Raw genomic sequence first — 55789 nt, 5'->3', positions numbered from 1 at the left:
TCTGACGGCTGGGAATCTTCACTGCCAGGGCAACAAAGGACAAGGTCAAGGTTATTAGGTCAAGCCCGCGAAAGCCCTGTTGCCAAGGAAACGGCTCAGCCAGGCCAGCGTCGGCGGACGAGCGCGCGCAAAGCCTGCGGAGAAGAGGAATGGCCCGAGGCCCTGTCACTCAGCCCCGCCCACACGCCAGGCGCGCCCGGAAGGCCCGCCTCCTCTCTGAGGTTAAGCGAGGAAGGCAGCGATTGGAGGCGCAGGGGGTGACGTAAGCTTCCGCTGTGGGTGGGTTTCCGCTCGGGCGGCCGTCGGGAGGGGCTCGGGGAACACTTAGCGGTGCTCCCCGGTGCCTGAGCCCTGGGAACTGCGATGAGATCGGTTAGCTACGTACAGCGCGTGGCCCTGGAGTTCAGCGGGAGCCTCTTCCCGCACGCCATCTGCCTCGGAGACGTCGATAACGACACGGTAAGTGCATGCGCACTGGAGAGACGCAGCCCATCTGCGACCGAGGGGTGGGGCGGGGCGGAGGAGGCCGCCCGCGGCGGCGTGTGCGTGCTGCGAGTGCGTACGGTGGGGGTGTGGACGGCGTGCGTTGCACGGCGGGCGGTGCGGGCTGCGCGCGTACGCACGGCGCTGAGAGCTGGATCGGGAAGGGATGTGTGGGCGGCTCGGGTACCCGGCATCCTGGCTGGATTGGTCCGGAGCCCTGCTCCAGTGTCCTTCTAGGGACTCGCGTACCGGGTCCACTGCCTGGTCAGTCACTTGTTCCCAAGAGGAGCCAGTGAACTGTGATGGCCGAATTCCCAGCTCCTCCGGGGCCGCCTTCCCTTTCAGAGCGTCGGAAGTAGGCTAAGAGCGCGCGTGCGGCTCCTGCGGGAGCACCTTCCGCACCGCCCGGCTCGGCCCGGCCCACCGGAATGCTTTCGGCGTTTGGCCAGGGCGTCTCCGCCTGGCGGGCCCACCTCGGTTGAGTTACTGGCTCAGTGTCCATGTCCCTTTCCTCTCCCAGCGGTCCTTCCTTTTCCCGTCGGTTAAGTGACTTAATACAGGTAGAGCAGGTAGAACCATGTCTGGCACTCGGTTAACGCTCAGGACACGTTAGCGTCGTCGGTAACGTTTGATTATGGGCCGAGGGCTCTGCTGCGTTCTGGGAATTCAAAAGCCCCAGCCCGCAGGTAGCTCATCGTGGGGCGGGGGAAGGGTGATAGAAGAATAGGGAAATGTAGTGAGGCCCATTGATTACAAGATGTAAAGGGTTCTGGGGTGAAGCATCCAAGGGGACGGTGGCCGTTGATGGTGTGGGACACTTTTTTCCGTAATCTCAGTTTCACATGAAAAGCTGACAGAGAAAAGAAGTGCGCACTTTCTGTGACCTGCGTCCGCCTTCCGTGGGGTCCTTGAGGGTGTGTATGCAAAGCACATGGTTGCTCTCCTCTGCCCCCGTCGCTTCTCTGCCTCCCTCACATCTCATCCTCACCTCCCTAACTTGTCTGTGCTCTCTTTTCCCAGGGAAAAAAAATTCGGGCTAAAACGTCCCCACCACTCACCCCCAACCCCGCCCCCAGCCTCCTTTGCTCTGTGATGGAAAAAGTATTTTATGAGGCCTCTTGGCTCTATCCTGTCTAGGGGGGAAGAAGTTATTCCCATAAATTTGTGTTATGTTGTCTGGGCTCTCTCGTTTCTTCATATGCTCAGCAGTATAATTTTATGAGACAGTCAAGGGAGGCATTTTAAAATAGTACATTAACAAAGTGATGTTAGATGTGCATTATTTTCTATTTTACCTGATTGTTTAAAAGGGCACACGTGCCTTTTTTTCCTAGCTTCACAGTGTCAGCTTTTTTTGGCAATTGTACTTTTCTAAATGAATTGCACACTCAGTTGTGCAATATTAGGTATATCACACTACTTTTTTGGGGGGGGCGTGGGTGTGCCGTGCAGCTTGTAGGATCTTAGCTCCCCGACCAGGGATTGAACCTGGGCCCTCGGCAGTGAGAGTGTGGAGTCCTAACCACTGGACCGCCAGGGAATTCCCTACCTCTTTTTTTTTAAACCTTAGTTGTAAGCATTGTAAGCTCTGTAAGGATAGGAATTTTTAAAACTTTTTTTCACTGCTGTATTCCCAATACTTAGAATAGTGCCTGGGGCATAGTAGGCACTCAGTAAATGTTTGTTGAATAAATGAGGGTTGTTATGAAAGGCAAATGTCATTATGTATCTCAAAGCAATTTGAAGAGTTTTGCCTGTTATTAATAAATATAATTGAAATAAAGGCAAGTAGGTGAGGTAGTTGGCTACTAGTCAGGTGTGGTACACTCAGCCTGCATGAGTATGGATAGAAATTTTGTTACTGATTCTCCAGGCCAGCCTTTGGAGATTCGGGGCAGGAAAAATACTTATTTCATCCTATTAAACCAGTAACCTAAAGTTATTTGTGAGTAATTTATTTCCTGCTAAGTCAGAGGAAGAAGCCAGGGATAGAATACACACCCTCGAGAACCCCACAGAACCAGTGGGGAGACGGTGTCTAGAAGGGGCACGCAGGTCACAGAAAGAACACACTTCCTTTCTCTGGTAGCATTTCTGACTGAAGGTGTACTCTGCAGCTGGGGTTCTTTAGTGTCACTGAGTAACCTACAGAGGCCAGAGCCAGGATGGACCACAGAGCAGCAGAAGTGCTGGGGAGCAGTTGGGCGACCCCGGAAGTGTGCTCATCCAGGTCGCCTACTGAGTTGTGTCTACTCACTCACCGCACTATTTTACAATTTTATTCCTTCCTCTGTGCCCTTGTTAAACTGAGGTCCTTCTCAGCATTTGTACAACTGTGGATCTATGGCATTTGTCTTTGGGCCCCTAATGGGTTGTTCAGCTTTCCCTGAAAACTCAAGGGTTGACTGGGCATTCTCTTTCTTCTGATTTTTCTTTGTTAAAAAAAAAAAAATTTAATTTGTCATTAAGTAAACATTTATCAAGGACCTACTATGGACTGTGGCATTTGTTGAATGAATGTATAGAAAAAGAGTGGATTGTGTGAAAGATGCTAAGATCCCCAAGCCTTGGAGGCATTTAACTGGAAGCTGAAAACCCCCTGTTATTCGTGCTATTTGTCAGTCACCTTTCTAGATGCTTCCCTCTGTTAGCTCGGTTCTCACGGCAACCTTATGAGGTGGATAGTCTTATGATCCTCGTTTTATAGATGAAAAGATTCAGGCATAGAGGGCTGGATTCAAATTCAGGCAGCTGCACTCGGAGGCTCTGTGCTATTCAGCCTTTCTCCTGTGTGTCTGCAGAAGTCCTCCAGGGTGCAGAGGGTTTGATGTAAATAGATAAACTTGTTTTATGCTTCTATTATCTAATGTCCCCACCAGAAACTGCCGTAACTATTAAAATATAATAAATCTAAGCTTCAAATCATTATTAATAAACCCCAATTTGTTTCTCATTTTTTCTTACTGTTGATCTGTTATGTGTTTTTTGCCTTTAAAATTAAATCTCTTGGGCTTCCCTGGTGGCGCAGTGGTTGAGAGTCCGCCTGCCGATGCAGGGGACACGGGTTCGTGCCCCGGTCCGGGAAGATCCCACATGCCGCGGAGTGGCTGGGCCCGTGAGCCATGGCCGCTGAGCCTGCGCATCCGGAGCCTGTGCTCCGCAACGGTAGAGGTCACAACAGTGAGAGGCCCGAGTACCGCAAAAAAAAAAAAAAAAAAAAAAAAAAAAAAAATTAAATCTCTTGAGAATCTAATATTCACTCTGAGGACAGGAAAGGGTGTTAGATGTCCCCCCAAGAAGGAATCATGAAAGTATTTCTGGAAATGGCATTTGGAGCCAGCTGGCTATCATCGTTATCCTCTTGAAAGGGCGGCCAGTCTTTGGGGAACCACTGAGAAATGGGGAGCCCACATGTAAACGGCGAAGAGGCTCCAGACCCTCCTGGGAGCTTAGCTACCACTAGGGGGCACCAGAGGCCCAAAGCTGGGATGCTGCCCCTCTGGCACCTCCACCAACTGTGTTCACTCACACGCACCAACGTCGAAAGGTTTTGCCAGGGGAGGGAGGACCCCAGAACTGACGCTGTCTTTATTTGGCCCCTGATTAAATATGAGTTCTGAAGTTAAATTCTCCAAAGGTTACAATTTGGGGTGGTTTTCCTAACGTGTCGCATGCGTAAAGACAAATTAGAAGCGCCAAAAGCAGGCGTGTGGGGCATTGAGCTGTTCAGATGTCAGACTTTTCTGAGACGGAGCACAGATTCTGTATTGGCCCTTCTCTAACCTGCCCTGCCCTCAACACACACATACCCCTAACTGGAGATAAAGAACCTGGGAGACCGTGACTGTGTTGGTGTTGAAATCTTGTTAATGAAGTTGATGGAGATGCAGGTTGAGGTCTTGTGACTTAGTCGAGAAGGGCTTGAGTGGCTCCGCAGGACCCCAGCCTAACCCTCTCTTCTCTCTCCATTTGAAGTTGAATGAACTGGTGGTGGGAGACACCAGTGGAAAGCTGTCTGTGTATAAGAACGATGACAGCCGGCCGTGGCTTACCTGCTCCTGCCAGGGAATGGTCAGTATCCAGCTGCCTGGGTCTCCAGGGGGAAGGGACCCCTCCTGCCCGGGGACTGTCGAGGCTGGGCCCCACGCACGAGCTCCCCAGCGTGTCCGAGGTCTCCAGCTGCTGGTTAAGGGTTCATTTGAATCGGAGGGAAGCCCCCAGGCTTCCCAGATGTCACGCGCGCACACAGCCGGGCTGGTTTTCATTTTATGTGATGGAATGACTCCCTTAGTTCTTCGTGGATCTGCTGAGGTTGTCTGATCGTACGAAGTGTAGTAGAAAATGGGGGCAGTCATTTGAATGCGTCTAGAAGTATGATAGTCCGGCTCTATTGATGTAGTTTTTGTTTTGTTTAAGCCCAAGTGGTCTTCACTACCTCAGGTCCTTATACTGCTGTCTGGTAAACTGGACCCAGAGCACAGTAACGGGATTAGCCCAGCCTCTCGATGTGGGGCATGCGCAGGAGTTTTCAGTGAAGGACGGTGCTGAGAAGCCCGCTCCGTGCTTCACAGAGGTTAGGGAGCGCTGGGGACCCTTAGCGTGGCCCCCTGAGCCCCTCTTTCTTCTTTTGCAGCTCACGTGCGTCGGGGTTGGAGATGTGTGTAATAAAGGAAAGGTAGGAAGCCCAGGGGACTGCGGGTTTCCCTCGGCCCGTCCCCGACTCCTGTGCTCTGATGACCAGCCCTCTCCTCTGCCTCTGTCTCTCCCAGAACCTGGTGGTGGCCGTGAGTGCCGAGGGCTGGTTTCACTTGTGTGACCTTACGCCCACTAAGGCCCTGGATGCTTCTGGGCACCACGAGACCCTCGGGGGGGAGGAGCAGCGCCCAGTCTTCAAGCAGCACATCCCTGCCAACACCAAGGTCATGCTGATCAGCGACATCGGTGGGCATGGCTGTCTTTGCAGGCAGCCAGAGAATAGGAGTCAAGGGGCAACAGGGCAGATCTCGAGGGAGCCAGGGGTCTCGTCAGTGTTTGTTTGGGCAGTTGTCATGCATTTAACGCCAGGCTGCTGAGCTCCCGTGATAAACCAGGCATCGTTCCAGGCACTGGGATTGCAATAATGAATAAAACAGACAAAAATCACTGCCCTCTTGGACCTTTACTAGGAAGGGACAGAAACTAAACACTAGCAATGTGGTGAGAAAATTAAACAGTATATTCGAAAGCAGTAAGTGCCGTGGAGGAGACCACCCACGGAAGCGGGCTGGAGGGTGTCGAGGTAGAGTTGGCTATTCTAAGTGGAGTTGTCAGGGGAGTCCCTGCCGAGAAGGGGACAGCTGATCAATTGCAAGAGAGTGAGCCGCTTGGCTGTGGGGCTGGTACTTGGGCCAGAGGCTGTCTCAAAGGTGCTGGTAGGGATATGGGTGCATCAGGGCACTCGAGTCGTGTACCCGAGGGAAGACGTGACAGGCCCTGCGAGGCAGCTGTGTGGTTTTGGGTGCAAGAGCAGGCAGGGGAGCGGGTACCTGGCTCAAGGGGTGACGTGGCAGCTTGGCAGGTGGGCCTGAGGTCGAACCTGATAAAAAGTGCCAGTGGCGGTGGTGCTAGAGGGGTGGGGAGGAGGGCGTGCTTGTAGGACTCCAGCTGGCGAAGACAGGTTTGGCTCCAAACTCGTCTCATTTTCGGGATCCACAGATGGCGATGGCTGTTGTGAGCTGGTGGTGGGTTACACGGACCGCGTGGTCCGGGCTTTCCGCTGGGAGGACCTGGGCGACGGCACCGAGCATCTGACAGGGCAGCTGGTGTCACTCAAGAAGTGGATGCTGGAGGGTCAGGTGAGAGGCTGAGCCTGGGGGCCACAGCCCAGGAGCAGGACGGGCCTCCCTCCTGGAGGGGGCTTGTGGGAGAACAGGCGGGGGCTGGGGCTCAGGGTGAGAAGGAGGGAAGACCACCTTGTTGACAGAGACCCAGAGGAGATCACTTCGAATCAGGGTCTTAGGGGAGATGGCCAGTAACAGGCCGACAGGAAGGAACATTGCGCTAAGAATTAGGGCTGTCACGGTGGGTGTGTCGCATTGGGATCCACGCCGCGGGAGCGCAGGTGCTCCCTGTGGAGAGGCTGGCACCAGCAGGAGCCCCGTGGACGCTGCACTTCCCCCTGCTGCTGCTCTGGAAGGCTGAGGACATGTCCCAGGGCCCCTGCCCACCCCCGTCCTCTGCAGGCTTTCCCCTTTCTCTCGCCAGCAGCTCCCTTAAGCCCCCATTCTCTGGTGCAGGTGGACAGTCTCTCGGTGACTCCAGGGCCCCTGGGTCTTCCTGAGCTGATGGTATCTCAGCCAGGCTGTGCTTACGCGATTCTGCTGTGTACCTGGAACACAGACCCTGGGCCGCCTCCCACCTCTGAGGGGCCCGAGGAGGGCACTAGGTAAGGGGGGCGGGCCTGTGGACGGTGGGGTGCCTGGCAGCGAGGTGGGTGCCCACAGCCGTGGATGGGTCTGTGGTTGGAGCAGCATCAGCTGGGTCCCGGCACAAGCATCTCTGCCCCATTAAGGAAGATTATTTTGGGACCCAGGGAATCCTGAGCCTGACGCAGCAACTGGAAGAGGTTCTGAGACTCCAGCCTGGCAGCTCCGTCCCTCTCTCTCGACTTGCCCACTGGCCCAGGTGGGGTGGGCGATAGGTCTCCCAGCTGATTCACGTCCTGGAAGCTCGCACAGAGATGGGGCCCACGTGGGTCTGGAGAGCCAAGCTCTGTTGGGCTCCCACTTAGCCGCCCTCCCCCACCACAGGGAGACCCCCGCTGCCCGAGACGTTGTGCTGCACCAGACGTCCGGCCGCATCCACAACAAGAACGTCTCCACTCACCTCATCGGCAACATCAAGCGAGGTGGGGCGGGGCGGGGCGGGGCGGGGCGGGGCGGGGCCGGAGATGCAGGGGTGAAGCGGGGAGGGGAGGTGCAGGACCGCCCTTGCTTCTAGCGCACCCTTCACGCCCCGCCCTTGGCATGTGCTCTGGTCTCGCCTTGCCTTTCGCGTTTCCTTCTGGTCCTTCTACCGCCCCTCCCTCTCCCCTCCTCCCCGCAGGCCGCAGCCCCAAGAGCGGCGCCTCGGGCCTCTTTGCCCTCTGCACCCTGGATGGTGAGTCCCTCGGGTCAGCCATGGGCCGTGCAGGGTTGGGCAGTTGTGTGCCCGGGGTCTGCGCAGGGTTCTGCCCCCAGCCCGACCGCCTCTCCCCGCAGGGACACTGAAGCTCACGGAGGAGGCGGACAAGCTGCTGTGGTCGGTGCAGGTGGACCACCAGCTCTTTGCCCTCGAGAAACTGGACGTCACAGTGAGTGGGGGCCCTTAGGGGGCCATTCTCCCTTCTCAGCCGACTCCTCCGCCTTTACCTCAAGGCTCCCTAGACAGGCCTGGCCCCGCGAGCTCCCCCGACTCCACGGGCTCAGCGCTGTTCTCTGTGCCGCCGGGGAAGCTCCCGTTTCAGCAGAGCCGATGGCTCCAAAGAGAAGCAACTTGTTCTCAGCGTCCAGGAGTGAGTTGCTCGCCCATCTGCAGATGTCCGCACACGAGTGTGTGTTCACCAGAGCTGTGGCCCCTGGGTCGGCAGGTGGGGCTGCGCTGACGCGGCCGTTGTGCCTGCTTGAGGGTCTAGGAGGAGAGGCGTGAGGCTCTGAGGTCAGGTCAGGACAGGCCCAGCTCTGAGTCCCACTTCTGCCACCTCCCGGCCGGGGGGCCTTGGATGAGTGAGTTTGTTTCTGTAAGCTGGCACTTCCTCAATATAAAATGGGAGTGAAGTTGCCTACTTCTTAGGGTTGTCGCGAGCACTCTGGGGGGGTGGCTCACTCAGCAGCCCCCTCTGGTGCCAGGTGCCGGGAGATGTTCGGTGAGAAACGCAGGGGGGTTTGCTTCCCAGCTGTTTGTCACCCGGAGCCGAGTCTACAGCTCCCGTAATTTCATCCACCTGGTCAGGAAGCCATTCTAAAACAGCTCCTGGGGGCTTCCCTGGTGGCACAGTGGTTAGAAATCCACCTGTCAAAGCCGGGGACGCAGGTTCGAGCCCTGGTCTGGGAAGATCCCACGTGCCGCGGAGCAGCTAAGCCCGCGAGCCACAACTACTGAGCCTGTGCGCCTAGAGCCCGTGCTCCACAAGAAGAGAAGCCACCGCAATGAGAAGCCCGCGCACCGCAATGAAGAGTAGCCCCCGCTCGCCGCAACTAGAGAGAAAGCATGCGTGCAGCAACAAAAACACAATGCAGCGAAAAATAAATAAATTGAAAAACTAAAAAAAACATAAATGGCTCCTGGCCACCCCTGCATCCCGGTCTCTGGCCTTTTTCAGGGCAACGGGCACGAGGAGGTGGTCGCCTGTGCCTGGGATGGACAGACGTACATCGTTGATCACAACCGCACCGTCGTGCGCTTCCAGGTGGACGAGAACGTCCGCGCCTTCTGTGCAGGTGGGACCCTGCCCCGCGCCCCTTGCTAAGCACACCTGTCTCCCTCGCTTCCACTCTCACTGCGGCCCCGAGTTCTTCAGCTCTTCCGTTAGAGGGTGTGAGTGGGTACCAGATTGCCATCTTTACTGTTTTAACTAAGAGGAGATAAAAGACAGTGAGGTGTCTGTCTTTGGATATTTTAAAGGATCAGATATGGGGGGGCGGGTTGCTCAGGAAAAAAAGAGTCGGATGAGTTCTTGTCTGCCTGCTGTGTGGAGATCTGGGAAAGTTCCTCCCCATCTGAACGCGTCAGGACGCTGTGAAGACTGTTCTCCGAGTTCCATTCTCTTAGTTCTAAATCGGGGACCTTGGGAAGCAGCGTTAACTCCTTTGGGGGTGTCTCTGGTCACTGAAATGGTAACACTTGAATGACGTGCTGGTGCCACATTCCAGTGACCTGGGAAGAGGGATCACCACCCAAGAGAAGCCGCCCCTCATTACCCTGGGGCTGTCACTGAGATGGGAAACCAGCACATGTCACCTCCTAGGACACTGTCCTGCCTGGGCTTTGTTACTGTGGTTTTCCGTATCTGGAATGGGCCGGATATTTTACGTCTTACCTGCTTTGCTGAGTTCCCAACACGGAAGAAGTAGAAAGAGGGCCTTTAGTTTTCTGCTTGACGTCCACGGGCGGGTAGAAACTGCTGACACGAATGCTGCCCGCGCCGGGCATAAGCCTCCCCGACCTTTTTCTCCAACCCCCGCCACCCCTCCTCCAGGCCTGTACGCCTGCAAAGGGGGCTGCAACAGCCCCTGCCTCGTGTACGTCACCTTCAATCAGAAGATCTACGTGTACTGGGAGGTGCAGCTGGAGCGGATGGAGTCCACCAACCTGCTCAAAGTGCTAGAGGCTGAGCCGGAGTTCTGGAGCCTGCTGCGGGAGCTGGGGGTGGGTGAGTCCTGGGGGCGGGGCTGCTGTGGGAGCTGGGGGTGGGTGAGTCCTGGGGGCGGGGCTGCTGCGGGAGCTGGGGGTGGGTGAGTCCTGGGGGCGGGGCTGCTGCGGGAGCTGGGGGTGGGTGAGTCCTGGGGGCGGGGCTGCTGCGGGAGCTGGGGGTGGGTGAGTCCCGGGGGCGGGGCTGCTGCGGGAGGCCAGGTCCCAGCCGACCCACCAGCCCCTCTTGCTCGCAGACCCTGACGACCTCCCCGCCGCCCGGGCCCTGCTTCACCAGACCCTCTACCATCCGGATGGGCCACCACAGTGTGCGTCCACAGGCCTCCGGGATCCCTCCTAGCTGGACCGGCCGTCTTGGCCGAACGGGACCCTTCTGAACGTCCCCACCCCGCAAGCTGTCCGTGGTATTTGCGAGACAGGGAGCGCACCTTATAGAGGCAGGCTGGCGGCGGCCCTGGGGTGGCTGTGAACCGTAGGCCTCGTGGTCTTCCTGGTGACGGAGGAGGCGAGCTGCTCCTTTGCCCCTTTCCTTGCGAGCCTCGCCCATCACCCCGGCAGGCACTGCCCCCTCCCCAGAGCCGCCCACCCTTGCTGTGTGGGAAACAGGCTCGTGTGTGAGGAGGGACTGCAAGTCTCTCGCTGCGCCCCAGCCCGGCCTCGGGGCCAGCGGCGCGATGGCGGTGAGGGCCCACCCCCAAGTTCCATCTTCTGGGGCACGGCTCCGGGCCACTGACGTCAGTGATGGGTACACGGATGGCGAACCACAGATCTTTGACGTAGGATGGGTTTCGCCCTCATAAATCCATCGTGAGTTGAAAATATCGTAAACTGAAAACGCATTTCCCACACCTCACCTACCGGACGTCCCTACCGGACGTCACAGCTTAGCCCACCCTGTGTTAAACGTGCTCCGAACACTTACATCAGCCTCTAGCTGGGCAAGATCACCTAACGCAAAGCCTGCTTTATAGTAAAGCGAGGGATATCTCGGGTAATAAATTGAACACTGTACTGAAAGTGAAAAACAGAATGGTCATCTGGGTACAGAATGGTTGTAAGTGTATTGGCTGTCCACCCTCGTGATTTTAAAATCTGATGCAGGTTTACAGTCCAGGCCACAGTCAGAACGATACCCTGGGCCATTTATATCCCTTCTGCTCTTGATTCCTGTGCTCTGAATCAGTGGTTTTCCAATTGTAGGTTGCGATCCTTTGTTGGGTTGTGGTCGGCAATTTTTTTAAATAAATGAGATAGAATAGACTAAGCAGGACAAAAACTACGGGAGTGTGTTGCTCACGTGCAGGGAAGGATTGTTTTGTTACCCTTGCATGTGTCCGGGCACGTGTGTGTACTGGGTGCAGCGTAGAACACACTTCCTGCTGAGTTGTGTTCAGAGGAGTTGGAGAGCCACTGCTGTCAGTTACAGGGACCCCAGCCAGAGGGGTCAGCCCGCCGGCATGTCCCCACTCCCATTTCCTTCTGTAAGGGAGCCAGGGCAGAGGGATCACTCAGCGTCTGGGAGGCAGAGAAGGACGCGAGCGAAGACCAACGTGTTTATTCCAATGGAGAAGCCACTGAGCCGAGGGCCTCCTTGGGCCTGGGTCTGCAATCGCAGGAGCAAAGGAGGCAGAGGGAGGGGGACAGGGCGAGGCCCGGGAGAGCAGGGCTCGAGGAGCACGGCCCGAGGGGCCCATCACACCTGTGCCAGTGAGCCCCTCTCCTCTCCTCTCCTCTGGGTGCACAGGACTCAGCTGAGAGAGGCGTGGCCAGGGGTCACGGCAGGTCCTGGGTCTGCTCAGAGCTCATCTCCTCCAGGCTCAGGGTTTTGATTCCGACCCGAGTGTCCTAGTCCCCTGGTCGGGTGAGTTATACCACTGTCTTCCTCTCCCCCTAATCCAGCATATGAGAGACTCAAACCAGCCAGAAAGGCAACCGGGGGCCTGGCCCTTTGTGGTTTGGGCTCTTCACAGGGAAGGTAGCAAAGCCTCCTTGTGTCTTTGCTGGACTCAGGGCCGGGGGTGGGGTGGGGGTAGGGGGGTGGGTAGCCACTGATGCCAGAAAAAACCAGCTCAAGCTCAGGAGGCCAGAGATGAGGGGTGGGAAGAAGGTCTAATGAAGTGGATAGTTCTAGAAATAAGGAATATTGGTCAGGTTAAGTCTGGGTCCTGGCAACGCCACCATCCTGTCTGCCTTGGGGGGCAGTTCCCCACAGGGCTCTCCACACATGCCCAGTGGGTGAGGAAGCAGGTGGAGGGTACGTATCTGGAGTAAATAGTAGAGGTTTACCCAAGGTTTGCGCAGGGCATCAAATAATAACTGGCTTCAGACGTTTGCAGCCCCAGAAGAGGCAGCCGATGAAGGAACCCCTGGCCCTCGTGGGCCAGGCATTCCTCTACTGTTGTGGTGACCGTTTCTCTCCCGCTCAGCTATGAGCAGATCAGAGAAGTGGACACAGCAGGGCCAGGGGCCCAGGCCGGGGAGGGGGGCGGGCTAGTTGTGAGGCGAGCCACGCGGAGTCAAGGCCTCGACGGTGTTTGGGGTGGACGGGGCAGGCAGCGGCCAGCAGCGGGCTGCAGCCTTGGACTCGGGCCACCCCCTGCTGTGCCAGGGGCTCAACCAGGACCCCGCTCTGCTGATGTGCTTTTCTGCGGTCCTGATTTAGCTCCGCTCTTCTTGGGACGGGGTGGGGGGATGAGAGAGGACGGGGACACCAGAACCCTGAGATCGCGGGCCCTCTCCAGGGAACACTCCTCCTGGGGGATGGGGCAAGTGCTGAGAAGCAGGGGAGTGTGGCCGACTGGGAAATGGGACAGTGGGGTCAGGGTGGTGACAAGAGGGACAGACCCAGCTGTCCCAGCTACCTGGCTCTAGTCATGCCCCATCCCCCCATGGCTCTTCCCTTCAGGCAAGGAGCTTCCCCCTGGGGACCACCTGGGGCAGCGGTCACTGGCCCGGCTCTTGGTGCAAAGGCAGGAAAGGCAGCTCAGGGAAGGGGGCTTTCAGCCGCAGCACGCGGTGCTCCAGGTCAATGCAGCACTGTGGGGTTGGGGGACAGTGAGCTCACCTGGGCAGGTGACCCCTCTCCCAGCCACGCTGCTTTGTTCCCCTCCGCCTTCCCACAGCACCCTGCTCTTTTCTCCTCCCTGTTTCCATTCACCTGGACCGCTATCACGGAGGGACCCAGTTCTCCATATTTTCCACAAATAAGGAATCTCTAAGGATCGAGGGTGAAATTCCACATCTCCAAGTCCTTCTCATCGGAGCCTGGCCCATGCTTCCACACCCGTGCCCCCTACCTCTTTTTCCCAGCTCTCGGGGTCAGGCCCTGGGTGTGGGTGTCGGCACGAGCATCCTCCTTACCTTGAGAGAGAGCAGGGTCTGCAGGCCAAGGCAGAGTTCAGGACTCTCCACATCTGTGGGAACCATTTGAGAATGCTGCTGTCCTCCTGTCAGCACTCGCCCCTTTTCTGCTCCCCCCACCACCCCAGGCCAGAGAACCTTGGGGATAATCAGAGCATCTTTGGGGGTACCTTGCCTGTGCTGGCAGGAGCTGAGAGGCTCTGCCTTCGCCCCGCCCAGGAGGGAGAGCTGCAAGAGCAGAGACGCGGGGATGCTGACGGAGAGGGGACTTACCTACCACCTGGGCCGAGCACGCCACGGTTGCCTGGCCCAGCTGTAGCTGCAGCTGCTCCACCTGGGCTGGGGGCCCAGGCGCCAGGTCCCCAGCTGGGGCGTTTAGGACCCTCTTCCCTAACCTGTGGTCGGGAAGCAAGGCTTATGGCCACCACAGCCCCCCATGCCGGTAGTCTGCTAGTGTCCCTCCCCACCACGCTTTGGGTTCTCAGCCAACCCTGGACCCATGTGGGGTCTAAATCCTGTCTTCTCTGCCAGAGCCCCTGTCAGCTCTTTTCAAAAAAGTAACAGCTTTATTGAGATACAGTTCATATACCGTGAAAGGCACCCTTTTTCTTTTCTCTTTTTTTGTCCGTGCTACACGGCCTATGGGATCTCAGTTCCTGGACCAGGGATTGAACCCAGGACACGGTAGTGAACGCTCTGAATCCTAACCACTAGACCAGCAGGGAACTCCCCAAAGTCACCCTTTTAAAGTAGACAACAGAGGGACTTCCCTGGTGGCGCGGTGGTTAAGAATCCACCTGCCAATGCAGGGGACACGGGTTCGAGCCCTGGAGCGGGAAGATCCCACACGCTGCGGAGCAACTAAGCCCGTGCGCCACAGCTACTGAGCCTGCGCTCTAGAGCCCGTGAGCCACAGCTACTGAGCCCGTGTGCCACAACCACTGAAGCCCGCACGCCTACAGCCCATGCTCCGCAACAAGAGAAGCCACCGCGGTGAGAAGCCCGCGCACCGCAACTAGAGAAAGCTCGCATGCAGCAACGAAGACCCAGTGCAGCCAAAAATAAATAAATAAAAATAAAGCAGACAACAGAGTTCTGCAACCATCACTAATTTCAGAATATTTTCATCACCCCAAAAAGAAGCCCCCTCCCTACCCATTCTCTTGGGCCGCCATCTCACCCCAGGCGGCTGAGGCATCCAGCAGAGATCTGATTGTAGTGGGTGCCCGTGTCCACGGCCACCTGAAGAACCTGGTCCTGGCACTGAGAAAGGAGGGAGGGGAGGGGACTCCGTGAGTCCCCAGGGGGTAGGGGGGAGAAAGGGTTGGGACTGGCTCTGTCACCTTTCCCATCCCCTGATGGGTCCCTTGCAGAAATGAGTGAAGGGCTGGGAATTCCCTGGCGGTCCAGTGGTTAGGACTCCACACGTTCACTGCCAAGGGCACGGGTTCAATCCCTGGTCGGGGAACTGAGATCCCACAAGCCGCTGACTGCGGCCTCCGGCCCACAGAAAGTGAGTTAAGGGTGTTTTTTATGGGACTCATACAGTTGAGCAGAACTGGGTCAGATACGGAATCAAGAAAGGAAGTAAAGCCGCAGGCGGGGAGAGCGTACTTTGGGGAGGATTCGACCCGAAGTGTAGGTCTGTGCCTGTGCTTGTTGAGAGCAGTGCCAAGGGCCTCCTGTCAGAGGAATCTGGGGTGGGAATGAGGAGGGATGGGGGGACCGCAGTACCTGGTTAGGAAATGAGATGTGGGGAACAGATTCGCCACCGCAGGCAAAGGAAGACAAGGTCGCTTCCTTTTAGATAAAAACAGACGTTTGGGTTTGCACGTGGATACCGCAAAACACATTGTTTTCTCCTTCCACACTGTTTGCTGAGGTCTGCTGTGCGTGGGCACGTGGAAGGGGCAGCGGGGGAGTGGAGGGTCACCAGTGCAGGGGGAGAGCGTGAAGGCTGTGGGTTGTAAGTCTAGAGCCTTCGATGCTGAGCCGGAGGAAAGGCTCTTCCATGGGGAAAGTCAGGGGAGCTTTCCCGGAGGCAGTGACCGCTGAGGCTGGAAGGATCGGAGAACGAGGACCTAGGATGACAGGCAGAGGAAGCACGGAGCAGAGACGGGCGGAAGGGAGGGAACGGCTCGGCGTTGGCTCCGGGGATGACAAGGCTGTGATCTGGAGCACGTGAGCTTTTGCGGGGGGGCTGCGTTATCCACACGTGCGCACCGTTTGTGTGTGGAGCACACTCACACTTAAAGATGATACTTTGCTCAAGGAAAGGGAGTCGTGTGCACCTCGGAAAGACGGGGCGGGGAGGGGCGGGAAGCAAAGGACGTGGAGGATCCCAGTCTGTGGCCCAGCCTGGGGAGAGGGCTCCCCCATCCCTCCCTCACCACTGGGGCAGAAGGGAGAGTCGGTGAGGGGAGCAGGCCCAGGAGGGGGGTCTCACCTTGCAGTTGACCAGAAGAGCCGGCCTTTCTGTCTGGCTGGTCCTCCTCCTGCTCTCCTGGCCGTGGATCGCGGCCTGCACCGAGGGATGCTCCCCCTGAGGCCGGCTCGGGTTCCCCTCCACCAGACGCCTCTGGACCACATTATGCGGTTGCTGCTTCCGTCACAAAACATGCAGATGCTCAGTTCCCTCACTTTACAAATCCCAGGCCGTTCTCCCCAGCCCCGCCCTCCTCCTGAGTCTCCTGGGAGTAAGAAGGGGTGAGAGCTTCCCCAAGGATCCCAGCAGTCAGATCATTATAGCAGAGCTAGTCCCAGTATCAAATCATGCCGTTTTCCAGGACCCCAATGTGTTGCTCAGTAATGGAGAGATGGGGAGGGGGGAAGGGTCTCTCCTCGGTTAGACAGACGGGACATTTCAGGCACTCGCATGATGCTGGGGGGAAATTCTGTCTCAAGTCTACAACACATATTCTTGGAGACATTTTTTTCTTTTTTTCTTCCTCTGACCTCATCCTTCTGTGGGATGCAGATCCCAGAGTTGATGGTGTGATGAAAAGAAGTCAAAGTAACAAGAACAAACAAAAAAGAAAAAAAAGTCCAAATCTAAACTGGGAAGCTGGGGGAGTTCCCTGGTGGTCCAGTGGTTAAGACTCTGCGCTCTCACTTCCGGGGCCCGGGTTCCATCCCTGGTCAGTGATCTGAGATCCTGCAAGCTGCGAGGCGTGGCCACACAAACAAACAACCTAGGAAGGTGGGCGTCATCCTCCCTGCCCTTCACCTGAAGCCACCCCGCCATGTCCAGTCACTTCTAAATTCTGCCAGCTTCGCCTCCTGTATTTACAGTTCACCTCTCTTTCTGCTGCTGCTTCGTCCACACCTCAGCACAGCTCTCCTGAGTCCCTGGGACGCCTCCCTAAGTCCGTAAGAACGTGACTCTCAAATCCACCTGCTCAAAGCCTGGGAGTCTCTGAAACTTGCTACTCCAAGTGCCGTCCTCAGATCAGCAGCTTTACCATCACTAGAAAGCTCCTTAGAAGTGCAGAATCGTGACCTATTGAACTGGAACCTTGTTGTTTTTTTTTTTTTGCGGTACGCGGGCCTCTCACTATTGTGGCCTCTCCCGTTGCGGAGCACAGGCTCCGGACGCGCAGGCTCAGCGGCCATGGCTCACGGGCCCAGCTGCTCCGCAGCATGCGGGATCTTCCCGGACCGGGGCACGAACCCGTGTCCCCTGCATCGGCAGGCGGACTCTCAACCACTGCGCCACCAGGGAAGCCCTGGAACCTTGTTTTAACAAGAAGCCCAGATGACCTCCGTGCACGGTAGAGTTTGAGAAGCACAAAGCAACATGTCAAACTAAGCTTGTCACTCCCCTGCCTAAAATCCATCAGAGCCCTCCCCTCCCCACCGTGCTTACCTGGAGGTGACAGCCCAGGTGACCCCCCGGCCACTGCCTCATCTCCCCCCGCCCCCGCTGTGCTCATCGGGCCCCAGCGCCCCCTCTGGCCGCCTGGACCGGGCTGCCCGCCGCCTCCATGCCTCTGCTCCTGCACACGCCTCCTTCTGAAACTCCTCACCCTTCTCTAGGCCAGACTGGGCCACTGGCTCCGGAACTACTCTTTATTTGGAGAGAGGCTTTTATTTTAAGTCTGGGGTTCCAAGTGCATGCTGTAGTTCACGCAGGGTCCACCTCCTCCAAGAAGCCCCGTCTGACCTCTTCCCATTCTTGCCTCCACACACCAGGCGGGGGCAGCGTCCTGTCCCGTGGCCCCCTTTGTCACGCGCCTCAAAGCTGTTATCTGCCCTTGAGGTCAGGTCTGTATCTCATTCCTCTTTGCATCACAGGGCTCAGCTCAGCATACAGTAGGCACTGCATAAATGCTCACCGAAGAATGACTGTGTCCCTCCAGGCTCCACACATGCTTCCCCACCTGCCCTCTCTCCTTGGGAGCCTGGGATTGTTTTTCTACCCTTGGCTTAATGAGGCCCTTGAGGCTGCTCCTGCCAACAGGCTGCCAGCAGGAGACCCAGCTCTTGGAAAAGGGCAGCAGCGAGCTCTGGGAGCGGCTGGGAAGGTCAGCGCTGTGGTTTCCAGCTCTCCTCCCACCTGTCCCACGAGGGAGGCAGGCTCAGGCCCCCGAATGCTGTGTCTTCACTCCCAAAGCCACGCAAGGTAACTGCTCCATGTCAGTCTGGGAGGTCCTGAGGGCAGAAGACTGGACCTGCCACGCTGGGGTGGCAGTGTCAATAGAGCCTCTTCGCCAGGGCCGAACGGATGAGGAATGGGCCGCAAAGGGCAGAGGCTGTGATTTCCTAGCCACTGAGAGCGAGAGAACCTGCTTCCCTGCTCCGTCTGTTTCTCAGCTGTGCTGGCTGTTTGCAAGGAGGTTCTCTGAATTGAAATCTCAGTCTGGTTACCTTTCCCCTTGCGGGGCTGCTGGGCCGGGCTCTTGGAGGGTGAACATTTGGCTGGGAGGAATGTGGAAAGGTAGGGCTCTTTCAGGAAATGCAGTGCGGGGCTGCATCTGGCTCCAGGTTTCCGGGGAGAAGCGGCTGCCAGAGTGGCCTGGAAATGGCCTCCTACACCTCAGGTTGCAGGAGTGCCTCCTCCCAGACTCCCTGCCCAGGAGATGAGACAGGACAGAGTACCCCCAACCCTTCTACAGAAGCCCTCCCGTCCTCTGTGAGCCGGAGGCCAGAGCCATCGCGTCTTCTCCAGACCTTGTGGATCTTACTTTCTCTCTCAGGCTAAATGGAATAGTAAGAGCAGCTGGAGGGACAGCAGCCTTTGGACAGAGCCCCCAATTATCCAGGCACCGTTCTAAGGTGCCTCTACAGGTATCAGCTCATGTAACTCTTACGTCCCTGGGAGGTGCATCCTGTTAATTTTATCCTCATAACACATGAAGAAACTGAGGCTCAGAGACATAAAGTGACTTGCCTGAGTTGCTAAGTGCCAGAGCCAGGATCTGAACCCAAGCATCCTGGCTCCGAGGAAGGCCACTCTCTCAGCCCCTCCCTCTGTCAGAGGGGAGTGAGTATATGCAGCTGTCCCCTGACTCACCCACCCCTCGGTGTCACTCCCTGACCCCGTTCCCTCGGGAGGCCACGCTGCTGCAGGGGGATGGAAGGAAAGGAGGCTGGAAGGGCCACTGCACCTGCAGGGAGCAAGGGGGCCCTCAGGAGCCCGAGGCCCAGGCAAAAGCCGTGGGAAACCCTGGTGTTCTGGCAAGGATGGAGCGGGGGACACCGAAGGTCCAGTCCCGGTGTGAGGGGACCTGTGGCTTAGGCAGAGGAGGGAATCGCGACCTTGAACCCACAGGGCCCAGCGGTAAACGACTGCTCCAGGGGCTCCAGGGCCCCACAAACCTCTGCTCTAACCAGTGCTCCTCTCTTCCCCCCTAAGACAAGCCTGGGGCTCTTTGGGGAAGCTGAGCAATAGATAGGGTCCCCCAGAGCCACCAAGCCGTGGGAACACCCCAGTGAAGAGCCGGGAAAGGTCAAGGTGAACCCACAAGTCAGGGCTGCCTCTCCCCTCCCCGTGGGCAGGGAGGGGCAGCTGGAGGCTGGGGTCTGCACCCTCCCGCAGAGGAGAGAAGGGACCCCGGCCCCCCGGGGGTGGGGGAGGGAGGGCAGCCTCACCCAGTCTTTGGAGGTGCCGAGCCTCTTGAGGCCGTCCAGGGGGAGCAGGTCGGCCGAGTCCTTGTGCAGGAACCGGGTGGCCTGTCTGTGCTGGCGCTGCCGGCTGCTGGCTTGGCCCCGCAGCTCTGCCTCCTGTCCCCTGTCCCTGGCATCTCCCTCCTCCCTCGGGGCATCCGGCCGGACGCTCATGGCCCCCGCGGGCGGGCCGGGGGCTCCTGAGCGGTCTTGCCCACCGTCCTCTCTGCTTCCTCCACCCGGCAGCTTTCTGCCTGCAGCTCTCCCAACCGGAGGGCCTCAGCGGAGGGAAGACAAGAGGAAGTAAATAAATAACGTGCAGGAGCGGCGACGTCAGACACCAATTTCCAGAGCGTGCAGTAGAGGGAGCGGGGCTCCGGCTGGAAAAACCCAGCCCTGGAGGAGAGGGGGCGCTGGCAGGGCTGCAGCTGTTAGGCTCTGCAGCCTCGCAGCTCCTGGGTCCTGGCCGGAGTGGGTGGCGACGGGAGTGCGTATGAGTGTGTGTGTGTGTGTGTGTGTGTGTGTGTGGCTGAGGGGGTGGGTGTATCTGTGCTGTAAACTGTCAAGGTGTCCGTGCCAGGTTGTTAGAGAGGGAGTGTGTGTCAGTGTTTGGAGGTGGCAGCCCGCGTGCTCGGGGCCTGTGTGGGATGCAGGGCGCGCGTCCCTGTGCGTGTGTCTCCTGGGCTGCCCCGCCGTGCCCTCCACCTGGGGTTCTCCGCAGCCCCCGGGCTGGGACGCAGGCCAGCACTAGGCTCAGAGCAGAGAGGGGCAGCATCACAGTGTCCCCGTTCCTCTCCTCCCTCTCGGCAGGAGCCTCCCCGCGTCCTGGGCCTCAACCTTTCAGCATCCTTTGGGTTTACGCTGGGTTCTGGCTTCCAGGGCTGGCAAGAGCAGCTCTGAATCTCCCTGCAATTAGGGCCCCAGCTTCCTCCTCTCCTTTATGTAAGGCTCGTTGAGTCCTGGCTCTTTTTTAAAAAGTTATAATTCAAGCATGCAGAAAGTTATAAAGTTTTTTTTTCTCTTTTCATTAGAAAAGAAAAAAAAAACTGCTACAAATATAACTGAAGCTCCTTGTGGGCCCCTCCTCCCCAGCTAACATCCCCTCCTGAATCTGGTATTTCTCACATCTTTTTCTTTTTGGCCTCACTGCTTGGCTGGTGGGATTTCACTGCCCTCAGCAGTGAGAGTTCAGAGTCCTAACCACTGGACCGCCAGGGAATTCCCTCATACCTCTCTTTATGCACATACATATGTGTGTATTCTATGCAGTGTGTCGTTTCGTTTCGCATGCCCCGTTGTAGAGATTCTTCTGCAATCTGCTCTTTTTTGCTCAATAGTTTGTTAGTGAGATTCACCTGTGAGCTACACATAGCTCTAGGTAATTCACTTTAACGCAGTATAGTATTTCTCCAGTGACTACGACACATTTAGGAAATTTAGGTTATTTTTCGTGCTTTGCTCTTACAGACAATGCTGCTGTGAACATTTTGGCACCCATCTCCTGGGGCACACGTGTAAGCATTCCTCTAGAGTGTATACCCAGGAGTGGGATTGCTGGGGCATCAGGTATGCACCTTCTTCCTTTCAACACAACTTGCCTTGCAAAGTGTTTGTACCCACGTGCACTCCACCAGCAGCACCCAGGGGTCCTCAGCTCCATGTCCTCGCCAACACTTGGTGTCAGATTTTTATAGCCCTGGCACGTCTGCCACCAGATTTTTCTCTCCAGCCTTTTGTCTTCACCGTCATCAGCAAGCACTGGCCACGGTTCTGCTGACATGTGTTGGACACTCACAGGGTGAGTCCTGACCTGGGCCCTGCCCCCCGGGGCGCGGTCTGATCCAGGAGGCTTGGAGGCGCCTGCACATTCGGACAAGGCCGACATCCACTGGCCTCTTGCGGACCACATGCCTTCTTTTTTTTTGCGGTACGCGGGCCTCTCACTGTTGTGGCCTCTCCCGTTGCGGAGCACAGGCTCCGGACGCGCAGGCTCAGCGGCCATGGCTCACGGGCCCAGCCACTCCGCCCCATGTGGGATCTTCCCGGACCGGGGCACGAACCCGTGTCCCCTGCATTGGCAGGCGGACTCTCAATCGCTGCGCCACCAGGGAAGCCTCCACATGCCTTCTTGAGGCATTTTATAACCACTGCAATTGTATTACGATCCCCATTTACAGAAGAGGAAACTAGCTAAGTGTTAGGGGTTCAGTTGTGTTCCCCCCAAATTCATATGTTAACGTCCCAACCACCAGGACCTCAGAATGTGACCTTATTTGGAGATAAGGTCTTTACAGAGATAATCAAGTCAAGATGAAGTCATCAGGGTAGCCCTACTGCAGTATGACTGTGTCCCTATTAAAAGGGGAAATCTGGACCCAGAGAGAGACGCACACAGGAAGAGTAGCATGTGAGCATGAAGGCTGAGGATGGGGCCGTGCATCTCAAGACAAGGAAGGTCAGAGGTCACCAGCAAACCACCAGCAGCCGGGAGAGAGGCCTGGAACAGATCGTGCCTCACAGCCCTCTGAAGGAACCGTTCCTGCCCACACCTTGATCTTGGGCTTCCAGCTTCTGGAACCGTGAGACAACACATTTGTCTTGTTTAAGCAGCAGAGGTTGTGGTGCTTTATTACAGCAGCCCCAGGAAGCGAATACACCAAGACTTAGAAAACTCGCCCCAGATCCAGGTATCGCGTGGCAGAGCTAGGAGTCAAAGCCTCTGGTTCTGTCTCCCGAGTCCTGCTCAGTCTCTGTTAATGCCGAAGCGAAAGCACGATGTAGAAGGTAAACATGGACTGAAAACCAAACACTAGTGTGACTCCACTTACCGAGCTCAGCACCCCCGACCCTGGCTTCCTTTAGAGTCAGGTTCAGTGGAATATTCCAGCTCCCTTCCACCCCTGTGCCTTGACACCTATTACCCGCATATTTGCCTGGGATAGAGGTCGAAGAGGACCCACTGCCATGTACTGGGTTCCCTGGTTGTTTCAGTAGGATTAACCACGTGCGTGGACCGATCAGCCAGTGCCCCGCGTACCAGGATGCCGGACAGGCCCCATGCCGAAAGGCATCTCCTCCAACCTTATTCTCAGCCAGCCATTCCTTAGGTTTGAAAAGTCTTCAAGGTCTTCAAGAGTCCTTTATTAATGCACTCTCTGGAGGACTGCTGCTGTCGGTGAACAAGAATGAGGCGACTCTTGGGCACTTAGCCACGTTGCCTCGGGCCGGGCTGACCACCTGGATGGGTGTCCCAGCACGGGGACTGCACCCAAGGGGAGAGCAGGTGCTCCTGTGGTGTAGAAGGGAGACCTGGGTGTTTGCGGTTTGGATGGGGTGAGCTTGGGGACAGCATCACCTCTTTTCCAGTGGGTTTGACAAGGCCTGGGAACCCGTCGTGCTCAGGAAATGCCATCCTCTGGAATGCAGCTGCAGAAGAGGCCCAGCTGGTCCCTGTGTCTGTGACTCAAACTAATATTGTCTCGCTTGCTGTCTCATCATCCCACACACTCAGGGGTAAGGAGACTCTTGCCTTTTGTGTTCCTTGGCTTCTTCCTTTGTAAATCTGTGCTTTCCCCCACGTTGCAGGGAGTTCTTGCGAGGGGAATGTTCTGGCAATACAGAGCTCTGAGCTCTTCTTTCTCAGAATGCCGGGGCATGTTTTGTGGCCCATTTATATCCTCAGCTGGATTGTCTGTGTCTTTGCCAATAACTCACCTCTCTTCCTTCCCCTCGTCATTTTCTAACCTAACCGTTGTATAGTTCAACAAACCGATTTGTTCACAAGGAATAACTACACTGAGCTCTAATCATGAGACGTAGGGAGAAAACTTCCCAGGACGGTATTCAGGAAGATTAAACCATCTGGATTCTTAGGAAGAGAAGGACTGGAGGTTTTCCTTTCCGAGACGCTTGGGAAATATCTGTAACTTTTCTCATTTATTTCATCTTGCAGTTCCCATCGATGTTGAAGCGAATGGATCCAAAGTCAGAAATTTTGTGAGAAGAAAATGGACGTGTGAGATACGGCTCCCTCACTGCTTTGGTTCTCCTCTGAATTATAGCAAGTTTTCCTTTCACTCAGTCAAAAAATATTTTTGGAGCCCCTACTGTGTGTGTCAGGCACTGAGCCAGGCCCTGGGGGTACAGTGGGGAGTCAGACGGAGCCCCTGCCCCCATGGAGTTCACATCCAAAAGAGGAAGGCAGACGCTAGACCATTTGTGATGCTGGGTAGTGCTGAGTGCTGGGGGACACAGCAGGGGAGAGCGGTGGTGTGGGGGACAGATGACATCGTGCAGGATGAGAACAAGGTGAGGGGGAGGGCCATGCTGGGACCTGGAGGGGATGCCGCGGAGGGGGGCAAGACGGGCTAGCCTGGGCCTGGGCTGACGTTCCCACACTGCACCCCGGACAGGGTAGGTCTCCATCCCCCCTGTCCGGCCCGGCTCCCCGCCACCCCGTGACCAGTCATTCACACCAGCAAGACGCAGAGAGAACAGAGCTACTCATCCACCCAGGACGGAACCCTTTTCCTTGCTCTCCCAGACAGCGTTAACTCACTGGGGTTAACAAGTCACCAAACCCTGCATCTGACAGACCTGAGGGGTCAGGGTTTCCTCTACTGAAAGGGAACCCAGAGCCCTGCCGAGTGGGTTCTCGGAACTGTCAGAGGGCGAAGGGTCTTTGTGTTTCCAGCAACGAGGAAGGCTGAGAGGGCTCCAGGAGATACCGCTTTCTCGGCCTTCACCCTCATAGGCCCTCAGGTCTTCTGGAGAACCTCCTGCCTTTAGGTAAAACCAGGCTACATCTCGGATCTGCCATGGGGTGTCCGTCATTAGTGATTCTAGGCTTGTGCTGACTGATGCCACGGGTACTGGCCACACATGGTTATTGAGCAGTGGAAATGTGGCCGGTCTGAACTGAGATATCCTATAGGTGTAAAATACATCCTGGATTTTGAAAACAATACCAAAAGCAATATGAAATATCTCATTAATTATTTTTATGTTGATTACATTATTTATATTGATAATATTTTGCATCTGTTGGGTTCAGTAAAACGTGCTTTTTGTTCTGTTTGGTTTTTCCCTTGTTTTGGTTTTGTTTTTGTTTTGGCCATGCCGTGTGGCAGTGACACGCAGGATCTTAGCTCCCTGACCAGGGATCGAACCCGTGCCCCCCGCATTGGTGGCGCAGTCTTTCTTAACCACTGGACCACCAGGGCAGTCCCTTTTTCTTTTTTTGGGGAAAATGTGTTATAAAAATTAACACCACCTGTTTAATTTTACTTTTTTTTTTTTAGATGTTGGGGTAGGAGTTTATTAATTAATTTATTTATTTTGGCTGTGTTGGGTCTTCGTTTCTGTGCGAGGGCTTCCCCTAGTTGTGCAAGCGGGGGCCACTCTTCATCGCGGTGCGCGGGCCTCTCACTATCGCGGCCTCTCTTGTTGCGGAGCACAAGCTCCAGACGCGCAGGCTCAGTAGTTGTGGCTCACGGGCCTAGTTGCTCCGCGGCATGTGGGATCTTCCCAGACTGGGGCACGAACCCGTGTCCCCTGCATTGGCAGGCAGAGTCTCAACCACTGCGCCACCAGGGAAGCCCTAATTTTACTTTTTTAATATGGCAACTAAAAAATTTAAAGTTGCACGTATGGCTCCATTATATTTCTCTTGGACAGCACTGGTCTAAATAGATTCACAGCTTGTTCCCTGGAACCTGGCATAGTCTATTCCAGCATCCCTCCACCTTATCAGGAAGTTCTTTCTGTCTCATCTAAATCCCTGTCGCTGTATTCGAAATCCCTGCCCTCTTGTCCAAACCTCAGTACAGATGGAGATGAACTGGTTCCCACCTTCCTTGTAATAACCTCCATGCCTTTAAATATCTTTCACATTTTCTTTTTAAGAAGAAAGTGAAATAGTGCCATTTCTTGTCCCTGATATTAGAGACGGAGAGAAGAGTTCATCTGATGTAGTGAAATCATGCAGCCCTGCCGCATAAGGAAATTCCCAGGATATTCCCCATAGAATGGGTTATTCAGAGCTAGACAAACAGCACCCTTGATCCCACGGAGGGTAAGGCCAGCCAGCTCTATTTCAGGCTTTCTCCTCTGGCCTTGTCAGATCTGCTCAAGACAGGAATGAAGCTGTTTTCCAAAATTCTCCAGCAAGGGTCCCAGAAGGCCAGGGCCAGTTTTGAAATGTTTCACCCTACCTCCACCCCAAAGAGGTAGATCTTCCAAAGACTTCCAGGCTAGGAGCACTTTTTACATTTGAGGCTAGGATGCTTTTCTCCTATTTCATGGGTGGCAAAACCAAGGCACAGGGAGTTCTCTGGTGGCTTAGTGGTTAGGATTCCGGGCTTTCACTGCCGTAACCCGGGTTCAATCCCTGGTCAGGGAAAGGAGATCCCGTAAGCCGCGTGGCGTGACCAAAAAACAAAACAAAACAAAACACCAAGACACAGAAAGGTGGAGGAGCATTTGTCTCTATTGATGAAAGCAGACCAAGCACGGGATGTTAAATTAGGACAAGCTTGGTCACGTTTCCCAGCTCACTTACTAGCTGGGTGACTTTGGGTGGAGCGCTTAATAGTTTGGAATCCACTTTCTCATCTGTAAAACTGAAATAACGTGTCTTCTGCAGAATCTCTGTGAAGTATGAACGAGAAGCCCAACAGCAAACTGGTTAAGAGCTCTGGGGGCCTTAGTTGACTCGTCTCTAAAAGGGAGAGCACGTGGGGCCTCATCGCGTTGGGAGGATTAGGGGTGCGAGGTATGCGCAAGCGCTCAGATCTGCTTGAGAAAGCTGTGGTGAGAGAGTAGGTCCTGAAGGCGGGCCCAGGCTGCAGGGGTCCCCCCAGCCCCCCGCAGAGGCTTCCGAGGACTCCATATCTGAGCAGATGGGGGAGGGTGGGGTAGGGGTGATGCCCATGGCTGTGGGCAGGCTGGGCTGAGGATTGCCTTGAAGAGTCCCCAGGCCCAGGAGGACCTATGGAGGCTGTTGTCCCCAGAGCTCCATGGCCTGGTGGAGTTCAGGAATTCCAGGAATCCTGCTTCTGCATCTCTGGCTGGCGATGGACAAGGGAGCCCCTGGTAGGGCTGCCAGCAGGAAGGAGGCCGCCACCCAGAGAGCAGGACCCGGGGGTGGAGGCGGGGGTGGAAGTCCCGCGTGAGGCTGGCAGCGGCGGGGGAGGGGGTCTGGGTCTGCAAGACGGCGTCTGTGGAAGCGCAGCTCACCCCTCTACCCTCCCTCCCAGCTCCGGGCTGGAGAGTGGGAGGCTTTCTCCTCTGTCTCACTCCCCAGAACTTCCTATTAACCCTCTAAGTGTGCCCTGGGCTTCTCTTGCTGGAGGTGACAAAACCCAGGCATGATGGGCAAGTAGTCTGAGAAGCAGGATGACAACACAGGCCCCGGAGCCTGGCTGTACCAGGAGGGCAAGGACAACCTGGCTTTGTGGCCCGGAGCAAATCGCCTCGGCCTTGGGCCTCGGTTTACCATCCAAACGCTTGTTTCCCAGAGGCCTGCCCCGCTCTGACATGCCAGGATCTGAGGCAAGGGACCTCCTCCTTTCCACCGTCACTGCTGATCTCGAGCGGGAGAACGGCCCGTTCCCCGAGCCCCACCCTCCCCTGGAGCGCTCAGGAAACTCTCCTTCCTCCCTTGGCTGTGGGCCTCCCCACCACGGGGAGAGGCAGCCAGGAGAAGGACCATGGTGGAATTGTAGATTTGGAACTAGAAGGAATTTTGGAAACTCTCTATACCTACCCTATTTATATAATAATTATTATTATTTTTTGCGGCACGTGGGCCTCTCACTGTTGTGGCCTCTCCTGTTGCGGAGCACAGGCTCCGGACGAGCAGGCTCAGCGGCCGTGGCTCACGGGCCCAGCCACTCTGCGGCATGTGGGATCTTCCCGGACCGGGGCACGAACCCGTGTCCCCTGCATCGGCAGGCGGACTCTCAACCACTGCGCCACCAGGGAAGCCCTATATAATTATTTTTAATCGAGATGAAATTCACATAACATTTACCATCTTTTTACATTTTTTAAATATTTATTTATTTATGTTTGGCTGCGTTGGGTCTTAGTTGTGGCAATGTGGGGTCCTTTGTTGCAGTGCGTTGGCTTCTCTCTAGTTGTGGCCCACGGGCTTAGTTGCCCTGTGGCACATGGGATCTTAGTTGCCCGACCAGGGATTGAACCCGTGTCCTCTGCATTGGAAGCATGGCATCTTAACCACTGGACAGCCAGGGAAGTCCAGCATTTACCATGTTAAATTATACAATCCAGTGGTATCTTGTTCACTCATGATGTTGTGCAAGCAGCACTTCTATCTAGTTCCAAAATATTTTCATCCCCCCCAAGAGAAAACCCTGTACCCATGAAGCACTCAGCCCCCATCCCCCTCCCCAGCACCTGGCCACCACCGATTCACCTTCTGTCTCTAGGGATTCGCCTCCTCTGGACCTTTCCTAGAAATGCAATCGTACGATATGCACCCTTTTGTGTCTGGCATCTTCCACTCATGTTTTCGAGGTTCATACACATTTTTGCGTGTGTCAGTGCTTCACTCCTCCATAAGGCTGAATCGTGTCCAACCCATTGATTACTTTTATTCTACAGGTAATGATCGACAGCTGCAGGTATGGAGGGCCGACGCTGTGCCAGGCACTTTGCAGGTGCGTCACTTGTTTCTTTTATTTATTCCATTTATTTTTGCCCTAGTGGCTCCCGCTGTGCAGAGGAGGAAGCTGAGAGCTTGAGGGGAAAAAGGACCCTTCCAAAGGGCACACAGCTGTTTAGTGGTTACGCCAGGGCTGGAACCCCGGTGGTGTTTGATTCCCAGGTGCTGACAGCTTGAGGAAAGTGGGCAAAGAGGGCAGTGGGCAGAGGCCAAGAGAAGCCCAGATGGGGAAGGTCACCGACATGGCGTGTGACAGGGGCCAGGGGAGGTGAAGTGGGCCCCACCTGCAGCTTCTCCCTCTCTGGCCACTCCCCGCTGCCCCTCCCCCTCCACTCTCCGCCCCAGCTGGCCAGCACCCTGCGGACCCATGCGCTTTACCTGCCTCCACTTGAGGCCATGTATCTCTGCCGCTAACCCCCACTGCAAAAGCTGAGGCATGAGGGGTCCGCAGCAGCACGGGCCCAGGCCCAAGATGATGCTCTGGGGTGACTGCTCCCACCGTTACCTTGAGTCTCCACTTTGCTCCTGTCTCTCCGCCGAGGCCTGGTCGGCCTTCCTCAGACCTGACTCTCCATCCTCCAGCACAGCCTTGGCCTGACCTCTGCTCCCCCAAACCCTGTGTGGGACCTGCAGCCCAGCAGACTTGCTTCTGAGCTTTGTCCAGACGTCAGATTGTCCAGGGAGAAGGTTCCTGTATCCTGACCAATCCCAGTCTTATTCCAAATGGGTTATGAGAGCCACATGTCTTGCAGCACCTCTCCCCCTCCACACCTACACACGCGCACACACGCACACACCTTCTCCCTCCCCACTCCTCGGCAGTCTGCAGGAACTGGATCTCCCTCTGCTCTCCCCACCACACCCCAGTGCTCCTACCTGCCGCGAGGGGTCCTCCAAGGAAGACAGAACAAATTAGAATTTCAGTAGAGTCTTCAGGAGCCTGGGGTACGGATGAAGTTGGGAGGATGGTGCGGAGGCTCGGTTCTGCAGAAGCCGCACCCTTCAGCCACCCCAGCCTTCTTGCTGAAGGTACGTTGGTTGAGAACACAAGGGCTTGAGGGTCTGTATGCCCACTGCGGTCTCCACCCATCTGGAGGCTCTTCTAGATGTGTCCAGGTCTTCTCCTTCTCGCTAAGGTTTTGCCAGGATGGGCCCTGGAGAGATAACGGAGGGGCAAGACCACCCGCTCCACTAGCAGGGTCTGGTAACCCCTCACCAGGTCCTGACTCAGAGGCGCCCTGGGCAGCAAAGCCAACTTGACCGCCTTCTCCCGGTAATGAGGCGGCGGGTTTGGGCAGGGCTAGCTTCTGGCAAAATCACTGGGAAGTGGGTTGGGCATGAGCTGGAGGCCTCCAGGCTCACACCTTCCACCAGCTGAGATGTGCTGGTACCTGTGTGTGGGGGGGAAGGGGTGTGGAGAGGACAGGGGTCAAAGGAGAGACCTGGGCGTGATGGAGGGGGCGGAAGGGGAGGAGACACTGCGTCCGCCAGCTGTCAGCCATCAGGCTGCGGAGGCCCCTTCCAGCTCTCTCCCCACCTGGATACTGACCTATGCTCAATGGCCTGCACCCTGTGTGTGCGTTTTGGCGTTAGGCTGGGGAAATCATGTTATCTGGTTGGTCAATCTTCCGTCCTTCGGACATGTAGTCTGTAAGGGGATCATCCAGATTCTAGCTGTCCTCCAAGCCCCAGCTTCTCCATAAACGCAGTCCAGGAGCCCTTCCCGCTCTGACCTGCTGCCCTGTGACGCTGGTCTCACGGCTCGCTCTTCTGCAGACCTGCGGTATTTGGTTCGACACTGGGAAGTCCACTTTTTGTACAACAGAGTTGAATATTGGCAAATCGTTCAACGTGCTTTGCCCTGGCTCAGCAGGTATCCTCCCATTTGCTGACTTTGGTGTACATCAGAGGTTCGCAGGCTTGGCTGCATGTTAGAATCACCCTGGGGAGCTTTTTAGAAACACCAGTGCCTGGGCTCTCCCCCAGGCCAAGCAAGTTAGACTCTCCCGGGTGGGGCTCAAACCTCAACATTTTTCTAAAGTGGGCCCGGTGATTCTAACATACTGTCAGACTGGAGGGAGGCGGGGTTTGCATGTAAATGTCCTACTTCCCCAAGAAGATCATGAGCGTCTTGAAGCCTTGTCTGGTCCTCTTGCTCAGAATGTGCTGTCTCACTTTCCTAGATGGGGTTCATTTGAAGCCCCTCCAGAGGTGCTCCACAGGGGCCGCAAGCCTGGGTGGGCCTCCCCTCTCACTCTCTCTTGCTGCCACCTGGTGGACTCCACGTGTCCTTCAAGGTCCAGCTCCAATGCCGCCTCCTCCTCTATTCCTGCTCCAGGGGCGGGCTACAGCAGCAAGCCAGCGAAACCAGGACCCTTCTCACACAGAGATGATTTACTGAGACCCTTCTCCCTGCCAGACACCATACCCCGAAAGGTACCAGGTACATCTCCAATACACACCTGGGGAAAGTGAAGCTCAAGGAATTTAAGAATGTTGAAGTTGTGTTGCAAGTTTGTGATGGTAGATTCCAGCCTAGTTCTGTTCCACTCCCAGGGCCTGGCTGCTTCTGCCACCATACACACATATTTCCTGTGCACCGAGCACTGTGCTGAGCTTTCTGTGGATGATACTGTATTTCTGTCCTGCTACCTTTATAGAGCATTATGTTGGCTGTGAACTTGTCTGATTCCTGGGTCAGACAGGAGGGGAGGTGGAGCGTGGTGGTTAAGAATGAAGCCCTGGATCCCTGGTGGCGCAGTGGTTGGGAGTCTGCCTGCCGATGCAGGGGACACGGGTTCGTGCCCCGGTCCGGGAGGATCCCACATGCTGCGGAGCGGCTGGACCCGTGAGCTATGGCCATTGAGCCTGCGCGTCTGGAGTCTGTGCTCCGCAAGGGGAGAGGCCACAGCAGTGAGAGGCCCGCGTAACGCAAAAAAAATGAAGCCCTGGAGCTGTGCTCTCTGGGTTCAAATCCCAGCTCTGCCCTTACTGGCTGTGCAAACTTGGGCAAGATACTTGACCTCTCTGTGTTTCAGATGCCCCATCTGTAAAAGGGGGTTGATAATAGTAGTTTCTATTCAGGGAGTAGTGGGAGGATTAAGTAATATAGTAAAGTGATTAGAACCATTTGGCTGTGAGGTGTTTGAGCAGCGATCTGAGTCTTCCCCACATCCGTGTGTCCAGAGTTAGTACGGAGTAGCCGTCAGTGGTCAGCGTTGTGAGACAGCAGAGAGAAGTCGAGGTCCTAGTAGTCGTCTCTCAAAATCACCAACTGTTGGCTTTTTCTTTTAAAGATTAAACACCTCCGCAGCCTCCCACTCCAGTCCCTTGGGGCTTCTGTCAATGGGATTGGAGTTTGAGACATGCTTTGTATTCCTCTCCCTCTTTCCTGCCAGAGCCTAGAGGGCAGCGGAGTGGAGACGCCCTTGTGCATGCCCGCGATGGGCAGGGAGGGAGAGTCCCTCCACACTCTGGCCTCTGCTCACACCAGCCACCCCTCCTCTCGACGCTTCCGAAGCCTTCCTCCCCTCCCGGCCTCTACCCCTCTAGCCCGCCTCACGAAGCCTTCCTGGGGCGGTGCTCCAGACGACACCCACCCCTCCCTCTTCTGAATTTCTGTAATAACGTCTGTGTTTGGTACGGTCATTCTATGTATCCATTCACCCACTTTATCTTCACACAGTGAGCTGGGCGCGGCATTTACCACTCTCCCCCTCCCCGCCCATCTTTCAGCAAGCGTGGAACTGAGTCTGGAAGAACTAAGCAATTTGCCAAAGTGACACAGTCTGGAGTTTAATCCAAGCTTCTGCCTCGGGCTCTCAGCTCTTTCTATTAATAATTGACGTCCTCACAACACCCGTTGTCTGTCTCACGCTTTGGGCACTTGGCACGCGTGGGCTGGTGTTGAGAGCTGTCTTTCCATGCACGTGTGTCGGTACCTGCCTTTCAGAAGCTCCTTGAGGGCAGGGACTGAATGACATTTCTCTGTATCCCTGGGGCCTGGCAGGCATCAAGTATCAATACACAGCTGTCTCCCCTACATTTTCGTTAAGTAATCAAGCCCCTCCCCTGGCTGTCATTCCCTGGCCTCCACCTGGTCCCTCCAGCTACGTTTGGACAGAGTTGAGTTTTCAGGTGACCAGAGGAGGGATGGTAAGACGTCAGAAAGAGGAATCGGAAAGAGGGAGGCGTCCCCTGGCCGTGGGTGGGTTGGGTGGGCTCCCCGAGGAGGAAGGTCCTCTTACTTCTTGAAGTTCTTTGGGGGCAGGACGTTGCCGGTGGCATCGAGCAGGGGTGCCCTGACTTCACTCCTCAGCTTGAGCTTCCCCACCTCTCTCAGTTCCTTCACTGTCCAGAGAATCACCTGGTGCCTCCTCTGTGCGTCCAGAAAGAGAGGAGTACAGGAGATGAAGGTCAGAAAGCTGTTTTGACCCATCCAGGACGGAGGGGGCGCCGGGGGCTCTGCCGGGGGTGGCGGCGGGCCCTGGAATCCGTCAACCAGCGCCAGACGTTGCTGTCATAGGGCCCGTCAGGCCTGGCGGAGAAGGTGGCCGGCAGACGTCCCACATGCAGCCACGTGTGGAAGCCCGAGGTGTGCTGGGCCGCATCCTTCCGAGGGCGGGCCAGTCAATGACGCACCTTGGCCTTCATTCCCGTGCAGGGTGGCAGCTTCAGGGCCAGCTGGTGGTAGGCTTGCCGGGTGAAGCCAGGCAGCTCCGAGGACTCCCTGGGGAGGACGAACCCGCGTTGAGCCCACGTGCGGGGCGTCAGGAGGGTCTCGTGGGCGTGGACCATCTAGGGAGGGACAAGGGGGCCTGGGCGCACTCTGCCTCTCCTCGGCTGGAGAGGACACGCTGCCAGCGGCCTCCAGACCCAGATTCTCATCGGGACAGGGTGGCCGGGGGCGGGGGGGCTGGGGGGACGGGACGTTTTCTCGGTTCTTGCCCAGAGCGCGTGGCCGCTTGGTATGGTTTGCACGCATCCCCATAGATTGTTCTCTGTCCATCTATCGGGTTTTGTTTTCCCAGCCTGTTTCCTCAACTGACATTTTCCCCCTCCTCTCTCTGCCTTCACCCATCCTCCCCATCCTGGGGCCCCCGTTCCTGCCTGGGCTCTGGGGTTCCTCTCCAGGCACACTGGGCCTGAGGTAGTGTGAGGGAAAAGGCCCCTTCCAAGCGGAGTGTAGAAGGGAAACCATCCTCCAGGGAATATGGGGCCAGTGCTTTCCTGCCCCGGCCCCTCCCGTCCCGCACTTCTCTGTCGTCGGTGCGTCCACCTCAGGTCTCATTAAGACACAAGCACGTGTAGGAAGCATCCAGATGTGGGTTCCTTTCCTTTCTGGCGCCCCTCCACCCCCCGTGAAATAAACGGTGGCAGATATATACTTGACACTTTCAGAAATACTTATCCTCGTCTCATTTAACCCTCACACCTTGCGAGGAAGTGCTCTTGTTGCATCTCAAAGATGCAAGAAGCAAGGCATGTGAGGGTGAATAACTTGCCCACGGCACAGAGTGAGGGCAGCAGAGCTGGCACTCAGTCGGTGCCACTCAGGACACGAGGCTCCTCCAAATGCCTCTGCTTCCCACCTGCCCCTAGGACTTTTCTGATCCCCAAAACTCACCTGTTCCTTGGGCCCAGTCCCCTAAGTCATGTCTACACGCACACCCCAGGGGTGGGTCTGGATGTCATAACCAGACATTTCCTCTCCTCTGCCCTGAGCTCCGTGTTCACAGGGTCATAGGACAAGCGTTCACGGGCCTGGAGCTCTGCTGCCCGGGAGAAAGCATGGCCCACCCCAGGGAGGGCAGGGGGCAGGCAGGGGGTGGGGCTGGGGACAGCCCCTTACCCAGTGTGGTACAGGAAGTTATCTGCAGAGATGCGGCCCCGCCCACTACCTTCAGAAAAGGTTCTCTGATGCGGGATGGGTCACTCTGCCCTCTGGGTGATCTCTGCAGGTTGCTGGCCATTTTTCTGGGCTTCCCTGCAGGAGGGGCAGCTTTGTAGGGAAGACCTTCTTGGCAGCATTGTTTGCAGCTGGGGTTGCTATGGTGATGCTTCCTGGGTGGAGATGCAGGGAGGCGGCCCTTACCTCTCCCTGGGAGGGCTCACCAGTCCCTTGGGCCCTGGCTGCCTTTCAGGTGAAGCAGGTGGGGAATAGGGCTCGTAACAGGAGCTGCTTCGAGGTGGGGCACAGAAAAGCAGGGCGGGCTGGCTCCCAGGCCTCGGGTTGGGGATGGAGGTGGTCATGAGGCGCCTGTAACTGAGCCCATCCTTCCCTAATGTTGGTGGGCGGGTGCCCCTGGGTAGGCCTTTCTTCAGGGAGCCCTGGAAGGCCTAAGTGACCCAGCAGGTTCAGAGGTCCCCAAAAGAGGCTGGCTGTGCAGGCCCGGCACTGGGAAAACTGCCGATTGACTGCTGAGTTGGGGGGACGTGCCAGGGCGGGGGAGAGAGGTGACCGGGCCACAGCCCTTTGCACTCTCCTTCCAGGGCTCCGTGTTGTCTTCAAGCCTTGCATCTTCCCTGTCACAGCCACTTTCACCGTTACCCACTTTCCTTCCCAACCCCCCTCACGCTGTACGGACCAGACACCAGCACGCCACAGACCAGCATGTGCCCCTGGGCTTTATTGAGTAGGTAGTTACAGTAGTGTTTTGGAGCTGGGGGCTGTGCACGTGGTCAGCTGGGGCCCAGGGCGGCTCTCTGTAAAGCTGGGCTCTCTGTAAAGCTGCGGCACCAGCTCAGACAGGCAGACAGGCCAGCAGGCCTCCACCTCCTAACTCGTCTCTCTGGCATGATTAGGGACCTTATCAGAGAAACATCTCTCGGGCACATCTGGGCACCCACTCTGCTCCAGGTGCCTCCATGCCCCCGCCCCACTCTTGACCCATAATAAGAGACCCTTTCACCAGGATTTCTTCTTGCAGGAAAGCTGACTTGGAAACGTGGGCAGGTGGGAGGCAGGGGCAGTAGGAGGGATCCTGCCTGCGTATCGGGGCCCCTACAGTGAGGACCCCTCGAGGGAGGGCCCTGGAAGGAACCGTGCACTGCAGCCCTCCCCACTGCAGGAACCAAACGCAAGTAACAGGAGCGAACTGAACCTCCTGGTATCGTAACCTCCTTCTGGCAGTCTCTAGATAATGATCTAAGGAGATAGGTTTACATTTATAATTAGAGGATAATTAGGAACATTTACAAGGGCCACCCTGCCCGGAGCAGGGAAGGTGGGGGCCAGCTGGGCACAGACGCAAAGTCGGGGGAGGGGGGCTCCTCGTCTCTTTTCACCCTTGTTTTTGCTGTTCCCACCCACAGCTCCTAGTAGGAAGGGAGGAATCAGATTCTCTTGGGGAGTGGGTGGCACGGAGACTGGTCACCAGGACCTCGCGGCTTGCAGAAGGCCCAGTGGCGGCTCTGGCGTGACGCCTGCCTTGGCGTCACCAGGCCAGGTGGGGCTGGAGGAGCCGACGGCCCCCGCCTGCTGTCCTGGCACAGAGGGCTCGGAAGGCCAGCCCCACGAGCGCCCAGAGAGCCGCCGGCTTGAGCAGTGTGGGTCCCGTCTCTACCGCAGCTCGGGGATGAACTGAGCCCAGCTGGCATCGTCGGAGCCCAGCAGGTCCTCCTCCAGGCCGGGGAAGCTGATGTCCAGCAGTATCTTGCTGAGGCTGTCATTCATCGTGTCCAGGACCAAGCCTTCTGTTAAGGAACGGTTGGCCGAGAGGCCGGCAACCTGCGGCTCGGAGGAGCCTGGCTTGGGGACCTCCATATCTGAGGGGGGACAGCCGCTGAAGGGGTCAGCGGTGATGTCAAAGGGCTCGGAATTGAGGAGCTCTCGGGGGGAGTCAAAGAGGGGGACGCTTTTCAGCGGGGTGGCGCTGAGATCCGCCAGCTCCAGCGAGTCCGGCAGGGGCCCAAAGGCACCCTGGGGGGTTCGTACGGGGCTGAAATCGAGCCCCCCCACTTTGGCTGGGGGCGTGAGCCTCCAGGGTTCGGGGGTCACAGGGAGGGCAGATTTGCTCGGGGTGGAGGAGATGGGCAGCACCTCCTTGATGGGTGTCTTGAAAGGCCCGCCCTCCTCGTGGGAGGAGCCAAGCTGGGAGGCAGGCTGCGAGGGCCCTGCTGTGGCTCCTCGGGAAGCCCCGGGGCCCTCGGAGAAGAGCAGCTCCGGCTCGTCCAGACAGGGGGGCAGGAGGTGCTGTTTCCTTCGAGACCGGCTCATCTCCCTCCTCTCCCTGCGTTTGATGACAAGCAGGTCAGAGACGCAGCGGGCTGGGGACTTGGGCCCGCTGTAGGACTTCTTGGGCCTGGGGATGGGGGAGCGGGACGAATCCTCCCAGGGGGGCGACGATTCCTCCTTGACAGATGGGCAGGGCGAAGGCCACTCTTCCAGGGGCGGGCTCTCGACTTTGACGGGTCTCCCTAAGTGTGGCGTTTCCTCCCCAGGCTGGGCTTCTTCCTCCTTGATGGACTGGACTGGAAGCAGAGGAGACAGCCCTTCTCCAAGGAGGAGCTTCTCCTCTTTCACTGGTCCTGCCGTGGGCAGAGGGGCGACCCCCTCGTCTGCGAGCAGCACCTGGAAGGGAAGCAGGTTAAGGTGAAAGCCAGGTCTGGAGATTCAACCAGACAGCAGGTGGGACACAAGTTCATGACTAAGACAAGTGACATGCTAGTACTGATCCTCTTTTGTCTTTTTAAAGTCTTAAAGACCATTAAATATGAGACTATATGATGAAGGTGGTAGTTCAATTCTGGGGGTAAAAGATAGAGCGTTTCCTGGGCTTCCCTGGTGGCACAGTGGTTAAGAATCCACCTGCCAATGCAGGGGACACGGGTTCGAGCCCTGGTCCGGGAAGATCCCACATGCCGCGGAGCAACTAAGCCCGTGCGCCACAACTCCTGAAGCCCTGGCGCCTAGAGCCCGTGCTCTGCAACAAGAGAAGCCACCACAATGAGAAGCCCGCGCACCGCAACAAAGAGTAGCCCCCGCTCGCCGCAACTAGAGAAAGCCCGCCCACAGCAGCAAAGACCCAACGCAGCCAAAAATAAATAAATTAAATAAATAATAATAAAATTAAAAAAAAAAAAGACAGAGCGTTTCCTATGGTGCAGGCATAATTAGTATCCATCTGAGAGAAAATAAAACTGGATGGCTGTTTCATACCATATACAAAGACTTAAACAGAAGAATTAAAACCGTACAAATCCTGAAAGAGAATCTAGGAGACTACATGTACAATCTGAGGTGGGGGGGGTGAACTTCTTAACCAAGACTGGAAACCCAGAAGCTGTAAAAGAGAAGAGAGACATATTTGACTACATAAAAATGTAAAATCTTTCTGTGGCAAGAGAGACCATAAACAAAGTTAAGAAGCAAACAACAGAAGTAAAAAATATCTTAAAAGACAGGTTAATATTTTAATAACAAAGAAATCACAAATTATTACCAAAACCCTATAGGAAGATGGGCCATGTCCATAAATAAGCGTCTCACAGTGAAAAATTCCCAGTGACCAAACACAGTGAGCAGGTGCTGACTTACCGATAAGCAAAGGAAGATAAAATGAAACAAGGAGCTGTCCTTCATACACCACAGAGGGGCAAATATTAAAAAAGACTGATAACACCCATGGCTGGCAAACATAGGTCTTGTTGGTGGATGTGTGAATTATCACAGATTTTTCTGGAAGCCAATCTTGCAATATTTAATAAACTTTAAAATAACTGTTCACTCAGCAATCTCATGTCTGGTTCTCTATCCCACAGAAATAAAAACACTAGTAAGAAAGATACTTGCAAAGTTATTTATTGCAATGTTCGCCATAGGGCAAAAAGACCTAGAAACATAATGTGCCCGTGAAAGCGGAATGGTTGGAAAACATACGGCAGAGCCACACCATGAAATATTATGTAGCCATTAAAAAACAATGCAGGGCTTCCCTGGTGGTGCAGTGGTTAAGAATCCGCCTGACGATGCAGGGGACACGAGTTCGAGCCCTGGTCCGGGAGGATCCCACATACCGCGGAACAACTAAGCCCATGCACCGCAACTACTGAGCCTGTGCTCTAGAGCCCACAAGCCACAACTACTGAGCCGGCGTACTACAACTACTGAAGCCTGCTCACCTAGAGCCTGAGCTCCGCAACAAGAGAAGCCACCACTATGAGAAGCCCACGCACCGCAACGAGGAGTAGCCCCCGCTCGCCGCAACTAGAGAAAGCCCGTGCGCAGCAACAAAGACCCAATGCAGCCAAAAATAAATAAATTTAAAAAAAATGCATTAGGGACTTCCCTGGCTGTCTAGTGGTTAAGGCGCCATGCTTCCACTGCAGGGGGCGTGCGTCTGATCCCTGGTCCGGCAACTAGGATCCCGCATGCTGTGTGGTACGGCCCAAAACCCCCCAAAACCAAAAAACCAAAAACAACAAAACAAAACAAAAACAAAAAACAAAAGCAAACCCAAGGCTCTTTATCTGGAGCCCCTGCTACTTCCATCTCAGAGAAAGGGGCACAGGGGCCCTTCCTGTACTTGTTACAGGCCAGCTCCTGCTCGCAAATCCTTCTCTACATCACAGCATGGTCTTAACTCACTGTCCTCAGCCCTCGAGCTAGACCACTGATGCTCAACCAGGAGCAACTCCCCTCAGGGGACATCTGGCAACACCTGGAGACATTTTAATTGTCACACCAGGCGGTGCTCCAGACATCCAGTGGGGAGAGACTAGGGATGCTACTAACACCCTTCAGCGCACAGGGCAGCACCCCTCCACCCCCAACAAAGAATTATCCAGCCCTAAATGTCAGCTGTATGGAGGCTGAGAAACCCAGAGCTAGACTAGCCCATCTCTATACCATTGTTACTGGGGGCCTCCAGGGCATGCCCATTACAAAGCCCTCTCCAGGGACCTCCCTGGCGGGCCAGTGGTTGAGTCTTTGCGCTTCCAGTGCAGCGGGTGAGGGTTCGATCCCTGGTCGGGGAGCTAAGATCCCTCAGGCTGTGCGGTGCAGCCAAAAATAAATAAATAAAAATTTAAAAAAGAAAAAAAAAAGGCCCTCTCCACACCTGTTTGCTACCCAAATCTACTTTGTAAAGCCTCCTTCCCTTGTGAACTCTTCCTGAACCGTCCCAGCCCATCTGTTATAATCACCCTTGTCTGAACTCTTATAAACTCATCAGGCACGTGTGGGCCTTCCAACATCCCTTACATCATATGGCAGGTTCCTTTTTGGCTCTTATAATGCTGTTGCATTTTCCTATGTATCGGTGCCTTGTCTACCAACTAGATGTATAAGCTTCTCAAGGGACACTTGGCAGAATCTGTAACTGACTGGAGTCTCTGCTCAGAGAGAACCCGAGGCACTGACCTTGGGGGCGATGCGGACTCGCTTGCTGTGGCGGGCGAGCTCTGAGCTCATGAGTGAGGCTGCCAGGGGCAACGGCACCTTGACCGAGGGCTGCAGCACCAGGGACTGGTTCACTGGGAACTGGATGGGCACCAGGTACGAGCTGACCCGCGGCAGCAGAGGCTTCATCTTCCGCCCTAGGGGGGACCGGGAGGGGTCAGGAGCACGGTCCAGGGACAGGCCCCTTCCAGGCTATGGGACCTTTGCTCTCCTTCCCTGGGCTGGGACCCCCGAGTCTGCTCCCTACAGGTGAGCCCCCTGGGACCAGGCTCCCCCATACTAACGTGCGCCATGGGGGAGTTCAGTTTTGATGGCCACGTTCCGGCGGAGCTCAGGGTTGGGTCGTTTCTGCTGCTGTTTGGGGCAGAGAGGGAGAGAAATAGACCGGGTCAGAGACGCAGGGGGACGAGGCAGGCGACCCCACCAGCTGCTCCGGTACCGGGCATGGAGCGAACCGACCGCCTGGCCCTGGGCAGGTGATGGCACAGACACACGGCAGCGGGCGGTCCTACCACCTCATCCAGGTGTCCTCACCCCCAGGATGCAAAGCATGGAGCTCTATGAGGGGCAGAGAAAAGCCAGGTAGAGAAGTGAGAGCAAAGACGGCCGCCCTCCAGGCCCGTGCCATGCACCGTGGTCACCATGTTGCAGGGAGACTATGGCGGGTCCTCCTGCCACGCACCGCGGTGCTTGGGGCACCGTGATGAGCCCATGGGAGCAAGAGGAGGTGGAGGTCACATGTCCTGAACACCCAGCAGCTCAGGTGCTCTGCGTTCAGGGCTGGCAGGCACCCAGCCACAGGCTCCCTTTCCTGCTAATGTCTTGTCCCTGTCACCGAAGCCATGCTGAGCGTGGAAAGGAAACAAGGCCGAGCCCCGAGCAGGAGGGAAAGAATCTTACTGATTCCAAGTGCTCGGGCGATTGTGGAGACCCTGGGTCCAGTGGCTGGTGGTGGTCAGGCATCGTGGGAGAGAAACGAGACGAAGTTACCACCAGTGCAGTCAAGCTGACCAGACTGGGCAAACCTATTCCTGACGGACGCCGAGGGCCACCCTCAACAACGGTCCCTCCCGGGAGAACGAGGGCAGCTAGCGGCACCCTTGTGGGCACTCTGAAACTCCAAAGCAGTCGCTTCTGACAAGAGATTCTGGGGGCTTCGTTTCTGCTCTCCGGCCTAAAGAAGGGCTTTTTAAAAACCAGGTTTCCCAGACTTTCTCTGTAAGAATCACCTGAGATTCTTGCTAAAAACACATGTTCCTGGGCCCATCCCAGGCCTACTGAGTCAGAAGCCCCGAGAGAGGGGCCTACGAGGCTGTATTTTAACAAGTGTTCCAGGCAGTTCTTATCACAGGGCAACACTGCCCCAGGAGGTCCCGTTTTTGGATCAGAGTCCTCTCTGTGGCCTGGTCTAGCAGAGAAGTGTGCCATCCCTTACGGGCTGGCTGGCCTTTAACTCTACCCTGATCGGATAAGCTCATCCCAAGAGGACTTCTTTCCTTTTGCGATGGATCTCATGACCTCCAACACCAGCCCTATTTGGACAAAACCAGGATGCTTACCTTAAACACCTGGTCCAGTGTCAAGTAGCGATTGGCACTGGGGTGAATGGTCCAGAAGGAGACCTTGCCGTTGGCAGACGTCTCGCGGACAAACATGTCGTGGAGAGAGAGGTTGTGGCGGATGGAATTCTGAAAGTAGAGGACGCCACTCATCAGCTACTTTGGCTTTGGAAACACTACCGCCGATGTCCCCCAAGGAAATCAGGCCCAGGCTTTGTGTCCTTGTAACCTTGCCTATTGGTAGCTCCTGTGACACTCCGCATGGCAGAGCTGGCAACCTGAGCCATCAACCCGTCTGTCCAGTGGGGACAGAGACTGGGGCCGTTCCTGAGGTGGTGATAAAGCAGGGACCTGGACAGCTGTCAGGGGCTGGGAAAGAGGAGTGAGGCTGTTGGTGATAACCAGTAGCCAGAGAGGCGAGGGAAGAAATTATGATGCCAGGGAGCTTCCTGGTGGCCTAGTGGTTAGGATTCTGGGCTTTCACTACTGTGGCCTGGGTTCAGTCCCTGGTTGGGGAACTGAGATCCCGCAAGCCACATGGCATGGCCAAAAAAAAAAAAAAAAAAAAATTATGATGCTGGGGAATTCAGTTGAGGTGAGTGTGAGGCTAATTGTCCTGCTATGGGGAAAACAATACAAAAGCCCCTTGGCCTGGGACAGAGCATCTGTTGGGGCACCTACGCTGTGGCTCTGAGTCCCGTGTGAGCTATGGCTCCCAGGCATCTGTGTTCCCGTGAGCAGGAGGAAGAGAAGATCCCCGCCTTCTGGAGAAGAAATGTGACTTTACAGAAGGTGAGTCTTTGGATCGTGAGGCTTACAGATTTTGTTTTTCATTAATATCTTTTCACAAAGCTACTTAGTCGCTCCAGCTGCTGTTCAGTGCAGCACAGAAGTGGGTTCTGTGCTGTACTGAAGAGTCTCCTTCAACCCAGGGTGGCGACAGATGAAGTGGTTACAGGGCTGTTAGTGATGATTTTGTCTGGATTCGGCAGGATCGAGTCCCAACACAAAAGATACGGTTGTTAAGGTTCTAGCATCCTTGGCACTTAACTGCTCCCTCCGCACCAGACACAGACTACTGCCCTTCCGTGCAGACAAACTATTGGGCCGGACTGACCTTGACTGTGGCTGTTACAGGACACGGTACCTTCCAGCCTGGCTTGGCGATGTGCTTGAAATAGGGGAAGTGGTCCTCGATCCAAGTGTAGATGTCTTTCAGGGTCATGCGCTTCCTCTCCGTACTGTTGATGGCAAATTGTATCATGGCCATGTAAGAGTAGGGTGGCCGCTCAGACACGGAGTCCGGCCAGGATGCCGATGCTCCCAGGGGCCCCTCAACCTGAGCGTTCTGAGAAGCCAAAGGGAAAGAGAAAAGGCAATGACACAGAGAGTTCACAAGACCTCCCCCGCCCCACCCCATCCCAAAGAACATCCCCTAGAGAAACATTTTATCCCACAGAGTTGTACTGGAAACAAATCATCTGAGACCACTATTTCATCGAATAAAATTTTAGGGTTAGGAAGAATCTTAGAGGTGATCTAATCCAGTCTCCAAACATAGAACCACTTCTCTGTCATCGGTCATTTTATTGAAGATATTGCCCAATAATAATTATTAGTCCAGTCTTTGTCAGTTGAAACCTCTCAGGAAAGTCTGGGTACATATTATGACTCTTAAAGCATCAACTGTATGTTAAAACTACACCCATTTTTCAGACCTGAGCATCGAGGGACCTAGGTCTTAGTCTGATTTCTACTCCTGATGTGATGTGAATAAACCCATCTCCTTTCAACGTTTGTACAAGAGAAATATTCCCAAGGGTATGGGAGACAAATGTCAGCAGGGCACACATCTGGCTAAGTCGCAGGCAAAGATCTGATCATCCACATTTTAGAAAATTGAGCTATAACTTTGTAAAGTACACAAGTTCTAAGTGAACAACTCAGTTTTCACTATGTACACATCCACGTAAATTTTCCGTTTTAAAAATTGTTGAGTGAAGTAAGTCAGAAAGAGAAAAATAAATACCGTATGCTAACACATATATATGGAATCTAAAAAAAAAAGAAAAGGGGTTCTGAAGAACCTAGGGGCAGGACAGGAATAAAGACGCAGACGTAGAGAATGGACCTGAGGACACGGGGAGGAGGAAGGGGAAGCTGGGACGAAGTGAGAGAGTGGCATGGACTTATATATACTACCAAATGTAAAACAGATGGCTAGTGGGAAGCAGCCACATAGCACAGGGAGATCAGCTCCGTGGTTTGTGACCACCTAGACGGGTGGGATAGGGAGGGTGGGAGGGAGATGCAAGAAGGAGGAGATATGGGGATATACGTATATGTATAGCTGATTCACTTTGTTATAAAGCAGAAACTAACACATCATTGTAAAGCAATGATACTCCAATAAAGATGTTAAAAAAATAGAAATTATTTAAGGAAAAAATAAAAAGATAAAAAAATAAAAATTGTTGAATGATGGGTTAAAGGGTATATACAAAGGGCAACCATGAAGAACAAACCCAGGCCACACAAATGGGTCAAATCAAGTTTGATTGCTGGAGAGGTATTTAAAATTCACAACTAACTCATTTTATTTGCTATTAATTTATCTTCTAATAAAACAATCTTGTTAAAAATGCTGTATTCTTTTCATACTGTTGAGATACCTCTTTAAAGTTCAAGTGGCTTTCCAAACTGAGACCTCTTCATTATTTCCTGAATACTTACTCAATACCTACTAAGGGCACAGTACTAAACCCAGTGCTGACCGGGTACAGAGTGAGCCAGAGGAGTCTGCCCTCAAGGAAATTTCACAGATAGGGGTGAGGGAGGGGGAGGTGGGAAGATCCCAGGTAGAAAGGGAGCTCCAAATTAGATAGAATCACACTAAGTGAGTGCTAATACCAGAACTTGGAAATTCTACTCCACAGGCCACTTGACTTCCCTTCTTAGAAATTCCCTGCACTGGCTCTGACTGCCCTAGTGAGTGACGGGACAGTTCACCTTAGCCTGACTCTGCTCCAGGTGACGATTCTCCTTTTCCTCCACCTCTTGCTTGATGCTGCAGGAGCCCAGCCCATCGGAGGTCATCTTTCCAAGCCACTGCATGTTGGTCAAGCTGTTGTCTAGCGTGCAGCCGGCTGCCTCGCCACCAGCTACAGGGGAAACAACCCAAGACGCCGCTTAGCTGCCTGATCCCGAGCCCAGCAGGCCCAGTGAAGTTGGCAGTTAGGGATCACATCTGCCCTGAGGGACAGGGAGCACATGCTGACTCTACTGTGGCCTCTCGGGTACCCTGCCCCATTAGGATTTCGGGAGAAATTCAGGAGCACGGTTCAAGTTGCATTTCAGTCTGAGCCACACTGAGCCTTAGAGATCAGTCAAGGCAACCTTACAAAAGCATGATTGAGCATCTCAACAAAGAAAGTCACTTTTCCTTCTCATGCTTTCTCCTTCATTAAGATGGAGAAAGATTCCTATTTCCTTATGTGGTCAATGCAGAGGATAACTAGAAACGATAAACAAATCCTTTTCCAATGTAAAGAAGGGAGTAGAAATGCTAAATTACATTGCAACCCCTTTGACAGTGCCCAAAGGATCCAGGTCAAGGTTTTAGGATGAAGAAAGGCAAGACCTTCCCCCGGTTCGGGCAGACGCCTGTGTGTCCTAAGCATCAATGTGGCAGACTGCAGTCCTCACCACCAGACAGGGAAGGCTATCTCCTCACCCCTTTGCCTTACAGACCACATACCACAGTTCTCCCATCTCTGCCCAGGAAGGGCTCCAGGTGGTCTAGGAAGATTCACGTCCTTGGAGGCAGACTTTGGTCCCAGGATCTCGGTGATCACTTCTGTCCTCTTGGCATCATTGCTGGCTTGGGCTTGAGGCTGGGGTCCTGGAGGGCGAGTGGGGGCTCCCCCGCAGCTGATGAGGATGAATTTATTGGGCCCACTGCTGCCACTCTCCTTTCCTTTGGCAGTCAGTGCTGTGATGATGCTCTGGATATTGGCATTCTTGGGGACGGCCACCACTTGGGTGTTGGGCATGGTCGGGTGGTTAATGATCTTGATCCCGGCTGGAAACTTGCAGGGGTTGGACTCTGCCACCTCCTTGGAGGCCTGCGGTTGAGCAGGCTCTTGTTGGGCAGGGGGCCTCTTAGGCTCCTCTTCTGATGTGTCACCTGGGGCATTCTGAACAGGAAGGGGCAGCCTCCGTCTTTTGAGAATCAATGGCCGACGGGGGCTGGTTTTCATTATGAATCTGTGCTTTCACTCTCCATTGAGAATGACAAGCATGGACCCTGGAAAGTGCAAGGGGCAGCAGGAGGTCAGAGGCTGATTAGGCTGAGAAGGAGGTTCTGTTAGGGAGGGGTCTTCCTCATCACATGACCAGGAGCATGTGCCCACAGGCCCAGGTGAATACCCCTCGGGGCTTTGTAAAGACCACAGACAACAAGGAGATGAGTTCTACCAGACAAAAGTTAAAACTGAAGCAAATAGAAGAAATTCAAAGGGGGAAAGTGGGATTAGGTTGGCTGTAGGTCAACATAGTCAAAGCTCTAGGAGCTTAAGAATGTTTTGGGAATTCCCTGGCGGTCCAGTGGTTAGGACTTGGTGCTTTCACTGCCGAGGGTGAGGGTTCAATCCCTGGTCAGGGAACTAAGATGCCACATGCCACGCGGCGTGGCCAAAAAAGAATGTTTAGCTACAGAAATAAATAGGGAAGCTACAAAAATGTGGAGATGTCTCTTATTTCCTACTGTAACACAGATCACTTGCAGTGACTATTGGGACGGGAACGCTGGAATAGGACATCCTGACAAGACTCTGATCCCACAATCCATTCTAGTGTAGACCACATGTTTTTTATACCATCTTACTTTATAAATTAAAGGATCTGAGCCCACAGAATCAGAGGAAAAAGGCAGATTGTACCATTATTGTCACACCACTGAAGAAATCATCTTCCAGCTCACAAGACCTCAGATAAGAGGGAAACTGCTCTACTCAAGGCCCAGGGTAACGCTAAGGGGTGACATCATTTCACAGGCTATTACCCTTGCCTTTCTTAAAAAAAAAATACATTTTTCTTTTACAATTTGCAAACTACTTATATAGTGACATTTTAGTACTTGCATGTGCTTATTCATATTTTGACTTTCTAAGCATGTGACTGTATCGCTTAATTTCTCTTCCAGAACCGAGACTGTTATCCCTGTCTCCTGACTAACAGACTGTGCTATCTTCAGTGTGCTAAGGTGGTTTTGTAGTGTTAAGGAAAACTGTTTTATCTTTTTAAAATTGTGTTTTTTTTTATTTTAACAGATCTGTGGAATACCCTACCATTGTGTAAAGTTGTGAAATTCCACTGAGAGGTACTCTGAGGGACAGAGGAATGAGCTGTCCCTTTTTTAGGATATCTGCCATCTCCCTAAAATTGACTGTCACACTCGTCTGACATTTGCCATCTGCTTAGAATCCACAGACCCTCTCCATTCTGCCTCCTTTTCCTGTATATCTAGGTTTCCTCTACCTTCAAATCTCAGTTTTACTTCCACCTCCTATCTCTTCCGGCCTCCCTCCCTCCACCCATCAATCAGTAGATACTAGTATTCGCTCCCCACCCGCAAAAGATATCTTCCTGGTCTAAAGCTTAATTTTCCCTTCTACTCTGACCAGCCTCTTGCTACCACTGCCAACACCTTCTAGCCCGGAGACTTCCGGAGCGGCTCCCGGGACTCACCCACATCCAGACCAGGGCTAGGCTGCGGGGGTCTCCGGAACCCGGAGGAGGGTCCTGGGAAAGGGCGGAGTGGAGGCCTAGAGGTGAGAGCAACGGGGTTCAGGGGAGTGTGCGAGCAGGTCGGCCTCGGCTCCCAGCGCTGTAAGCTCAGAGGGACCCCAGCCGCCGTCTGCCGGAGCAAGCGGGCCGCCCCTCCTCCCGGGGGAAGGCCGGGGGCGCTCAGCGGGAGAGGTGAGGAGGGCCGGGAGGCTGGATGCAGCAGCGCCGCGCACTGTCGCCAGCCCCGTCCGGAGCCAGCCCTCCGCGTACTCCCGGCCCCGGCCTCTCGCACGCCGCCCACTCACCTCGCTTGCACCGCCGAACACGCCGGCTCCGGGCGGCTCCGCGCTGCTCCCAGCGGCAGGCCGGGCCGCGACCCCGGCTGCGGGGCGGGGAATCCCGGGATCCCGGGAGGGGGGGGGTCCCGGGCCGGGGCCGGGGCCGGGGGTGGGGTCCCGCTCTGAGGCTTTCAGTTTGTTCCGCTGTTTGAAATTGGCGCCGGCGGAACGTTGCTGTCACGTGACGGGCGTGGCCAATCAGCGCCGGCCCTGTCTCCGCGTTCAGCCGGGACGCCGGCGGCGGCGGCGGGCCCTGCCTGGCTGTTGAGGCGGGCAGGCAGGGCGGGCGGGGCGGCGGCGGGAAGATCAGGTGAGGCAGCCCGACCGGGCGGTTGAGGCGGACGGAGCGGCTGGCGAGGCAGCCCAGCCGGGCGGGTGAGGCGGGCGGAATGGCGGCCTCGTCGGGCGGGTGAGGCGGGCGGAGCAGCGTGCGAGCCGGGCGGGCTGGTCTGCGACGGGTGAGGCAGACAGAGCGGCGTGCGGGCCTGGCGGGCTGGCGGGCGGATCGGCGGCGGGTGAGACGGACGAGGCGGGCGGCTCGTGGGGAGAGCGTAGGAGGGCTCCGCGGCGGCGGGGCGCGGGGAACCCCAGGGACAGTGGGGACCCCGGGCCGCCCCGCCCGGCTGCGCTGCGCCCGCCGCCCCGGGCTCTTCCCCCCTCGCTGGGGGGACTGTCCTCCGTTGACCTCCGACCAGCGATCGTCGCGGGCCCCCGAGCGGCCTGAGGGCTCCTGGAGCGTAGTTACGACCTCGTCAGGTTCCCTCCTGAAAAATTATTCGCACACGGTGAACCCTGCCTCCACCCTGAATCTTCGAGTTTTGATCTCCTCCCGCCCCACACCCCCGCAGTCTTTTCTTTGTAGTAAAGGACTTTATCTACTAACTTAGTCAACACGTTTAGTTGAGCACCTACCATGTGCCAGGCCGCGCTAGGATGCAGTGGAAGACGGGGTCTTTCTCCTGCGCTTACGGTCTGATGGGAGCAGAGAGGAGCTCAGACAGATTCGCAGCGAATTGCTTATTTAATCAAGTGGAGAATTACAGCTGCGAAGTGATAACTTAGAGCTCAGGGATAACTTTGAGTATGTAAATAAGGGGATCTTGCCTTATGGTAGGTGAGAAAGGCATTTCTTTTTTTTTTAATAAATAAACTAATGTTTGGCTGCGTTGGGGCATTTTCTCTAGCTGGGGCGAGCACGGGCTATGGAGTCTCCGGTTCGGTGCGGTGCGCGAGCTTCTCATTGCCGTGGACTTTCTTGTTGCGGAGCGCGGCCTCTAGGCGTATGGGCCCAGTAGTAGTGGCTTGTGGGCTCTAGAGCCAGGCTCAGTAGTTGTGGCATACGGGCTTCTACTTGCTCCGCGGCATGTGGGTTTTTCCTGGACCAGGGCTCGAATCTATGTCCCCTTGCATTGGCAGGCGGATTCTTAACCACTGCGCCACCAGGGAAGTCCCAGGAGAAAGGTATTTCTGATGAACTAAAGCTTCATCTGAGATCTGAGGCCTTTATGCAGATACGGGAGGGAGACCCTCCAAGCCAAGGGAATGAGGTGTGCAGGGCCAAGCCGCAGGAGGAAGCGTGGGCGGCACAAAGGCTGAAGACTATCTGAGGGGTTTGAGCTAAGAGACCTGCACTGGAGTGTGTGTGAGATGAAGCTGGAACCAGAGCCACAGGACCTCAGCCACCACTAGGAGTTTGGTCCGTACCCAAAACTCAAAATTTTTAAGCAGGAGTGTGAGCCAAGATCAGATTTGCAATTTAAAAAGGTCCCCCTGCAGGGGGTGCCAGAGGTTAGGGTAGACCAGTTAGGCTATTGCAGTCAGAACTGTTGGGACTTGAAGGGTGGTGGAGAGAGAGGGAAAGAGGTGTAGGGTAAGATTATTATCTTTTAACAAAGGAGGAATGCTTTTATCAAGTTTTGAGTTGAATAAGTCTCAAAAAATAGATTGCCATTGATTCTGATCCCACATTTAATACTGAACTGTCACTAAAACCCACAAATCTGTTTTTTTCCCCAAAGTATAATTGACATAACACATTATGTTAGTATCAGATGTACAACATAATGATTACCTATTTACACCTCAAAATGATCACAGTAAGTCTAGTTACCATCTGTCACCATACAGAGTGACAAAAAACTTTTTTTCTTGTGATGAAAACTTTTAAGATTCTCTTGGCAACTTTCAAATTTGAAATACAATATTGACTATAGTGACCACACTGTACATTACATCCCATGACGTCTTTATTTCATAACTGGAAGTTTGTACCTCTTGACTCCCTTCATCCATTTTGCGCCCTCCCCCCAATTGCCCTCCTCGAGAGAGGGGTATTTTTTTTTTTTTTTTTTTTTGCGGTACACGGGCCTCTCACTGTTGTGGCCTCTCCCGTTGCAGAGCACAGGCTCTGGACGCGCAGGCTCAGTGGCCATGGCTCACGGGCCCAGCCGCTCCGCGGCATGTGGGATCCTCCCGGACCGGGGCACGAACCTGTGTCCCCTGCATCGGCACGTGGACTGTCAACCACTGCGCCACCAGGGAAGCCCGAGAGAGGGGTATTTTTGAAGACATGTTTAAGAGGTAGGATTGACAGGGCTTGGTGTTGGGTTGGATAGTAGAGGGAAAAGGTAAATGTCAAGGTTTTTGGTGGCATAGCTGGATGAATGATGATACCATTCCCTGAGCAAGGGCCCTGGAAGATGATCACTTTTACGGAGGGGGATGCAAGGGAAACGAGCATGAATTCAGTTGTAAATGCTTTGAGTTTGAGGTGCATTTGAGACATCTAGTTGCTGTCGCGTAGGCAGTGGAATATTTGGGTCCTGAGTGTGGAGAATTCTAAGCCAAATATAGAAATGCTTGACTCGTGTACTTCCAGGTGGTTATTGACATGTCAGCAGACGATTGCCTGGGAAAGGCATGTAGAGTGAGCAAGGCTCCAAAGCCCAGCCAGAGGGAGAGGCCACAGTAGCAAAAGGGACTGACCTCTAGTTACAGCAGAAAGAAAGAGGATGGATGCAGATAGACTGAGGTTTGTGTGTTTGCCTTCTGGAAGATGAGAGTGTTTCCTTTGATGTCTCCTGTGTTCTTTGTGAAGTAGGATGTAAGGCGGTTGGTGTGGAGAGAAGAAGAGTTCTGAAGTTTTAAGACAGTGGGAAAGTTTTAGGATAACCTTTGTGGAAAATGAGTTGATCAAGGACACGGTAGGACTGCTGAACGATGTGGCGTCCCCAAGAGGCTGGGGACTTTGAGCGAGGCGTGAACTTCAGCCCTTCTCCCTGGAGCGGTTGTGACCACTGTCATCTCCCCGCTGGGCTCCTGCAAGAACCTCCCCCTCGCTTCTCTGCCTCCTTTCTCTGTCCCCCCTCTTCCCAACCCACCTTTCCTACAAAGCACCTAGAGCTATCTTTGAAAAGTATAAATCGGACCGTGTTACTTCCCTGTCCAGAGCCCTGCGGTGACTTCCTCTTGCACTAAGTATAATTCAGCCCAGTCCTTACGCTTGCCTTAACCCTGTGTCACGTGAACTGGCTTCACCACTCTCCAGTTCAGCCATGCTGACCCTACTGCTTCTTGAACAAGTCAGACACATTCCCCTCTTGTGGTCTTTGCACTTAACTGTTCTCTCAGTCTGGAATATTCTTTCTCACATCTTTCTCTTGTCTGCTTGTTCTCCTTTCTTCATTCAGGTCTTTGCTCAAATATCATATTTCAGATGGGCCTTCCCCGACGACCCTGTCTAAAGTAGCACTGGGTCAGCTCAACCCCTTACACCGTTTCACTTTTCTCTGTACCTCTAATCACTTCCCAACTAGATGTAAGCGCCATGAGGTCAGGGATTTAATTTAGTAACCTGCTATATATTTCTAGCACCCGTAACAGTGCCCAAAACACAGTGGGCACTCAGTAAATATTTGCTGAATGAATGAGTGAACAAATGGATGTATTTATTACCTGTGTTCTTCCTAAAATGTTTGTTCCTTGAGGGTAGAGACTTCGTCCTGATTTCTCTTTACATGTATCTCCACTTCCCAGTGACATAAATCAGAGTATGTTGCTTTGCTCTTGTTGACTGAATGAAGGAATCATGCTGTATAATGGAACCAGTCTGCCCTTCTGTGTGCCTCTCCCTCCAGGATGCCCGGTGGCACCACCCATTCACCTCTCGACTCAAACTTCCGTCCCACCAACCCACTGACAGAACCCTTATTAAAACTGATCTGGGGGCTAGACCCACTGGACACGTTCTCAGACTTGTTATTCCTTTGTGGGTCCTGTTGGCCCTGCCTCTGCCTCCCGCCTCCCACCTCTGCTGACACCGCCCAGGTTCCGGCTTCATCGGTTCTCAGGCAACACAGTTACCTTCTAACTGGTCCCCCTGCTTCCGGGGCACTTGATCTCGCCTTTCACACTGTTGCCTGGGTGATCTGTCTAAAAGACAAAAGCAAACAAAAACCAAGTATGGCACCTAGGAGACAGCTGAAAATTTGAACACTGAATATTTGATATTTACTATTTAAGGGATTTACACATATAAATATATATTAATGTATAGTATATAAATATTGTATATAAATATGTATATTTATATATGTTAGTTGTGTTACTAGGAATGATATCATGACTGGGAACATAGTATTTTCAAAATAATAAAGGGGTAGGGGAAGTGGATGGGGTGTGGATGGGATGTGATTGGTCGTGGGTTGATGGTTGTAGCTGGGTGATGGGCACATGGGAGCTCATTATATTATTAACTATTTTTTTGTATGTTTGAAATTATCTGGGGTAAAAGTTAAAAAAAAAATCCAAGTGTGATCATATCCGTCCGCTGGAAAATCTTCAGTGACTACTTAGGCCAAAGTCCAAACTCAGATGGTCCGCCTGGTTTTCTGCCCTGAGCCTGACACCACGTCCCGCCTCAGGTCTTGCCTTTTGTCTTTTCGTGCCTTGTGTCCAGCTCCATGGAGTCTGAGTGCCTGGACTCGCAATGCCCCTTCCTGTCTCTGCCTTGGTGTGTGCTGCTGCTCAGCCTGGAGCGCCCCCTGTTCTTTGGCTCTTCCTAGCCCTTCTATACCTAGATCAGGTATCACCCTCTCCAGAAGGCCTCCCCTGGGGGGAGTGCAAGGGAGCACTGCTCTCATTATTGTAATTGTCTGTCTCCCTCTGTTAGACTCCCAGCTCTTTGAAGGCAGGGGCAGTCTGTGTCTCTACAAGTGCTTGGCACCCCGTAAATGATCGTGGGATAAATGGTTGGTTATTCATCTTTAAACTCCCAACACCCAGCATGGTGCTTAACACGTGCTCGATAAGTGTTCATTGAACGAACGTTGTTGAGTGTGAAACTACTGTGTATTGCCTTGGTGGTGTAGGTGTAGGAAGCTGGTGTAGGTGTACCACCCCACAATCTTGGGGTAGGGCCGCTGGCTGCTAGCAGAATCGGCTGGCAGAGTGTGAGGAAGAGCTGGGGAATCAGCAGATTGTTTTCTCCCAGCTTTTGTTTCTTCTCCGCAGGCATGGGTTGGAAGTGGAGTCTCTCCCTGGACCTGACGACAGCCAGCATCATGCAGTTACTAACTGCTCTACCCTCACCTATTGATGCCGCCCAGGAAAAAACACCGCCAAATTTCCCAGAAACCCCAGCTGCTATTCTACCAACAACCACTGGAGGGCCCCAAACACTGCTCTGAGTCTCCCCAGCTTCCTATCACCCACACTAGACAGGTGCCCAGCAAGCCCGTTGACCACAGCACCATCACTTCCTGGGTAGGCCATGGGATTCTTGCCTTGACGTTTCCTCTGCCAGGCTTCTCACACTGCCATGTGGAGACTCGCAGGCGCAGGGACAAGGAGGTGGTGTACTCCTTCTGTCTGTCCTCAGCCACGTTCTCTGGTTTATCATTCCTGAGTTCAGACTGAGGCGTGGGTTGATTGGAATTGGAGTCTTTCCCGCGCCCCACGTTCCTCTGTAAGAGTTCAGTATAAAAGTTTCACTATCCAGCAGCTGGGTGAGAAAGCCAGAGAAATGTCAGAAGCAGTAAAGAATGAGATTGTTCCCTGAGCTTCCCGTGAGACGTGGAGTTTTTAGCTGAGTACTCTGTTTACTGTTTAAATGACCAAACGTTGAAGAAAAATCCTCAGAAATGTCATATGTTTTATTTTGACAGTTTAAAAGCCCTGGGAAGAGAACATAGCTACGGCATGTCAGGGAAGTAGTGTAGCAGAAGGGCCAGACAAAAGCCTAAGAGTGCTTACTAAATGTGCTTTGCCCACGATTGCTGGGGAGAACCAGAGCCCTGGCTTCAGGACGGGGGAAGAAACAAATGTTAGAATCCTGTTGATGAGGAGGAATGAACATGTGAACACGTATCGAGTCCTCACTATGTGCCAGGCCCCCTGCTAGTTGCTTTCCGTGCCTGATCTCACTCCCGGTTCTTTCCTTCAGCCCTTCGTCCTCCACTGGGGCCTTCTTGGTGCCAGGTGCTCTGCTAGGGCTGGGGATCAATGGTGAATAAGACTGCTGGGCCCGCTCTCAGAGTTGAAAGGTAGACAGTTAAGCGTGTTGCAGCCGTACGGTACGATGAAGCGAATGAGGCATTGTCCCCTTTCTTGCACAGGAGGGAACCGAAAGCCAGGGAGATTGAGTAACTTGCCCAAAGCCCGTATCCCTTGGATACTGTTATCCAAATAGACAGCTGCTTTTGTTTTGTGTCCATTGCTGTTATGGGCCCCCATTTAGGATTCTGGTCATGGGATGCAGTTTCCTTAGGTTTGTATTTGGTAGTTGGCTCTCTTCACTTTTCTTTTTTTTCTTTTGGAATCCTTAGGTATCACCTCAGTTTGATACAACAGCAGAAAGCTGGTTGCCAGTCAACAGGAAACGTCATTGCCGAGACCAGGCAAGGCGTTCAAGTCGAAAATCTACCAGCTCCAAGTTTCCACACCTAACATTTGAGAGTCCACAGTCTTCTGCCAGTTCAGCCAGACCTGGTATCCCCCTAATCAGGGACTGTCTCAGTCAACCAGAAAAGGACATTTCTGGAAGGCCCTTGGTTCCCATGCTCAGCCCCCAGAGCTGTGGGGAGCTGTCAGCACATGCACTTCAGAACTTCCCTTATGTGTTCATTCCACCGGATATCCAGAGCGCAGAGTCCTCAGGGCAGGGAGGGCCCATTCCCTTGGAGCAGAGGGAAAACAGCCTTCCCAGCTGCTCCCTTCACACGAGCACGCCCAAGAGCCCAGAGCCCGGGCCTGTTCTGGTTAAAGACACTCCTGAGGAGAAGTACGGGATAAAGGTCACATGGAGGAGGCGACGACACCTGTTCACTTACCTCAGGGAGAGGGGGAAGCTGAGCAGAAACCAGTTCCTTGTGAAAAACTGACTGGGTTTCTCGGACATCTGTGGTCTCAAGAAATTGATTGCTGGAGTCCAAAGGGAATTGAATTCCCAGATTGGCTTTTTAAAATATCTTGTGTCATAAACAGTTTTTAGTGTCATAAACAGTTCACTTCATATTTTCCTTGTATTAGCTGTTTAAATTTTTTAAATATCTTGTAACTTTACAAAGTCTGTAAATAAATAAATGGCTGCAGAAAGTTTTGAGAGAACCCTGCTTCTGTCACTAATGCAGCAGTACTGCCCCCTCTACAAATGGTCTTTCCTAATTGTTCCCTTTAACCACTGCTTATTCATCCTTTTAAACACCTCATTCAAACTAATTCATTCCACATGTCTGAGTACCGACTCAGTGACCACTTCCTCTGTAACCAGATGCACGGAAAAACTCGAAGCAAATTGTGACTTTTTGTAGTTGAGCTGCTGTCTCTGCAGCCTTGGCTCATCTGCTGAGAGGGCTGGATGAAGAAAGGGCAGCAAGCCTGTTTTAATGAGTCAGTGGGACCAAGGGAGATAAAGGGGACATAGGCTACTTAGGGTTACTATGTTTTGAATTTTTGTTTCCAACTGTAGTAATCTGTAAATATTAAAAAGGGTGGGAAAACGATTTCTTGAACTGTTTAAAATGTATGTAAATAAATATATAATCTTTTCAAATACTACTTTTTATTGGAATTCATGCAGAAGGACTGCCTGGTCAACAAAATGTCTCAATTTTCCTTCCACCCATACAAGTAGCATCTCATTCAACTCCATTCCGTCAGCCTTCAGAACCTAGTCTGTGTCAGGTCCAGCCCGAGCTAGACAAGCAGGGATGATTTATTTTTAAAATGGGGATGTGAAGCACAGATAACCGTGTTCGGGGTCACACGGTGCGTGGAGGCTGACCAGAGGAAGCAGTGCTCAGCTCTCCCAGCTTGTGCCAAATTTTCTGCCTTTTAGAGGCTCAAAACCAGTGTGGGGACAACTTTGGCCTCGGAATGGAACGCCGCAAAGTCAACACGCGATGAGTTTTGACGGGATGTTCTGTAGGGACTGTAATGCTGCATATAAGTTGGGGACAAGATTTACTGGATCCGATAGCGGATCTCTTTATGGGATACTGATGTTCGAAGACGGTAGGCTGCGAGGGCGGTAGACGGAAAAGATCGTCAGGCGGGTGTGCAGGACAGGTCCGGGGACGCCCTAAAAGCTTGGGCTGGACTAGGGGAGGGGGCGCAGACGCACTTGGTTGGGAAGGGCAGCCGGGCGAGCAAGTGTGGTTCCGGGAAGTCCTCGGGGTCGGGAGGG

The 55789-nt window shown here is 54.5% G+C and overlaps 5 protein-coding genes across 13 annotated transcripts; 2 read left to right on the top strand and 3 right to left on the bottom strand.

Annotated features, from left to right (window-relative positions):
- Positions 1-363: 363 nt before the first annotated feature.
- Positions 364-11109, top strand: ITFG2 (integrin alpha FG-GAP repeat containing 2; the record flags this gene model as incomplete). Its single annotated transcript, XM_079716045.1, has 12 exons — positions 364-459; positions 4459-4554; positions 5117-5158; positions 5253-5424; positions 6178-6317; positions 6759-6907; positions 7272-7369; positions 7567-7620; positions 7722-7813; positions 8822-8939; positions 9698-9871; positions 10107-11109. 12 exons carry the CDS (start codon positions 364-366, stop codon positions 10208-10210), a joined length of 1335 nt encoding a protein of 444 aa, XP_079572171.1. The 3' UTR covers positions 10211-11109.
- Positions 11110-12813: 1704 nt separating this feature from the next.
- NRIP2 (nuclear receptor interacting protein 2) lies at positions 12814-19509 on the bottom strand (the record flags this gene model as incomplete). The annotated part of the gene is made up of 6 exons (XM_079715951.1): positions 12814-12906; positions 13231-13283; positions 13504-13625; positions 14411-14493; positions 15677-15829; positions 19321-19509. The coding sequence occupies 6 exons, from the start codon at positions 19507-19509 to the stop codon at positions 12814-12816; spliced, it is 693 nt and encodes a 230-aa protein (XP_079572077.1).
- A 12755-nt stretch (positions 19510-32264) lies between these two features.
- On the bottom strand, positions 32265-33993 carry TEX52 (testis expressed 52; the record flags this gene model as incomplete). The annotated part of the gene is given in 4 exon segments (XM_079715130.1): positions 32265-32497; positions 32500-32650; positions 32654-32818; positions 33922-33993. Coding segments are annotated over 4 exon segments (621 nt in total).
- A 641-nt stretch (positions 33994-34634) lies between these two features.
- Positions 34635-45240, bottom strand: FOXM1 (forkhead box M1; the record flags this gene model as incomplete). Of its 9 annotated transcripts, none has more annotated exons than XM_079715732.1 (8): positions 34635-36593; positions 39384-39559; positions 39707-39776; positions 40323-40367; positions 40982-41110; positions 42129-42320; positions 43991-44142; positions 44715-45240. In XM_079715732.1, the coding sequence occupies 8 exons, from the start codon at positions 45238-45240 to the stop codon at positions 35583-35585; spliced, it is 2301 nt and encodes a 766-aa protein (XP_079571858.1). In that variant the 3' UTR covers positions 34635-35582. The 9 variants fall into 9 exon arrangements, with proteins under 9 accessions (XP_079571858.1, XP_079571859.1, XP_079571860.1 ...); XM_079715733.1 differs by having other exon boundaries at positions 43997-44142; XM_079715734.1 differs by having other exon boundaries at positions 42129-42329; positions 44739-45240.
- Positions 45241-49669: 4429 nt separating this feature from the next.
- Positions 49670-55143, top strand: RHNO1 (RAD9-HUS1-RAD1 interacting nuclear orphan 1). The gene is made up of 3 exons (XM_079715228.1): positions 49670-49686; positions 52618-52869; positions 53931-55143. Exons 2-3 carry the CDS (start codon positions 52702-52704, stop codon positions 54483-54485), a joined length of 723 nt encoding a protein of 240 aa, XP_079571354.1. The 5' UTR covers positions 49670-49686; positions 52618-52701; the 3' UTR covers positions 54486-55143.
- Positions 55144-55789: the final 646 nt, after the last annotated feature.

Source organism: Hyperoodon ampullatus (assembly GCF_949752795.1).
Source record: "Hyperoodon ampullatus genome assembly, chromosome: 11".
In the NCBI taxonomy this organism is placed as follows: domain Eukaryota; kingdom Metazoa; phylum Chordata; class Mammalia; order Artiodactyla; family Ziphiidae; genus Hyperoodon; species Hyperoodon ampullatus.
The sequence above is the reverse complement of the archived record's forward strand: the minus strand, read 5'-3'. Positions and strand labels throughout refer to the sequence as shown.

Bases quoted from the DNA above. Each gene is read 5' to 3' on its own strand.
- RHNO1 (XM_079715228.1), top strand. From the start codon at position 52,702: ATGCCGCCCAGGAAAAAACACCGCCAAATTTCCCAGAAACCCCAGCTG. The intron at 52,870-53,930 runs GTAGGCCATGGG...TGGAATCCTTAG, and splicing joins ACAGCACCATCACTTCCTGG to GTATCACCTCAGTTTGATAC.